At 27.0% G+C, this 72,089-nt stretch overlaps 3 protein-coding genes across 7 annotated transcripts; 2 read left to right on the forward strand and 1 right to left on the reverse strand.

Annotated features, from left to right (window-relative positions):
* The first annotated feature begins 5,332 nt into the window (after positions 1-5,332).
* Positions 5,333-35,826, forward strand: LOC132931600 (BTB/POZ domain-containing protein 6-B-like). The gene is made up of 5 exons (XM_060997476.1): positions 5,333-6,051; positions 32,427-32,693; positions 32,772-32,919; positions 32,979-33,195; positions 33,265-35,826. Exons 1-5 carry the CDS (start codon positions 5,352-5,354, stop codon positions 34,096-34,098), a joined length of 2,166 nt encoding a protein of 721 aa, XP_060853459.1. The 5' UTR covers positions 5,333-5,351; the 3' UTR covers positions 34,099-35,826.
* A 1,459-nt stretch (positions 35,827-37,285) lies between these two features.
* LOC132917094 (uncharacterized) lies at positions 37,286-55,246 on the forward strand. Of its 4 annotated transcripts, none has more exons than XM_060977648.1 (7): positions 37,286-37,594; positions 45,137-45,391; positions 48,157-48,221; positions 48,285-48,435; positions 50,968-51,175; positions 53,041-53,103; positions 53,904-55,246. In XM_060977648.1, the coding sequence occupies exons 3-7, from the start codon at positions 48,172-48,174 to the stop codon at positions 54,098-54,100; spliced, it is 669 nt and encodes a 222-aa protein (XP_060833631.1). In that variant the 5' UTR covers positions 37,286-37,594; positions 45,137-45,391; positions 48,157-48,171; the 3' UTR covers positions 54,101-55,246. The 4 variants fall into 4 exon arrangements, with proteins under 4 accessions (XP_060833631.1, XP_060833632.1, XP_060833633.1 ...); XM_060977647.1 differs by lacking the exon at positions 37,286-37,594 and adding an exon at positions 42,557-42,853; XM_060977649.1 differs by lacking the exon at positions 45,137-45,391.
* Positions 55,247-55,352: 106 nt separating this feature from the next.
* On the reverse strand, positions 55,353-57,930 carry LOC132917096 (V-type proton ATPase subunit e 2-like). Of its 2 annotated transcripts, none has more exons than XM_060977653.1 (5): positions 57,746-57,930; positions 57,450-57,569; positions 57,337-57,384; positions 55,649-55,736; positions 55,353-55,588 (listed from the first exon to the last, which is right to left on the reverse strand). In XM_060977653.1, exons 2-5 carry the CDS (start codon positions 57,545-57,547, stop codon positions 55,571-55,573), a joined length of 252 nt encoding a protein of 83 aa, XP_060833636.1. In that variant the 5' UTR covers positions 57,548-57,569; positions 57,746-57,930; the 3' UTR covers positions 55,353-55,570. The 2 variants fall into 2 exon arrangements, with proteins under 2 accessions (XP_060833636.1, XP_060833634.1); XM_060977651.1 differs by having other exon boundaries at positions 57,751-57,928.
* Positions 57,931-72,089: the final 14,159 nt, after the last annotated feature.

Genomic DNA, 72,089 nt, shown 5'->3' on the forward strand with positions numbered 1-72,089 from the left:
ACTATCCAGGAAATATTAAGCCACTCAACATATTTATTCAAACTATAAATAAATTATTTATTTTTTTATAATTATACAATTCCCGTACGATCGTGTAATCAAATTTTATTCTTGTGTTGTGTTACCTATACTGTGATTATTTGTTATTATTTTTAAATTTATTATACTATTAATTAAATCATAAAATAAAACGATACATTTTTACAGATATAATAGTATTTTAGACTGAGATAGAATTTATACAATTTTTAAAATCAAAAACTAAAATTTCACTTTCATAATTGTATAAGGAATGTAATAAATATAGGGGTACTTTGAAAAAATGTGGTAAAGAATTAAAATATAAAATGCTAATAAAATACAGTGAAGTTAAAATAAAATGTAGCTGTAAATAAAATCACAGGGATTTTAAAATATGTTGACATATTATTTTAGTAGATATTTTATGTATAAATAATAGAAATGGTCTAATTGTATAATGGTCTTTTTATAATTTTATTATCATAAATTTTTTTAAAACTCGGTTCACTCCGTGATTTTTTTTTCTTCCGATTTAGGTATGAATAAAACTATTGAAACTGTATCGAAGAAATACAAAACTAGTTTGGTTCAATATTGTAAATAAATTAATATATTATAGAGTATAGATTATCGATAATACATTGCAGCTTAATTAGGTAAAGTTACATATTTTATATTATAAACATTTAATAAAATCACAATAATATGTCTTAGTAGATATTACCTTATTTTTCACATTAATATGTTACTTGTATTAGCATTTTTACGTGTGTGATTTAAACACCATTATTTATTAGTGGACTTATACATACAAAACCAAATTTCGTTCAACTAAAAATTATGCTATTTTAAAATTCGTCAATTGCCAATGATATCTCAATATTCTTTATATTGTGATAAAATATTATTTTATATCGTTTTATCTGAAAATAATAATAATCAATCTACCAGTTGACTAAAATCAAAATCAAATAACACATTTAATACAATTTTAGATGCTCAACGTAGTCACATTTAAACTTTTGAAAGTATATTTTATTAAAATTATTGATTTAATATATATATATATAATATATAACATACAATATGTAATTCTTACATTGTAGGCCATGAAAAGTGCTGGTTCTAAAAAAAAATACTAATAAAAATTATATGGTTCCAGTATTCGTTGAGGTTAATGTCCATTTTGGATTTAAAAAAACCAAAATAGTTATATTAAATTCTAAAAAAATACAAAGCAAATTTTGCAGCGCATTTTTATTTGGTGTTAAAAAATGTGTATAATTTTTATAATAAAAATAAAAATGTGTAGTGTAGACTGTTTATATTATACAATGTAGGACACTATAGTCATGGTTTTCATTAAAGGTGTTGGCGGCGACAAGGTTCACAGTCGAATAACGATAAGACGATGTGGCAACTAACGTTGGCGGTCCAAATGTATAGGTACAATAATGAAACATAAATTTAGCGTGACAGAAATAAATATCACTCATATTATTATTATTTTTTCGAATAATTAAAAAACTAAACCATTCATACAATAAGAGATACACATTAAACACATTTAACATAAAACATCACACTATTTAACCACAAAATAAAAAAATTATTTTATTTTATTCATGATTTTAAGTTCATAAAATATAGTATACAAAATGTTATTTAAATTGATCACAATAGGTTTTATTTTACCTATCTGAAACTATTGAGCAACATCGCTTTCACTTAACTTCTATTAATTTCTGCGTCTGAATCACAAAAAGGAAATAATTTATATTTCTTTTGTTAATCGATACATTTTTTTCAAGCTACTTTTAATAATCGAGAATATTAGTGAATCGGACAAAATAAACAACGTTTTCAATATAAATATTTATTTTGGTTCAATCTGTTCTCGTATGAAGAATAACTCTGGCTGTATAACTTTGTTACAACTATCTTGAACAAATTCTTAAAGTAAATCGTATCTGATAAATTAAAACAATAACAATATTTTTGTACATATTTTATTACTAAAGTAAATATATAATATTTCAATATTGACATATTGGTTGAAGCACTAAAAGCCTTTTATCGAATGACATCATCTTTATGTGTCAATATTTTCTGCAAACTTAAGGGCTAACCAGTGTATAAAAATATTATTAAGTTTTACTGTTTTAATTTCTTACTTTTGAAACGCAGCCGTGTTTATTTTATGACTAAACTTTAGATATTATCTGCCTCAATTTCTATAACAATACAAATATACGGCTGAAACGAATCTATTTAATCTAAGTTAACAGGTATAGCTTTAATCAAACATTTATTCAAATATTATTATGATTATGTTTTTCCCTGTTAATTAAGTTCTTGATTAACCTCCGTGTTCGTTATTGCTTCAACAATCAACAGAAATAATAATTTGTCTGACAAATTTTGTCACCTATAATTTTCCTTAAAATATGAGTTAGTACTTGATTGGGATAAAATACGTTGATAAGTCTCTATAATAATAAATAGTTTTTAAATAAATACAATTATTAATAAAACCATTATCGATTTAACTAAAGTGAGAAATCAAATGTAAATTTGATTTAATTAACATTTTAATAAAATATAGTATATGTGTATCGTATGATATTTTAATGTTTAGATAAACAGCGTGATGAACCACAAATTTCTGAGTGGTACATTTCACCAATCTTATCTTAACATACTTATTAGCTCTATTGATAAAAAATGATTCGTTTAATATTCGATATTAATTACTCATTAATATTATTTATTTTGTACAAAAGCATTTTTCTCAGACTATAAAATTCAAATTATAAAATAAAATTTAATGTCTATAAATATCGAAAAACTTTATTACTTTTCTAAGTAAAATACAAAAATATACACACTAATAAAAGAATCACCAGATTTACAATACTCGCAAACACTATATTTTGTTATTATACATCATCATAAACATTTTAGAATCGCAATCACAAAATTAAAATGTTTTTTTAAAACAAACTTCTATACTCACTGGACAACCTATATTCAAAACATATGGTTGGATTAAAACATTTGGAACACTTATTCAACGCTAACGCTTTTTTTTTCAAAGCAACCACATGGTCATATCACTTAGTCAAGTCATACTTCTTATTTATAATAATCTATTGATATCTTTGTGATTGTCATTCAATATAATATGCTATTTACCGCTAATTTATTGATGTAGTAGGTATGCTTCCTGTCATAAACCAACTGGCAACCACTAATTACCATTATATATTTAAAATGGTAAAAGTGTTTAAAAGTATTAATTGTTGTAATTGTTATTATTGAACCATCCCTCTATTCTTCATAACACTACACATATTACCATGTACATTTTCTTATTTGTATTTACTAATATTTCATAGCTATAACCATTGATTAAATATTTAATCAATGCTATAACCATTGGGCTATCAGCCCGTACTTTAATAAATATTATACATATTTATTGTAATGTTTTTTTTTATAAAAAATCAGATTCCTTTAAAAGTGTATGCATGTTATTAGGTACGGTCTTACGGAATGACAAAATATTATAAACTTACATAGTTTTGTGAGTCATAACCCATTTATCTAAGACATTGGGAACCCATTAATTTATTCATTCCGTTAGATGCTGTTTTATCACGTTTATGTACAATATAAAGTTATCTTTCTAAAATTCCGTCAATATAATATTACATAGTTCAAAAACCTATGGCCCTGAATTCATTCTCCATAATTTCCTACAATTTCTGTCATCTGCTTTGGAACTAGAATTTGAAATGTGTGACCCATCATCTTCACGACGACAAGGTTTTTGTGATGTTTTCTATTTCCTTGAAATAAGGATTCGTTAATTAAAATTACCTTCCCTCCCATCTCCTATAATTTTTAACCATTTTTCGAATTCTACTATTCTTATAATTCGCATTAATGAACACCTTTTCAATCATTTGAAGACATTGTTCAGTAAATAACATAGTTTGCGTTACTGATAAAATATTAATCCAAAAATATCTGCTCAAGTTTATTTTTTTACTCGTTTAATGATATGTTGGGCCTTTTTTTTTACTTTTAAGATATATAGGTATGATTTCTTTGAATTTACCATTATAGTCACGTTTCATAGATTCTTTTTTTAGCATATTCTCCGAGTTCACCGTTACATATTACTTCTTCGTATCCTATTTTCATACGTCTCATTTGAACCGGAAAAATATCACAGTATTTTAAGAATTCCGCACAAGTATGTTCGTTTAAATAATATTACAATATAATGTACTATAGTTTACTCATTCTATCAAAATTAATTTTCAAAGCAATAAATTAATTTAAAAAATATATTTAATTCACAAAATTGTGTGCATATTACATACTTACAGTAATTACGACGGTATTATTCACAGACTAAAACAAAAATATTTTGTAGGTATGTGAGACATAATGTTAAAATAGGACTAATAAACGTATAGGGCTCATTTTTAAACTGATAATATAAAGAGTAGATAAGATACGCCATACTAAACCAGGATACATTTCCAAATGATTTACCTAGAATATTTAGGGTCATCTGATTTCGTTTTTCAAAAACTGGGTCAACAAAAAAAATGAATGGTATCTAGTATAATGTCTAGACTGTATTAAATGTCAGAACTCGAAAAAAATGTAGGTACGAAAGTGCCTTGAATTATATGATTGCATAAGACGATCTCAATTTTGTTGAGAGGCGAGTTATTTTAAACATTAGTCATATACATAAAAGTTCTAATAAAATACCCATACGAGCTAACAGCGCATTACAGCCTGTTTTTACTATTTACACATAATAAAGCTAAAGGTAGGTAGCAATAACGATGATATTATAATATCAAGACGTATATTATTATCTCAAAACAAAAAACTGGATTTTTTTTTTTCGAAAAACAGCAGGACATATTTTTCTCGGTGCGACCCGAAGAGAGTTCATCTCGGGACATACTCGCAAAATACGGGACGTCCCGAGCCATAAGTACACTGCTATTATTATTATTATTATTATTGGTCGATTGACAGCTCATATACGTACGGGCAAATCGGCAGATGTATTGCTCAAGCGCGCGCTCATAATTATAGCCGCAGCGTTATTGTTACATATTTACATAATATAATGTTCGCCGAAATAGGCGGCGCGGGCGGACCGCCGAGCGGGCGGCGGAGGGGATATCGCAACGACGCCGCCGCCGCCGCCGAGGCGGTCTACCTTGAGAAATCGGTCGGGCCCGGTGAGACGTGGCCGCCGGTGCGATCGTCAGCACCGGTGCCGTTCAATCGCGTCGATGTGGTGCGCGCGGCCGGATGACATGCAGCCGGCTAGGCAACGTTCATCGGGCGTGTTGAAACTGGGCCGGTACATTGTCCGGTGTCTGACGGCCCAGCCGGACATCTGGCTGCTGTTCTTGTACAAGTGCGGTCAGCTGGTGGCGGTCAACCTGCACGAACCGGTTGCGCGGAGCGTGGGCATCCTGGACGAACTGTTCCAGGCGCAACAGGGACTGCCGCCGTCGCCGGAACCGGAACAGCAGCGGGAACGGCGCGACCGAGAACGTTCCGCGCGACCGGTCCCCATAGGGTCTCTGCCGTCGTCACCGCGGTCGACGCACCGGGCGCCGTGCGTCGCGTCGACGTCGTCTGCGTCGCCGTCCGGGTCGGTGTCGCCCGTGTCCGTGTCGTCCGCCGCGTCCGTGGCCTCCGTGACGCCGGACAACGACCAGTACCGCGGCATGGACGAGGACGACACGGACGACGGGTACACCGACTCGGAAGACGAACCGTTCGCCTACATAACCGGCCGCCGGTTCTCCAGCACCCCGTCCACCGGCGGTTCGCGGACCCGTCGCAGCAGTTCCGGCTGCGGTAGCAGTTACAACAGCAGTACCAACAGCCGGCGGAGCAGCGTGGCCGCCGGCCGCCGGCGCAACAGCTGCACCGACATCGCCGAAGTGGTCGACGACACCGAAGTCGGCGGCAGTTGCAGAGGTACGTTCCGGATTGAAATAACGTTAAGCTCACTCGGGGGGGCGGGGGGTGGTCGTTTGCCGGATGCAAGCTGCAGTACGCGCCCTTTTTTCCGTCGGTGCTCTTTGCATTTCGTAGGTTTGTGCTTGGTAAACACGCTCTACTGACGTACTGTAATGTCAAAAATATTTTGTCTTTCTAAATAAAATCCATATAGATATTATAATATAATATTTGTTTCACATTAATATACGAATAGGTACTTAAGTATTAATTCTTCTGAATTATCTGATGAATTTCCAACTGCTAAATCGTTTTTAATTGAAATACATGTTAATAATCGTTTTGCATTAGCTATGTACTTACTTATTTTCATTTTTATCGAAGAAAAAACGATTAAATTCATCATTGAAATAATATAATATTGTTTAAATAATAATCGAGCAACATTCATTAATGCGTTAGCTGATGGTAAATAATTTTGCATAAAAATGATAATACCGAAACGATTATGTTAGTGTTCTCGATTCGGTGGCCGGGTAAATGTAGATTTTGCGAAACGTTTTGGAGCTATCCAGAAGATCCAAAAATTGTAAAATGATCTTAATAAGTATATTACTGTACTGCAGAAATTTCATCATTACTAGAACTGGGAATGTAATGTACTATAATGTCCTATAAAAAAAACTAAAAATTAAAAAAAATGCAACCATATAAAAATAGTGCTCTTTACTTTTTTTTATCTTAAACCATTTTTGAACCTAAAATTACTGTTATTAAATTTAAAAAAAAAACGTTTTGCAAAATTACACAATTTCAAATATTTTACGTAGAATTTTAATAAGAAAAAAATGCATTCTTATTTAATTTTCCGTCGCCACACATGATCTTGATTTTTATGTTGCATGTTTTTTTAGTAAAAATCCGAATATTAAAATAATTAGATACCCTAAAAAATGAATAAAAACAAACTTAAAAACGAATATTGTCAAAAAATCAAACTAAAAACTGCAGATTCTGCTTCAAAAATATATGAAACATCATATATTATAAAACGGGCTTAAAAAAAAAATGCAAAGTGCATCGAAATCTACTTACTAATATTTTATAAAACTTAAGTTGAGAGTCAGATGTCGTTGCTATTCTTCCTATCGAAAACTATACTAAACTATATAGTTTGACGCTTCGCTGCGTTGGCAATATATTATATACGTTTGCACATGGCATTTATTCCTCTCGTCATGTATTATATTATTATATAGTATAATATTATATTATAGCAGTAGTTGTTGTCGATAGAACATCACTGTATAGAAACGAAAAAATGCCACCATATCGTCGACCCTATTATTATATAGTTGGTCCGTTAGTAGTATTATTGTTATGTTATTATTCTCGACGCACACAATATTCGCATAATATAACGCGTGTGTGTGACTATCGATAAACAATAATCGATGGACGAACATTTTCAAAGACGCGAAAACAGACTAGTAGGTCACACGCGATACATTATATTGTATAAAACGCGACAGTTTTATCTGCACATCTATTGTCGTATACTCGTATATAATATTATATGACGAATTTTAAATTAATGTCTGAGTGGTCTGCGCCGTTTAATTGTTTTTGACGCGTAATATAACTGTGCAAGTGTGCAGCTGTAGCGGTAGCGGTAAACGTATTCATATTATATACACGGTCATCGAGTATGATTATTTAATAACAAATTTATTCAAATTTTGAATTTTGAAACTACATTTAAATATACTTAATTGAATGCCATATTTTAAAATTCTTGAGATTTTTTTGTATTACTTATAAGGAGTGTCATGTAGTGATACTAACTCCTATTCTTTAAATGAAAATCCCCCTTTTTACTAAAAATTAATAATTGAATAATTTTTTATCTCTAAAATGTCCCCAATTCAAAATCGAACTAGTAGTTTTTAGTTATTAAAATATCTATACTAAGGATAATAGTCCTTATAAATATGGTTTTACAATAATATAAAATAAATGTAATATTGGACTTAGAATTTATTATATTTGTGCCATTTTTAAAAATTATAAATATTGATAGATTAATATTAATTACTAAAATCGATAGTTCACCTCTGTCGATAGCTCATTCAAATTTTCCAGCACTGTGCCTCACGTACACCTCATTAATACCTAACGTGGGCGCGCAACCTTGTATAATTTTGTTTTAAAAGTATTTTTACGCAATACAAAACTTTATATTATATTAAAATGTATATTATCTCAGAAAATCTATAAACACCCATTAATTTATTCAAAAATTTAAGTATTTTGTTTAATAATAAATAATAACCTATAAAGTATATTATGGTTACGTCATAATAGAAACCGTTTTTGGTGATAATCTAACAAATATTTACATTATAATATTTTGTTAAAGGAATAAAGGATATATATTATATATATTCATTGACAATCATTTTAATGTTAATAAAGCTTATTATTTAGTTTATACTAAGCTCTTGACAAATCTTGATCAAGGAGTACAATAGTATAAAAATAATAATCTTCAAGTGATATTTTGATTAGTGAAAAAAACGATACTTGAATATTGTGTACTAACATATTATTAAAAACATTTTATCAATACAAAAATAATAAAAATAAGCATAACGTTTAAATTGAAACAAACAATAGTATATAACTTGATCTATAAAAAATAAAGATTAAATAAATTTATAAATTAAAATTATTTAAAAGAAAATTATAATTTATAAGTAACTATAAACAATAAATGAAAATTTTACAAAGTACAGCTTTGTAGGTTTTTATTAATATGATATTATTATCACAAAAAGTAGTTGGGAAATAATCGCTGTAATTTTAAGTCATACTACAGTATAATAAATAATAGTATAAGCTTATAATATTAAACAAAGGTTATTAAAATAAATATTTTAATATTGCATACGAAGAAATACCTATATATTCGCAATTTTTATACGAGAAATTATAAAATAAAATGTTTTGTGTGATGTAAAAAAAGAACGCAAGACAGCAGAATTACGTATTTATATAGCTACTACAAAACCCAATTTTGGTGATGTATGATATATTATTATAAATTTGAATGTATAAACCACTATAAACCATTGAATTCGAAAAATGATTCTGATTTGAGCTTAATTTAAAATTTAAAACCACACTTCCTTCAACATTTATCGCAGTTTTCACCTTTTTATGATTTTTCTCATGGTTAAGGAAACTATCGAAAACGTTAAAAATAAGTTATTCAAACGTACCATCTAAATAAATTATTTATTTATAATAAAAGTGCTATATGAAACTTTTTGGAGCTTTAAACAGACCAAAAAGTGTCAATAAATTTTTTTTTAAACTTCCATGTAAAGCATTGCGATTTGGAAAATTTAAAAAAAAAACAATAACTGAATAAATAAATATACCTTATATTTTATACTATATAATATATAATAAGTATAAAATATTTAGCTTTGATAACAATTATTACACATACCATTTATAATCAAATTTAAATCTATAAAATATTTACTACTAAAAATTATATTCATTACCATAGTCAATAAAATAAATTATAAACATATTACGAAATGTAATTTTATTTTAATAGAAATAATTATTATATAAGTGGATACCAAGAATAAATTAGTAATTAGAGTTGTCTAACGGTTGTACTAAATTTTAGACAGGTTAAACGTACATTTTTAACTAAATTCAATAATAAATCATTATAAACGAAAAAATATTTTATGCCAAAACGGGTGAATCAGTATTTATTTCTAAATATAAATTATGCTATATTTATATTATTACGATTATTTTCTTAATTTGATAAGTCGAATAAATTTTTGCAATCATCATCTATAATTTGTAAAGTAAGTCAATACCGTTGGTATCATAAAATAGTTTGAATAAGGAATTATTATACCTATAGGTATTAGGTATTTTATATACTAATTATTACATAATGAATAAAAAATGATAATATACGCATTGGTGAAAAGATGCATATTTTTATAAATTTTATCCTTTTCGAATTACAATAAAATAATTAAATTTTATTCAGTAAAAATCGTTATTTATCGTTTAAATTCTAACTTAATGCTAAAAAATGTTTGCATAGGTATTACCTATGTAATTTTCATATATTTAAATTTCGATAAGAATAACTCGCTAGAACTTTCATTGTATTTTTAAAATGTTAGACTAACAAATATTATTGATATTTATTAGATATTTCAAATGTCTCTAAATAGCGCACAAAATATGTCTAAATAATTTGATAATGTCATTGTGAATAGAAAATTATAATATTCAGAGTTGTACTAATTTGTATAAACTTTCTACATTTAATATTTTTAAATTTATTGAATTTCAATTAATTTGTTTAAAATTTTCGCGTAAATATTTTCGTTTTTCTGCGGTTTTTTTTTATTTATTTTTCACAATTATTTAGAAAATTAGTTAGAATTTCCTAATTTTGGACACCCCAAGGTAACAATTAGATCAAATTTTCACCAGAAATTATGATCAATTTTGTCAATTAAAGAACAAAAAAAAAATAATACCAATATTATTGTAAAACCAATACCATACTCTTCAATTCTTTTAAATTATATAAGTTACTCAAAAATATTAATATTTTTTTTATTAGCTGAATTGCTTGTAAATGTTTGTAAATAAATGTTTACCATAATTTTAATGATATGAAAAATTACTTATAAATTTTTTTCGAATTCAATTAAAAATATGTATTCTTTACTGCTTAGTATAAATACAACCTGGTTACAATTAACCTTCCTACTTCTACATTATTTTTGATCAGTTAATAGATATGTATAGGGTCGATAATTATTTGCAGTAATAACTTAATAATTTTTCACTCCACGCGATCCCTAAATATGTTCTGAAAAAATTATAAATTATAATATTTTGGAAATTTTTCTCATAAATCATAATATAAAAACCATTATTTATTTAAAAAAGTATGTTCACTGAGCGCTTTTAACCAAATAATGAAAAGAATAAAATATAAAAAAGTATATCTAAATATATACTTATAGGTTTTCTTAGTTATACAAATACAATTTATTGTATAATTTATATTTTTATATAATACTCTTTATACGTAAACAAATATATTACTTTTTTATGACATTTTCATGCTTACATCTAATGCTTTCATACTAAGGTAATATGAATAATAATATACATCCTTTGTATCCAACATTAACATATGGTATATTGCTATATCAATATCAACTCGGTTATAAATATTGTCTATACAAGTATTCATTATAATTGTGTTCATTATGAGTTATTACTATCTATATTATGTGTTATAAAATTATTTGTAAATATTTATATTTATATATTAGATATTTTTTTAAATTAAAAAGAACGATCGTTTGATATTACGCTGTAGTATGTCATTATTAATTATTACTTACCTGCTACATTTAGATTTTAAAATGCCGTCTCTGGGTGAGATATTTCAATAATAGCAATCAGTAGTTCAATATTTTTTAAAATATACTGTATATCTTAAACACACGGGTAAGTTTATCATATTAAATTAATTACTCAAATTGAATGATTTATTTTTTTAGCCTGTTTAGTGTCTTTTTTTTTTGTTAAATATCAGTTAACATTGCACTATACGTAATGTGATAATTTGATTATCAATTGCACTTACAAAATTATAACTTTTTAATTATCATACTTAATAATACGAATTATAATAAACATGTTGAAATAATGTAATTGCTGTTAGTAGTACCTTTTATTTAGTACCTAATTAATATTAGGTACAAATACCTACTTAAAATTCGAGTAGATATATACCATAAATACATACGAGTAAGTGACCGATCTCAATTTTCAATAATTTTTAAAAAATCTAAGGTTTTTAAATGACACAAATTTAATACATAAATTGATTAAGATGTTTACCTTGTTAAGTACATATAACAAAACTGGATTATCATTTAGAGTTTTAAATGTCCTTACCCAGCAAAATATTACGTAATTAGGTAATACAATTCATATAGATAATTAGTGAAAATTGCTAAATTTAAAAAATAACCAACGACATTATTTTACATAAATTAGTTATTAGTCATAAACCATTATCACCATCGAAAAATATATCATATTATAATAATAGTATTCGAAATGGTCCTTTCTTTTATACATATAGTAATATATAATATTATATATCTCTGTGAGAAATAATCAACTTATTTACAGAAAAGGTAAAATAATTTTTCTAGAATAAAGAATCCTCTAGAATGTACACAGTTGCTTGTAAATACTATATTATTTGTTAAATTTAAATTTAAAAAAAAATTAAACACCATGTTATAATTTTTATAATTATATATATAAATACTTATTTATAAAACTAAAACTCGATTAACTATACCAAGTAACTAGATCGTATAAACTAGGTTTAGTGTATTGCTTTCTGGTTTAATTATTTTTTTATCACGTCAGCATAAATATACAAAAATGTATTTAGGTAATTACCTACTTATTCTATATTCAAATATCTTAACATTGTTGAAATGCTCGATTCGTTTTCGGAAGATATTCTCGAAAATCTCGATTGTCCAAATTCAAATCATACATTTAGATAGGTACATTTTAATAATTCGGGAATCAGTTGTTTGTAAGAAATGAAAAACTCGTTTAATGAATATAGATTATTCTACATTATAGTTTCACGTGGTTGACCCATTCGTAAATATGGATAGAATATTATATTGTATTATCAATCAAGACGCGTATTTACCAAAAGCAAATAATGGATTGACTCGCTAAGTCAAATATTAAACGTCATTCAAATACTAGAGGTAAAATTTTGCTATGCATTAAATTTAAATCCTGTGAATTATTATTGTCATTATTGACGTTGAAATCATTTTATACACCATAAATAACACATAATAATATAGCCAATATAGGTACTCCTTAAAATTTAGTACAATCGGTTGGTGCAATAGAATAGATGACATATAAATTCAATATACGTAATAGAAATTATTATTACTTACACATTGAGTTATTTATTGATGTGATATTGAAATTATTTGGAAATAAGTTTGAAAATAAGATCCAACATTTTTGCATTCGTATATAACAATCATCGGTATATGATCACAGAATTGTCATCAATACGAGTAGTATTACTTTCGTTCAATATAATATCATGAAATAAAGTTATTATTTTTATGCATACTATTATAGTATTTTGTGTAATTATTATTATAAACTCGGTTATTTATGAACTTTATATTTTATGATTTGTTTGAATAAAACCACTGAAAATTATACACAGATCATTATATATTGCTTTAACACTAAGGTGTATTACAGTAAATATACAAACACTGACCCACTTGGACATATTTACAGGTTATTCTCCAATCGCTAAGTATAATAATATTCAGTTCATTGTCACCGGGGACACCACTATCACATATTTTGAGTAAACATCATTAAAGCAACCTTACAGTCAACTAAACATCTCTATCGCCTAAACTACGTAACTATAAACAAAGATAATATTATAATGACAAAAATAAAAACAGGACTTCGACAAATTTAAATACTGACTTTTGAAGAACAATTAATTCAACTTTGAATTTTTCAAACTTATTTAAATAAGTTTGGTTTTTAATAAATAAGTAGCAATTAAAAAAAAATCTCATTATTTATTATCAAATGCTAACTAAAGTATCTTTTATGTAAATCCTAGTGTTGATAAATTTTCTTCTTCGCACAGGGTTCTAATATTATGTATAAAATATACATGTATGTATTTTTATGATATTATGACTATTATTGCAGACTATTTGGACTTGGGCCTTGGTGGCATAGGGTATTCAAATATGATTTCATCAAATATAAATATAAATAGGTTACTTCTTACCAAACTTATACTTGTTGGTCAATTACTCAATTAAGTATTACATTTAAAATTTTAGCTTTAATATTATAGAAGTAAATAATAGTTGAAAGGTAACTTTTAACTTTAAATGAATTTCAATTAGTTAAAATAAATAGTTTCTTTTTTCAGTCTTGAACAACTACAACTTCGCAAATAAAACCACTCACTAGTGATGAATCGTAAAACGTCTAAACACTCTAAACTATTTTACTATAAACATTTAAAAGTATATATAGATATAGAATACACATAAATATTATTATATAAATACACAATATTTGTAACTATCATAATGTAATTTATTTTCTTCTAATATCCTATCCATAATACATATTATTCAGCAAAACACAAATTATAAATAAATATAGAAAACCATTTAATACGTATTATAATTAATTAGCGTAATTTTTAAAAATGTATCTACGTTTAAATATTTTAATTATGTAAAATATAGGCATTTAATGTTTAAACTGTCATTTTTTATTATAGTTCATTCAATAAAGTAGTTATTTCCAAATAAATATGTGATTTATAGTTATAAGAAATTTAACAAAATAAAACTATACAACAAATTATTGTGTTGTAGATGCTGAGATGATGAAAAAGATATGAATTTAAAATTTCATAAAATAAATTACATATTACACAACGAGCGACATGCATATATCTACCTTGAACCATAATAAATAATAACTAAATTTACTAAATTTAGTCTTATAATCTTTTACGAAGGAATTAAAATTGTTTAAGCAGAGTTAAATTATAAAACTGAAACTTAGAAAATTATATATCTATAAAAATATTTATATTATTCATCCAAGTTTTAGATCTGTAAATGAGAGATTTTAATCATTATATAAGTTGAATTGTTTTATCAAATATATTTTGATTTTATTAAATTCATTTTTAGACTTACCTATAATGATATTCTTATTTATTTTTTTAGGGTTTCTTTTTATGGATACTTTTTTGTTATAACAATAGGTTAGTCTAGTGCAACATTGTCTAGGAACCTCTTAAGTTGTACAAAAAATCTAAACATTTTTTTAAAATAAAGTCTTTAAGTATATTTAAAAGTTCTAAAAATTAGATTTTGTATAACAGCATTATTGAAGAAGAAAAGACAGGTTGAACATGCTTAGTGAATTACATTGTAAATTGTTAATGGAGTCTAAGCAATATCTAGGGGAAACCTATACAAACTAACTGAAAATATTAAGCAAGAGCATGTCATGTTAACCTTTAAAATGCAACAGATCAAAATTTTTTCAAAGATTCTTTCGAGTACAGTGATAGTATAGTATAGTATATGTATTATATAAAGTAATAAATACTTAACGCAACTATAATTATATATTTGGCCGAAATGTCAAATGAGAGTTAGTGTTCACTGTTTACTGTTCAGCCATATTCAGCTGGTTGTTTTTTTTTTTTTATTATATAATGATTGTTATTTGAAAATTAAATGTCTATATTATATTATTATATTTCAAGTTGGCTAATTAAAACAAATTCGTGGTTATTATATCTAATTTTTAAAATTTTTAAATATTATAGTTTATAATATGATAATTAATAATTATAGTATTTTAACATACTAGTAAACACACATTGTTTTGAACAATCAAATCCGTTTTTTAGTACAACGTTTTGCCCGTTTTACACTGATCTGAAACCCGAAACCTGAATACACTTTATTAGAATAAAGGTAGCCGGTAAGTGCCTACCTAGTTATTAAATCAATTATTACTGTGACAACTATCGTGAACTCTCAAAATGAGAGCAAAAGTAGGTGTTGCCGCTATTATCATTGGTATACGAAGGCCATACAATGGATTCAACATTTTCATCAATTCATTCGATAAATCTTGTCTGTTCAATTTTATAGCATAAATTTTAATTAGTTAACATATATGCAATACGGTATACGAGTTATACAAATAAATAACATACTTCATTCAACTTATTTATTTCATAATAACTCGTCGTAGTTTGTATACAATATATCATATTCATTCATTGCTATTAGATTATTTTTGTTTGTTATTTGTTTAAATTCGTATTATATTATCATGGATAACTATAGGTAAAAACATTTAAAAAATTAAATCAATAAAAATAATGAACATTTTTCAAAATTAAAGTATAAATATATATTATCTATCGTATACGACTATAATATACATATTATTTAAACATATAGAATCATATATGAATCAATGTATGTATTCAAAAAGCACATTATATTATACAAATCGTATGACAAAATATAAATACGAACATACCTAAGTATCAAACAAATAATGACTATGACTTAAGAAGACACCGTGCATGTGCGATGCAAATATAAGTGCAACATTTGTGTTATACGCTTTAAATTTAAAATAAATTGACTGTAATAACTTTTAAAGGTAAGAATATTATCCAGGAAATCTCATAGACTTTGATATATAATTATATTTTAAAGCGAATTATGATTTACTTTTTAAAAATAAAATATCAATGTTTCTATGAAATCCTATGAGGTGTTCTAGATAATATTCTAAACTTTAAGTCAGATAATAGGTCAATTCACTGAAGCTGAAGTGTATAAAAGCCAATAACTCAATATTGATTCAGGTAAACTTAAATTGTCTAAGCCATACGTGTGTGCAAGACAGAGATACCACATGTGGATTTGGCATCCACCTAAATACTTAATACGAGTATAACATTTCACTAAAAAAATCCACTCGTCGTCATTAGGTTAGGTACCTTGCAAGGACAGACTATAATAAAAATGGACGACAAGTGTGTTGGTCAATAACTGACCGGTGACCGGTGATGAAAACATGAGTTTAATTTATTCACTTAAAAACGTTCAAGAGCCTCATCTGGTATTATACATGCCTCTATGTTGTCCACTGTCTATGAATTCGATGATTTCGATCTTATTTTTTTTCTGTAGCATTTATTTTTGATTAACTTTGCGATACGACGTATAACATATAAGTACAGCAGACAACGATATACTTATTAATTATTATAATATCATAAGCTCATATTTTCACACATTCAGCGCACATCAACGCTTCAATATAGAGTACATCATAATAACTGATATGACTGTGAAACATGAATAAATTCACTAAGAATCGTTAGAAAATTTCGCAATTTCGTCAAACAACAAATGTATATTTATTAACTTCTATACTGAGCTGAAATCGCGGAGACTTCAGCCTCTCGCACTTCTCACAAAATATATTTTCGCGTTCCTGTTGGTTATCATCATATATTATAGTACATTATATTATTGCAATATTAAATATACCCACAGACCGCGTAAAATACGCGTAGACGTGCAGAACTGACAGCGCAGAGTCGCGGTTATCGGAGAAAAACGCTGGCCGATCGCCGTTAACCATACGCTTGTCTAATCGATGCCGTAATTAGGTTATACCGTTTATCCGTACACGATACCTACCATAATATTATATACCAAACCTGTTCCTACGTTTTCGTGGTCGAATCGGCCAACGCGCGCGCGCATTATACCGTTTTGCAGAGGATAACTCCTTTCTTTCGGAACAAATGTCTAAAAAAAAATAAAATAAATAATATATTGTAGCTACATTACAAGTATATATATATATATATACAGAAATAAATGTGAAGCAATCATTTTATAGGTAATATTATACCAACGTATAATGTATTATGTGTACAATACATTACTTATATATAATATATATATACACATATACACACATCGTATACCCAAATCGAATGCTGCAATTGCAAACATTACGCAATTTACATACTCGTACCTAGTACTTACCCACTCATTGTCGATAAGTAGTAGCAATGCGCGTTCACAAACATCAACCTGGGATTTATGTCTCTATCATAATAATATAACTATAAGCAAAAACAAAAAATATTTTTAAAAAATTTAGGTGACGTATAAATAATATAATTTCTGGGATGCTGACACGTCATCTGTTTTAAATGCACAATGATAATTATTATGTTATAATATTATGCCGTGTACAAAGAAAATTACAATGCGTACGCCAATAATACATTTTGTAATATTAATATAGCCCATAGTGTTGTTTTTTTTTCTATCATTGGTTACGCCCCATTTTAGAATTTAGATTTCCCATATAATTTATCACAGTTATCGAAGGTTGTATAATATGTACTATGTAGACAGATGCAGTTCTGATTATGAATTAAACTGTTTATGGTAAATTTTAATAATTCTCTCGGGCGAACAAAATCATCAAATGTATTTAAATTTATATCATTAAACATAATTATATATTTGAATATACCAAACAAATATCTTTAATTCATAATACTATAGGTACCTATATGTGAAAAATAAATTAGATTACTTGATTTTAAAGTTATATTAAAATATAAAAATCATACGTCTAAAATACTTACAATTAGGTATAATGTAAATATATTTTTATTGGTATGATGCCCTATAATAAATTAACTTCAGGCTTTAATTATTTGTAATAAAAACTAATTTTTAATTTGGCATCTCATCAAATTTATTCAATTATAATTCCTTTCTTAATGATAATTTATTTGGAGTTTACAAGAGAGTAGTTTTCGGAGAGAATACGAGTAATGAACATCGAATATTACTTTAAGTTTAAAGCTTATAATATTATTTGGTGTTTCGATACTGAATGATGAAATTATTAATGTAGGTTATTGCTTATATTTACACAATATTACGGACAAATCTATAATATTACAAAGTATCATAACCATAGGTCCATACTGAACATACTATAACCGGTAATGTATGCATTTACAAATAATATAGTAATGTAATAACTTAAATGTTAATAGAAAACAATTATTATTTGCAATCAATTTATGAAAATATAGTCGAAACTCTATACTTATCCTAATTCCAAAATGTTAACATCATTAGTAATTGGTTTACTGTTATTGTTTGCAAATAACAAGTACTAAATTATTCGTTAAAATTAAGTTAGAAATGTAGTCAATAAATTCGTATTATAATTATCTAATTGTACGTGTACCACGATGGCGCGATCCACGACGTTATTAATTTATTATAATTTATATCTCATATGTAATTCATTACCTAAGCAAATGCTTCACATGGTGCATTTATTGTGGTGATTTCTTAATATAAACTCATTGAGGATAAATAAATTATAGTTGAAGCCTTAATATAGTAAATTATATAAATAAAAAATATAACTTTCATTGACTATTTACAATAATATATATATATAATATTATATATTATATTTTATCTGCTATTACTGTTAAGTTATATTGCTATGGCAACATTACAGCATAGTATTAATATACTACACTCCTACTTCAGCCACAGAACACATTATAATATATATATATATATAAATTCTCAACACTCGTGATTTCTTTTCAGCTCGACAGCGGTGATTGAAAGTCGATATAGATATTTGAGTATGGTACATAAAAAAATATGAACAAATATTATTTCCAACAACGCGTATTTCGTATGATATAGTTATACTACGTGAATATATACCAAGGTGTGTGAAATTCTCGGATAAATAAACACAATATGAAAGCTGTAGGTCGATGTTTATTTACGCGCTGGCAGATAGGACATTTTCGTGGGGCTCAATGTATAAGAGGAGGTGAGTATACCCGCCGTTGACAGTAAGGGAAAATAAAAATATTATGACGTATTAAATATTTGGAAGAAAATGAAACGGGTCCAAATTTTCGATTAATAAAAATGATTTATACAAAATGTATTATGTCAATGTGCTATGTACTGTATATGGCCCATATCAAAACGATTCATATTGAAATTTTACTATAAATATATGATATATGGTACCTATAATATGCTTGTGTGCGTGAAAGTCGGGGTATGCTATTTAATCTTGGACAGCGCTTGTGGATTGGTAAATCAAGACCTGACGCATCACGATGTGATTATTTCAATAAATCGCAACCCTGTCGTTTATCAGTCGGTCAAAAATATAAATCGTCGTGATTGGCACCTATCGCTGTTGTGCGATTTATTGAATCGGAACGGAACACATTCCGCAATCACCATACGGCTATAGTTTGATATGCGTCATAATCGACTAAAAATTGTCTTCCGCTCATTGTGTTCCGATCCGATACGCTTCCTCCAAAATGCTCGACGCAAACTATATCCTCATAATTGTATAATAACAATACGCTATAATCGACTTATTTCGCAAACAATCGATTTAACTCGAAATATCGGCGCTTTGTCGAGAAAATACGGCGTGATAAAATAATTGTCTCACAAACCAAGAAACTGATAAAAAATAATAATACCTAATAACAATAATAGTACTATTGCATTGAAGTATGTTACATAATACGAACCGCTTAGGTAAGTTGTTCAAATTAAATAATTGTATAATATGATAAAACGTTTGGAAAAATGAATAAAATTGTCCAACTGTATACTCACTCAATGATTATAGTTATACTATAAATTATAATATTACCTGCTTACTATAAAATAAACGCAACACTGTATAATAAGTAATAATAAATCGAAGAAAAATTACATTCTGACCATTTATAAATATTTAATAAACATAATACTAGACTAATAAATCGCAGTAATTAGGTCACAGTAAAATAAAAATATATAATATTATATACGTTTATTATTAGTAGTTGTACTTGTACTCGTATGACGTTAACCAACATTTTCTGCAAGTATGTACAAATACGATCTAGTACGAAATTAGTAATTACGAATTACGGTGTACTCGGTTTGTTTCCTATGGTTAAAGCAGTAAACCAAAATTTCTGAATTTAAAGATCAAATTGAATAAATTTAAATCGAATAAAATGAACTAAAAATTACGCTTGGAAAAAATATTGGTTTTAGAGAAAAAAAATGCCTTTAAAAAATGTTCACGTAAAATCATTTCCAGAATCCCGAAAAATGTGTACATTGTCAAGTCAACCCATGAGCGATATACCCGATGTATAATTTATTACAACATTGTATCATCTATAGCTGTTGACGTGCGTGTTTGTCTTCGATGACTGTTTATATACGAATATACGTGACGTGAAATTATATACTATTAGGTATATAAGATAAACATTGTGAAGATCGAATTCTTTATCTGTGGTACCTTATGATAATATATATTATATTGTATTATTATTATTATTATTACAATTGCATGGTTTCATTGTTAAATCGTGGTAAAACGAACGTACCAGCAAATAATTATATTGACTAGTACCTACGCAATAAATCATAGCACATTCGTTTGTCCATAGGCCTTTTGATAATATTAAAATTAATTTTTCTTTTCAATTATGATCCGTGGTCCTAATGGTCCGAACGTACACATTTTATGTGCATAAATTTCATACTCTATTCGGATAAATAATTAAATAAAATTAGGTACCTACCTACGCATTGCTTAATTTTCTTTATTTTAATGCAAATTTCAAGAGAAGTGGTTTATATTCAGAACATTTAAATAACTGACATAAACCATAGTCGTTTAACCAAAGATAAGTATAATACAACTATGATAAAAAAAAATTATGAAGTATAATAAAATCAATCATAATATAATACGTATATAGGTATAATATTATATGTGTATAAATTTTATTTTATAATTTTTGACTTTCTAATAAAAAGTTTATACGACTTCTATATCAATAGTCAATAATAATAGTCAATAGTGATTGACTAAACCACTGCATTATATTTTCATCTCCTTTATCGTTTGTATTGAACTTCACCCTCAAAATTCGACCAAAGATTTAAATAAATAAAAAAATGCATTCAAAATAAATTTAATTTAAAAATTTTAATATTTAAACTTAGCAGGCTAGAAAATTGATATAGATATACGAGTAGTAATTGTATTGAAAATGACTCATCTTCTACGTATATTAGTACTTAATGTGCTATATTATAATTTATAGTTTATAATTTATATTTTATAGTTGAAATATTGCTATAAATAATGTTTAATGGTATATAATTACCAAAGGTAAGTGGTAACACTTACTCATAAATTACTATAAAAATTATAATTATAAATAAGTAGTACTGGTAATAGGTATATATATATATAATAAATTAATTGACCTTCTGTGAATCAATTGCGAATAAACGTTGAGCCTATAAAAAGAAATGGTAAAAATACTAATTATAAATACTTATAATACATAATACAGAAAACTTCATATTATTAATAAATTTTAGCATTTTTAAAAGTAAACACGACATATGTAAGTAGTGGTGAAAATACTTTTCTCTCTGTCTTTCTGTTTAGTTCTGTAGTTGTAACTTATATAAAATGTGTTTAAGTATGAAAGGTGTCAAATTTAATTATTTTACATAATATATACATAATACATAGAATAATATTCATATTGTATCTAATATTTATAAATTATTACTTCTAACTCCTCATAATTTAAAAATGTCTAACATATAATAATTTACTTGATTATCACCCACCAAGAAAAAATATAATATATAGTGCCCACCTACGTGTTATTTCGCATAATCACAGCATCAAATTAACAATATAATAATGTAATTTTTGACCTACAAGGACCTTAATGACATTTCATAGTTCCCGTCCAGCACCTAAATGTCAAAACCAACCACCTTCGCACTTAACGTAACAATAGTTTTATTATATTATATTTTACTTAAGTTTAGAAAATACTTGCATTGTCACATTACCATTTGTTTTTTTCAATATACATATTTTTAACTTTTCTTTAAGTTCAAATATATCAATAAAAAAAAAAATGATGTTTTGATTTTTGAGCTACAGTAAGAAATGCTTATGAAAAACCTTGTATTCAATTTTCAAGATATAAATAATAGTAAATATTACCAAAAATGTACAACATTTAAAAACATTCACAACAATTTTATAGTGCCCATTTGTATGTACATTTGAGTAAAAAATCTAGCGCTGTATTGAAGAGTGCCATCTATGTATTAAGTTTGGACATCACATAACAGTTTAAATTTTTTTCACATGAAAAAATTAAAACATTTTTGGATCATCGTTGAATGATAAAAACGATTCACCTTGCATTGTCAAAATGTTCATTTCTCGTAATGAATCGTGTACAGATTGTATAGAAGTTGGATTAGCCAGAAGAATTTTTCGTCAGCTTTATTTTTTTTACACGGTACACGATCTACGTATTTAACGGAAATTGTAGTACATAAGCTTTGTCCAATTTCCCGTAAAATAATTTTTTTGAGCCTCATATTTACATCTTCTACCACATTACGCTAACAGGATGAATTGATAATCTTTTTGTCAATTAGGCGTCTATCGATAGCATTATTGTCTGCTGTAAGATTCCCTTCAAGTTTAACTAGTGCGTCATAATTATTTTTTGTAAACATTTTAGTAGCGCATTTTTTATTGTAACACCTCCATCGAGTAAAGCCATTTTTTAGATGTATTTCATATACGCATATATAATTTTAAAAGTTTTGTATATTATTATTAGCATAATATGTCCACAATTAATTGTTATCACTTCAATATTCCCCGACATTTTCGTGTACGTTGTCGCAGATCGCGGCTTCGACTGACAGGTTCAGACTGACAGCTAACAATAACCTATCAATTATCTACGGATAACGCCGCGATAAAATAATAATAATAATAACTTATTAATAATCATAACTCCCTAAGTTAAGTTGCATAAGCTTATAAGGTTGAACAAACCTGTATAATTACTAATTATAATATCTTATGTAATTTATGTTTGATTTTTCGATAAAAAAAATAATAATAACGCAGGATATAACTGATATAAGGGGTTCTCCTAAAACCAATTTTAAATAGTAAGTTTCATCGTGCAAAAAACAATAACTATTATACTCTGCCGTCGTAAGCAAAAACGCCGTAAGTCCCCAGAGAAATAAAAATGAGGTAAAAACAAATAAATAATTGTAAAGTTAGGTTTGTGTAGATGAATATGCCGTATGCCCGTATGTCTGAAATATTACTCCAAAAGTATAATATAAGCAATAATCAAGTAACTAAAACGCCGTAAATCGTAGAAAAAATCGTGAGTACTAGGTAATAACGCCGCAAATACATAATACTAAGCACTAATGTCGTAAGTATTGTTGAAGATACGGCATTTTATCTTAGTACATAGTACAAATTATAATTGACGGCATTTGGCTTGCAAATAACAGTTTTGTTTTGTGAATTCTTTAAAAATAATTATGTACCAATAAATATAAAAATCAAAATGTATAATTAATCATAATTATAATTATAATTTTTAATTATTAATACCTACAATAATTGAGAAATTATTAATTACTGCATTTTTGCTTAGGAAGAAAGTATCAACATTTTTCTACCAATACTAAGGTGCAACGTGAAAAGTAAAATATCTTATTGAAAATTAATTTAATCATATTTATTTCAATTACACAGAAAAACATATATCATATTTATATAATTATAATGTACAAAATATTATGAATTAAAAAAATGCAAAATACAAAAACACGTTTTACTCAAACCCGTTCTACGGTGACTTATGGCGTTTTTGCTTACGACCTTACCTAAATATAAGTATACTCAAATACTCAATTATATTTTGTACAGTTGTTTATATGATGGACAATGGACATCACTATAGTCTACATAAATATTATTCACCTCAATTAAACATTATTATATAATATTATATGTCATCAGTTTTATAAAAATTTGACATATAATAATCTAAAGAGAAACATTTTTGTAACTTTTCAAACATTTAAACATATTTATAGTCATTAAACATTTACAAAATTAATTAACTTTATAAGTTTCAGTTTATAATTTCAACTGTAAGTGATTTAATTTGCCAAAGACAATTACCCAAATTTCCTAACAGTGTACGGTGTACCTATTATATCATTATTTTATTTATTTTTAAAGCAGATATATTATTATTATTAATATTTTTTTTTTTTTTTTAATGAATCCTTTTAAATGTAAATACCTAATAATTTTATATATTATATTATATACCATAACATTCTACATTCTCTGTCGTTATGAATATTTTAATTCAGAAATCAATCATAAAAACAAATAAATTAATATATGAATACCTATACATAATATTACAATTAATATTTGTATTTCTTTGCGTTTGTTTAATTTTTATATCACAATAAATTATGAAATATATGTAAAAGATTATATCACAACTTATACGATTAAAAAAGTACATATACTCTATCGAAAATGTATCACCAAACTGAAGTCTATCGTTTTTATTCTAAAAATCAATTTGTTACATTACACTGTAACATAATACCTACCATAATATACCAGTATAGTATATGTAGAATTGTAGACACGTGACAAGTGATGATGTGGTGCCCTCTCAGTGATAAAATATGAGGGTCATATATTCCATCGATTTATTGTATTATAAGTCATAACAACTTAACATATTTGAACCTAATACTTACATAAAATGAAAAATGTTTGATTTTTACATTTATTAAATAAACAATATGGATTAAATTCAAGACTTAAAATTAATATAGTTTTATTTAACCATAATTCAAAGTTCAAACATATTACAGGTATTCAATTTTCTTTTCTTCTAATTCTACTTATATACCTAAATAATATTCTGCATTTTAATAGCTTTAAGTGACAATTTTTAACTAATAATTCATAATATTATAGATAAATATAAAACTATATTGTAATAAATATATAAATCCTCGTATCTTGTTGCATCAACTTAAAACAAAATACCTATAAATATTACTTAATTTATAAAATTTAAAAAACAATTCTATAATAATTTGTATTTATTGAAAGTTATATGATTAGAAATCATTACCTAAAACCAATAGCCAATAGTTTCTTTCAAATAAATTTCACCTACCTATTTAAAATTTTGACAACGTTACATTTTTAGCTATTTATAATACAAAATAATGTTTGAAATTAATTTCTTATAAGGAAATGAAACGTTTTACATTAACCTACAAACATAAATATTTATAAAAAAAAATATTAAGATTGGTTAAACCGCTTTAAATAAAATAAAATAAATAAATTAAATATGTTTTTAATGAAATACACACCAAGCCGTTACTAGATATCAATAATATACATAACTATACGAATTACGAACAGCATATCAACTAAGACAATTACTATCTGTAAGATATTTATTTAAATTAATTAATCATGGAATATATAATTATGCATTCAAATGGCGTAGTTGTTTGCCACAAGCATAACACTATACAATAAACATTTGCTTTCTTATTTACTTTTTTTGAAAAGTGATACATTGTTCTTTTTCCGCCTCCCTAAATTAATCGAGTTATTTAATCATATTAACACTTAAAAGTATAACATTTTCCTATTCAATATAGGTACCCATATAGGTACTAAAATATCTTCATCACCGTTCATAAAACTATTCATAACTATCATTTAAATAAACGAATACATAATGTATATATATGTAGTTTAAATTCATAATGACGAATTCTGAAACATTGACAGGCAGTAAATCATACGACTATAAAACACGTTTAAATACTCGATACATTGGACGTGTTAAATATCAAAGAGTTATGACTGAAAGCTAAAAACAAATAACTAATAAAGCGCATTAGAACTATACCTATATAATATACCATGCAATATACTATACTACAATAATATTCGCTATTGAACGTGAATTTTATCTTCATGTTTTTTTTAGAAAAATCACGTGGCACTAAATTGTATGTTTTGAAAAGATTATTATAGTTCCAAAATAAAATTTTTCTTTAAAAAATACATATCAGGCATATTACGAAATTATTGAATAACTACCCTATACAAATATGGTATATACTTGGATGTAATCGGGTTCAATGTATTTCAAATGTACTATATTAGATTAAAATCAGCTGAGATTATTAAAACTAAATGTATCTATTAATATATTTATTATAGATTTTTGTCTACATCATGCTTGCTTATACTATATTATTATTTATTTATATAATGGTGCTATATCTACTTACTAACATATACACCAGCGGTGCTCACTTGGATTTTAGAAAGGGCCAAATATAATTTTTGAAAATTACTTGTGGGCCGCATACATGTTTAATGATTATAATTAAAAATATAAAAATTTACAACTGTTTACTAAATATAGTAGAGGATAAAATGAGACAGAATATTTTTTAATTCAATACAAGTTGAAAATAGAAAGATAAAATAAATAAAAAAAATAAGATAAGATAAAAAACGACGTTCATATAATTCACTGTTTATAGAACTTTAGATTTTAGAATATACAATTTAATTTTAGTGCGGGCCGCACTAAATTTGTTAAAAGGCCGCTGCTATAAACCATAGTTATAAGAATATTACAAAAGTATCCTTATGCTAAAATGACTTATAGTCAAAACTACAAATTTTATTAAATGAAAACTGACATTGTTGTATGAATGAAACATTTTAAATCTAATCAAATTTTAAACATTAATAAATAAACATTTTTATTTATTATTTATTTATTAGTTAACATTTTTTGTTTATTGTTTATTGTGTATTTTGAACACATCACTAATACGCCATACTAAAGTTGAATACACCCGTATTTATAAAAAACATATGCTTATTAATTATTATATATTATTCCATAATTTATCTAGTTATGTTCATTTATACAAAATACCTAACCTAACGTACCTAATATAAGATAAATTATGTTTGAATTACAAAAAATATTGGGAAAAAAATCAAATAAAACTGTCTTGAATCTTGATTCAGCGTCGTTTTCTTTAATAGACATTGGGACGTTAATATAGTTTATTATATCACGTGTATATACAAAATAAAAATAATCAACCGGTAAACCATAATATTATAATGTCTAGGGCGTCTAGGCAGGAGGCACATTATTAATCGTCACTTTGTAAAATAACAATGAATCATCATTAAGATTCGATATCGTATTTTTTTTTTTACTGACAACTTTTATTTTCACAAGTACAAATTTATATATGTACTGACTCTGAGTGATTTTTTTATTGAACAACACTTATTATTTCAAAATCTACCAAGGTTTTTGAAATTTTTTAATTTTAATTTTTTTGAATGTCAACATAACACATACTACCTATTTTTAATTTAATATTAAACAAAAATGATTTTTGGAGTACTTCGATACATACAAATCAAAATTCAGACGGATAATTAATAAATTATAATTTATAAGTATTTAAAATATAAGGTGAACAAAGTAGTAGACCAACCACCAACTCCCCTTACCTAAACGTTAATTATACTTATAACTAGTTATAACTTATATATAATATAGATATACGTATAATTAATAATTATACAGATATAGGTGGATAACTTTGTTTTTCCTTTCTTATTTAATTTATTCAGTTAATATATTTACTTAAATACTATATACATTCAGTTATATACAAACTGCTACTTACTTAAATGTATGGTTTAACATAGTATTTTTTGTTTTTAATTCAGAAAAAAAATCACAGTGATAAAAGTAAAAAAAAACTTTTTAACTGCTTAAAAAATAGTTTTACATGTACCTAAGATGAAAATTCAATTATATATAGAACGCAAAATAAACTTTTAAATTATTTTAGTCTTTGTATGGTTACATAACCTTTAAATAATAAAAAAAATAATTCTTGTAACGTGCTCATAGTAATTAAGTGCATAAGAAAATTTTAATCGTTTTTCTTTTACGGTAAACACTTAGAAGCAGTCACGTAGCTGTCATTGTTTAGTCATTACTACAAATGGTAAATACTTTTGAACTAAATATTTTTTCAAAACAAAGTCAAAAGAAAAATTTTATATTCTAAAATCTTTCGCTTGATTTACCTAGTTATAACGTGTATACCAATTTTAAAAAATACTGAATCGATGTACAAATTGTATATTATTATATTATGGAAATTTGGAATTCTGTGTATAAGATAAATTAAAATTATAATAAAATATGGAAATTATCATCAATTTTTTCATTACCTATATATATTATTTATATTGAAAGTATTTTGAATAATTTCATAAAAAAAAAATACAAATTAGATCATAATGTCATAATCAGTGTCATAATTTTATTCATTATGCAAAATAAAGTAAATAATTTTTAAATTAAATATATTTTAATATATTATGTAGAAAAATAGACATAATTCTAACAAAAAAAATGATGTGTTGGAAAAATGGAAATTCATTCCTTTTTTTTATGGAGAAAATTATCAGGCCGTATCATATTTTGATCACGCGTGTAGAACAGAAATTCTCGTTTATTAAAAGCCACCGTTCATATATAGCGTCCATCAAAGATAAACTTTTACCTAAATGATGATTGATAGCAAAACGCAGTAATTTTTAGATTTTTCAATTTCAGTATGAACTATTAATTACTTATAGAGATAACTTTATACTGAATTTTTAAGTCTTAGTTATAGAAATCGAATACAAATGTTTGTGATTTTATAAAATTTTAACTTTAATGTACCTATATAAAAACATGTACGTATCTTTAATATTTTTAAATAGCTATAATAATAACTTCGAAAAGCCGGTAAAAGTACGTTCACGCGGGCCACGTTTAATATAATAATACCACTATCGTATTAAATAATTCGCAGTTTTTTTCGAAACTAGAAAAAATAATAAAAATCAAGAGATTAATGAAATTAAAATGTTGAAACGTCAATATTTTCAGAAAGATAATCTCTACAAAATGGTTAGGTATTTTCAATTTTTGTTTTGAAAATAATTAAATAAAAAAATATATATTTTAACTTTTTTCCCAAAAAATTAAAATAAATTAAAACATGAAATTCTTGTAATTTTTTCCCACCTGTGAAACTTATTAAAAACTAGAATTATGAATTTATGATATCTCCATTGTTTCAGAAGGTATACAATAGATAAATCCTCACGAGACACATTGTATAGGTATAGATCAAACAGCCGACAGAATATGTTTTAAACTATACCGTGTAAATAATATGTTAACATAAACATGTTCGATAAAATCAAATATCAACGGTTAATCGTTTTTGAGTTGCAACAATAAAAATAACAAAAATAATTTTGACTAAATCTAGTTTTACGTAAAAATTCTGGTTTTTTTGGAAATTTGTTTATTTTTAACCCCTTAAACTTCAAAATATCTACTAGATTCCTTATTAATAAGAAATTGAAGTTAAAGATGGAGCATTTTTTCTATTAGAAAAAATGTCTTCAAGGTTCAGACACAAAAAAACACATTTCATTGTAAAATCAATATATTCATCACTCTGCTCAGAATCTAAAATTAAAATAGGCATAAAATATTTTACATAATATCAGATTTCACACGGTTCAGGTATAGAATAAATTTATTCTGTGGTTCGGGTTTCTTGTCGAAACGAGGACACTGCGTATCGACTGTTTTTTTACACGCACGGCCGCACGTTATATGCGTATACGATATACCAGATGATCCATTTAACGTTAAAACATTCATTATTTCACATTTTTGAAAATATAGTACCCCACGAAATGTTAGTCCACACTGTTTGTCTACTTCACTCATTTAAACTTTAAACAGGTACTTTTAGCTAGGGCCAGTGTTAGATGGTGGCAAAACGGGGAATTTGTCCAGTGCCTTGCGCCTTTAATTAAACACCTATATGTCTTGTAGGTTATAGGTGACTATGGTTATTGGTTAAATAAGTTTTGCCCAGGGCCTCGCAAAAGGTAGCGCCGGCCCTGCTGCTTATAACAGTTATAATCAATGGCATATCCAGGGGAGGGGCCACAGGGGATACGCCACTGGTTATAAGTTATAAACGTATAACCACAGGTAATTACTAACTACTGTAGTTAACTATTCATACGAAATTTGATTTTTAAGCATCGAAATACTCTGAAAAACATTTTGATTTGCAAAAAAAAAATAAAAATGTATGCTGTCATTAAACTTGGAGAATAATATTATAAAAAACATAATTTGAGTTTTGGAAATAACGAGTGTTCTTCGGTAATCCTATTCGAATCGTAATAATACTAACAATAATGTGATTATACAATAAAAATACAAAATTGAGCGCAACAAAGATGTAGCAATAATAACATAATTAATATAATGCACTCGGCGGACGACGACGACGGGTTTTGAATGGACTGGCGGCAGCGACGGTGGGATTGGGAAACGCTCGGGCGGCGGCGATCAGACCAGACCAAAAGCGAAAAAACTTATTTCAAAACTGGGCTACGAGGATAACGACATTTCGGTGGAAGTGCAACGGGCGAGCGCGCGACCTGCACGGCCGGCCGCGACGACGTCATCGCGCGTCCCGCTCACCCGCTACGTCGGCGGGCAGACGATCTGTCGTGACGTCACGTGACCCGCACCGTCGTCCGCGCTCGTTCGACGGCGTTACCTACTGCACACCGACCGCCGCCGCCGCCGCCGCCGCTCCCCCGTGGCCTCGTCGGCCGCGGACCGCCGCCCGCCACCCGACGACCAGTGTTGTTGTTGTATTCGACGGCGTCGTATGTCTGTTGTGGCCCGTGCGGTCCGTATCTATTGACTGTCGTAACGATTGACGGGCCGACGGCCGTTGTCGGTAACAGTATCTTTGTCACCGGACCCAGAGAAATACGATTAATTATGTAGAACGCACGAATACGAATCGCGTTTCTCCCCGTTCGAATCGAGCCCACCCGCCCGCCCTCGTCGTAATAATATTATCATTCGTGCCTTGTAGGGGTTGTACGATGTCGAATTTCTACAATAAAGTGAGCTTAGCTTACACTAAACCCATGAACAAGCGCATTGCCCTGCAAGAGATATCCCAAGCCAACCAGTGGATTAACGGTGAGAATGGTAATAATCGAAATCTACGTTTATGCGTACCTATCATATTTGCCTGCGGCCGATTTTCGTTCTCCCGACTATAACTGCTAATATAATATTACATACCTATTATAATATAATAATATATACCTACCTAATAAGTAATAACGTGCATATACTGACACACTGTATTAAATGAACGCTATGCTAATCCGTGCAGTGCTTTCTGCACGACCGACTCGAACCGTTTATGCATAGGTGGATAATGGGGGGGAGGACTTAGGGCCTTAGGGGGGCTTAGTCCCCCGAGTATTTCTATAGACCCCCAAAAATCGAATGTATTATGTTATACTTGTGTATAGAAAGGGGGTGCGGGGTCACTTTACATTGGATAATTATAGCCCCCCTAAAGGTTCAACTAAAAGTCTAAATGTCCTCCTATGCGTTTATGGCCGTTCAAAAAGATCCCTATCTGTACTGCAAGTTGTACATTATGTATTTTGTGTTACAGATACGCTGAGCGTCAACTCGTATGGAATGCCTCAGTCTGGTTCCACCGTGTCCCAGAGAGAGAGTTCCAGCTTCTTGCCTGTCACTCAGCCGGCCAGTGCGCCCGCATCGCCAGTCGGTTCTCCAGTGTCGCAGCTGTTATCAGATCTCTCAAACATCACTTTAGATCCCAACTGGCAGGCCATCAAGTCTACTGTACGCGAACGTAATGCTGCCATGTTCAATAACGACCTCATGGCTGATATATACTTTGTCGTCGGAAATCCAGGTTAGTGTCTTGTCGACAAATGACAATATACGGCCACATAACACTTTTATAATATGTCTGTTGTTGTTATTGTTCCAGGACACACCCAACGTATACCATCACATAAATATATTTTAGCCACTGGAAGTTCTGTTTTCTATGCTATGTTCTATGGTGGCCTAGCAGACACTAAAGAAGAAATCGAGGTGCCTGATGTTGAGCCAACAGCTTTTCTCACTTTACTAAGGTTTGTTCTACCATTCTTGCTTATTTTTTCATATTATTATTCTAAAACTGTTTATCTAGATATTTATATTGTGATGAAATCCAACTGGAGCCTGACACAGTGTTAGCTACATTGTATGTGGCTAAAAAATATATTGTACCACATTTAGCCAGAGCTTGTGTTAATTACTTGGAGACAAGTTTAACTGCAAAAAACGCATGTCTGCTCCTCAGCCAATCCCGACTATTCGAGGAGCCAGAATTGATGCAGAGATGTTGGGAAGTGATTGATGCACAAGTAACAAAACAACTGACTAACCAACTTTTTGTTATTATATTAAATTATTTTTTTATTTTTGTAATATAGGCAGAGATTGCATTACATTCAGATGGATTTGTTGATATAGATGCTGACACGTTGCAGAGTGTATTAGGACGTGAAACCATTAATTGCAAAGAAACCATACTATGGGAAGCAGCCATGAATTGGGCCTCAGCTGAATGTAGCAGACGTGAAATAGAACCAACCCCATCTAATAAACGACAAGTATTAGATTCTGCTCTGTATTTACTCAGGTTGCCAGCAATGTCTCTAGAAGAATTTGCCAACGGACCAGCTCAAATGGGCATGCTAACATTAGAAGAAACGGTTGATTTGTTTCTCCACTATACTGCATCCAACAAACCTCGCTTGACTTATCCAACTAAACCGCGGATAGGACTAAAACCTCAGACGTGCCATCGATTTCAGTCCTGTGCTTATCGTAGCAATCAATGGCGGTATCGAGGTCGTTGTGATAGTATTCAGTTTAGTGTTGATCGCCGTGTGTTCATCGTTGGTTTCGGTTTATATGGTTCATCAACTGGAGCATCTGATTACACTGTTAAAATCGAACTCAAACGTCTAGGACACATTTTAGCTGAAAACAACACAAAATTTTTTTCAGATGGTTCTAGTAATACTTTTCATGTTTATTTTGCACATCCTGTACAAGTAGACCCCGAATTGTTTTATACTGCTTCAGCTATATTAGATGGTGCAGAATTAAGTTATTTTGGCCAAGAAGGACTTAGTGAAATAAATGCTGGTTGTGTGACATTTCAATTCCAATGTTCTTCTGAAAGTACTAATGGTACTGGAGTTCAAGGGGGACAGATTCCAGAACTCATATTTTATGGTCCAGTTAGTGAGAACCACTAATAAATATTTAAATCATTTTCAATCCGAATTAAATACCTAAGTATATAAAACTACTAAACACAAGATTTTGTGAAAAAAATGTTGCTCCTATATGATACTTTGGATATATATTATATCCATCACTAAACCACATCTCATATTATAATTCAACTAAATCTTTAGTGAATGATTACACATTCTCGCCAAGTAAATTATGTATATTTTTAGATGTATTGTATAATATGTCTGTTATATTTTTTTTTTCTTTGTTGGTAATTATGAACAGTATTCTGTCAAAATATTCAAACTAAAATATATTTATTTCAATATTTTCTACTAAGTTAATTATAATTATATAACTATGCTATGTGTGTGCAATAATAACTAGTCCAGTGTTTCGAAACATTATTCGATTCATATTTATAAAATATTAGTATATTTAAAATCTAGTTCTGTACAAATTTCAATTTTTTTAGACAACATTGCTATTACAATTATTTATTTGAATTTTTGTTTTTATATAATTTAAATTAAAAATATTAATGATTCTTTTAAATGTTTTAATTCAGTTATTTTGGTTTGGATATTTTGACCTAGAATCATTATGAACTGATATTATATGTTAAATAATAAATATACATTTTTATGACAGAAGAGACAGACATGCTTGACTTATTAGACATTATTATTTTAATTTTATAACATTGTTAAGACTATTAATTAAAATAGGCATATCTTCTAAATTGTTAACCAACTGTATTAATTTACAAGTTTTAAATTTCTTGCTATAGTGCTTTATTTTTGTTTTTTAATTTGTATTATATTAAGTGTCGAAAATGTTATGTTAAACATATTATGAATTAAGATCAAACCATTTACTATTTGATCAAATTTTACTTACATAATTTTGTCGCCTTATCTTGTATTATTTTAATACATCCTTTATACGCTCAATATGCTTGTGCATATAATTATTGTTTGATAATAAATAATAAATATATTATATAATTTACATTGATTAAATATATTATTATGTATATTAAATCAATGGTACTTATGGATTGTTTTTATATTTTTTTGTTAATGCATTACTGATAGTTTGTTCATTCAATTAATTACACAAAATAACAATTATTCTTTTCTTTATACAAAATTTTTTGGTCGTAGACTACTTAATAATTTATAAATTTATTTTATTTACTTAAAAGTTGATACTAGGTTACCATTAATTGACTGTATTTTGAGCTTTAGCAATGATATTAAAATAGTATTATGATTGTTTAAGTTATTATGGCATTATGTAACTTTTTCATATAAATTAAATGGTTGTTATTCTTGTATTATAATTATTTTTTTTGTGCAACATATTTTGGAACAAAATTTGTATTTTCTCAACTTATTCTAGCGTTTTTCACCAAAACCAAATTTTTTTAAGAATCATCTAAAAAATCATTAAATATTTAACTTTAATTTATAAGTCAAAAATTATAAATGTACTTATATATTTTTCTTAAACACCAATCAATCATTTTGACTAGTGTTTTATTTCCACAGCTAATTAGTTTTTTATGATAACATGTCTACTGTTTAGGCCACAGACATTATACTTAGAGTACTTAGAATATAACGTCTATGGTCTAGACATTTCTTGTATCTTTTTGACAAATATTTATTTAGTAGGCTGTGATAGGGGTTTATTTTTATTTTATGTATTTCATATTTTTAAATAAAAGACATTTTATAAACATATTTTTAGTTGTGTATTTATTCATATTATAATCATGTATATTGTTTAATATATTTAGCTGTTTGGTAAACTTAACTTAACTTAAGTCACTGTAGTGCTGTACTATTTATTTTTATGTCAATTATAATTAGCACAAACCCTCTTTCCCATCAAAAAAATACTCCTGTATACACCACTACTATGACAAGTGTGTTAAATTGTAATTTAATGATAAATAATATCAATAATCATAATAAACGTAGATAAGTAATGATAAAAAAATGTATGCTATAATTAATTTTTTATAAATTACAACAAAAAACAGGATCATAGACGCACATAGGAAGGGAGAAATGTATACTATCCACCACTAAATACTTATATAGCATTATGCTCATTTGATGTTTTTTTTTAAAAATTTAAATACAACTTATATTCAATTTGGTATAAGCATTCAGAAATAAATTGTCCTGCTTAAATATTTAATAATAATTTTTCATTATTAAAAATGTTACTTGTTATTTGATATTTCAAACTCATACTCATAGTAATCATACTATAAACATTAAACTGTACTGATAAAATGCACAATACTGTGGTGTATACCTAGTATCTATATAATAATATAAATATATCTATATATCATAGATATGAATTTATTATGATCTATTTTTATAATTTAAGAGTAGGTAGGTATCAAAAACCTTAAACGCCAGATCGATGTACCACTAACAATGTTCATTGATGACCTAGTAAAATGATATACCTAGGCTATGCTATAATATCTATTTTATCTAATATTGGATAGGTAAAAGTTTAAAATTACTATGAAATTCATTATCTGAGTATGTATAATTTGAAACATTTTATATTACCTTTTATCCCTTTATAATTGAACTCTATAGTGATAGTCTATAATATGTGCAATGTGCCTATGGACACTGGACAGGATGCCAGGATCTAGTACCTGGCCTTCGCATTTTTACCCGGTTTAGTTCTTCTCGTTCAACTATCGATTTACTATCAGACAACTTTTTTCAGCTATAAATCGTGTACAAATGCACAAAAAAAACACACGTCATTACGTCTTTGCAAACTCAATATATTAAACGCTTTGCTCAGAATCTAAAATTAGATACCTACCTACATAATATGAAGCGTTGACTCCTAAAACGGGGGATCTACTTTTCCGCCAAAATCGATCTTTCCGTTTACCGCCAGTACGATAATATATATTTCCTTTTTCCGCCACCACAAATTTCAGTTTCTATGTTTTGGTAACCCCTGATTGAAAGAATTAAAATATTATATAGGTAATACGTAAAGTTTATCACAGATAATATGTTCACAATCGTGTGTTTTTCTCCATTAATAGAAAGAGAAGAAAGATTACGTTCGAAACTCATGCGACAATTGGCAATAAAGATAGAGCGTTTCTGGTTTGATCTTTTATACTTGTATAGATTTTACGATACTTACTACATTTTAGTTTGTGTTGAAGTTCGTGATAAAAAGAGTACGCTCCGCACAATTGAAAATATAATTGAGAGTAATCGTGGTAAAAAGCAGTTGATTTTAGATAATTTTAAATTTCGAATTAGTTCATCTAATAAAGGACTTATTCGTTAGCGGTGTACAACTAAAAACTGTACAGCAAAAGTTTATACAGATGAAAATTATACAATTATTAACAATACAAATACACCACATCACAACCATGATGAATATTCCCGCCAAGCATTGAAAAAGCAGGTTCTAAATACAGCATGTAAAAGAAAAGCTATTGAAAATGTAAGTACCAGACCTAAAAAAATTATTCTAACTAATCGGAAAAAATTGTAATTCATCAGATATAACCATTAACGATATAAATAGAATTCGAAAAAATATTTATGAAAACCGACGCAAAATTATGCCTCAAAATCCTATTAATAAAGCTGATGCTCACAACGTAGGTACTCAATTCGATTGACGTGAAAACCAAACAAAATGAAAAATTTTTATTGGTCAATGACGAAAAAGAAAATATAATAATATTTTCATGTGAAACAAATCTTAGATTTTTATCAACAGTTGATAATATTTATATGGATGGAACTTTCGATTATAGTACTTGCTCGGTTTTTTTTACAATTTTTTTCGATTCATGGATATTTTAATGGTTACTATTTTCCATTAGTTTTTTGCTTATTACCAAATAAATGTAAACAAACGTATACTTATGTTTTTCGTGCAATAAGCAAAATGTGTAAGGACTTGGGGTTAAATTTTTCTCCCACCAACATAACTGTGGACTTAGAAAGGGCTATAATTAATGCAGTTTCTGAAATGTGGACGCAAACCAATATTTCAGGATGTCGATTTCACTTAACCCAGTCTTGGTATACCGTAAAATACAAGAAATTGGCTTATCAAGTGTGTATAAAGACGAGTCATCTGAAATTGGTAAATAGTTACATAATTTATTTGGCTTATTATTTCTAAATCCGGAAGATGTAAGTGATTGTTTCATCGAGGACTTTATGAGTGAGTGTCCGATTGATGAAAGGCTACAAAAGTTTGCTAACTATTTTGTAGAAACATATATTTCTGAAGATTGTATTTATTCTCCAAAGCTTTGGGTACTTGCATCTTCAGAACTTACACGCATAACAAACGCCTGTGAATCATTTCATGCACATTTTAAAAATATTTTTTATCTACATTCACCGTCTATTTTACAATGGTTAAATGTTTTAATCGAAGAAGACCAAACTGACGTTTATTGCAAATTAAGAAGCGTCGATGAACAAAAAACACCGCGAAATCAAATTTTAAAACGACAAAAAAAAACCAGTATTTAATTGATCAGTATAAAAGGGGAGAAATATGCCGATATACTTTTGTAAAATCAATAACGTATAACTATAAGAAATAAATAAAATAAATAAATGTTTGCCTATGATGTTTTTTGTCGTAATTCGTAAAATAGACTTTTTTGTAATAACATTATACAATATTCTATATAATTTTAATATTAAGTATCACTTGAATGTGTTTTTATAAAATCATATATTTAATTAAATATTGAATACCTAATTATTTTTTTTATTTACAAAATCATTACCAATATTATTAATAACTCCACTTGTTTACATAGTATAGTAAGGGGTTACCAAAATATAGAAACTGAAATTTGTGGTGGCGGAAAAAGGAAATATATATTATTTTACTGGCGGTAAACGGAAAGGTCAATTTTGGCGAAAAACCCTAAAACCGCACACTTTTAATAAAGTACAAAATAAAACCGCACACATTTAATAGGTTAAAATCGCACAGTTTTAAAAATTGTTGTATCCAAAAACCGCACATTTTTTATTTCGACCCAAAAAAGGTTATACATACTTACTTAGATTAGATATACTTAATAATTTATAATTTATTCAAAAAAAAAAAAATGTAGGTATATACAAATATTCAAATGTAAAAAAATGTATTCAAACAAAAATATGCATATACACGAGTATTCTAAAATGTAAAAATTATAAAAATGAAGATACTTATAGGTAATAGAAATGTATGTTATGTTTTTAATTTTTTTTTTGCCCCGAGCCTCATGAATCTTAAGGATGGCCCTGATTGTAAGTTGCAATTTATAATCCATACCAAAAATATTTCCTGATTCATTATTGGATATGGATATCAAGATATAACTATAATTTTATTATAAGACTAGGTAGGTACCTAATACCTATATAGTATATTAGTATATATATATTATAATATTAAAGAAAATTAAATTTCCGTAACAGTGGTCAGTACTCAGTGGTAACGATATATTATTATAATTCATATGATATAGGTACCTATAATGTAAAACATAAATTTTAAATTTAGGTTAAATCTTAAAATATCCAATGGATTAAAAATTTGACGGATAAAATAAACAATCCTATTAAAAAAATAATATAGCTTAAAAAATTAAATTAAACTATTAACGTATTTATAATAAAATATGTTGAATACTTAATCTAGATTCTAGAAAATGTATAAAATAACGAATTATTCCACAATATTTCAGACAGAAGATTTTTGAAAGATAAGTTAAAAACTAAATCAAAAATCTTCATAAGTTGTTCATACAACATACAACATACAATTATTAAATACGTAATATCAAAAATTCATAGGTACCTACTATCTAATACCTAGTCATCACAATTCACAATAACTGTATATAAGTTCAAATGTTGACAAAATTCGTCAAAATATTTTGTAAAAAATAATTATTATTATTATTATTATGTATTATTTAATTTTAAACAGATATATGTTATATATTATAATGTAGAAATAATAGGGCCCATTGAGCTTGGCAGCTTGTTCGTGAAATGCACGTATTTTTAAATGTTAATTTGTAGTATTTGTACTTATAATGCATAACAATTTAATACATGATTCCTCGTAACTCGTAAATTTTTCATTATTTTTTTTTCAATCAAAAAGTTTGAAAAATGAATTCAATTAATACAAGATTTTTTTCATAAGTTGCTGTAAAAAAAATAAAATAATTAGTATATAATTTTTGTAAAATTATTTATAATATATATAATTTTATACCTAAAATAAAATATATAAAATAATTTAAAATTGAAGTATATCTATATATTAACATTATTTGTATGTTAATATGTCACAATATGCGTATCATATTATATAAACAAATAAAATAATAATATAGGTATATATAGTTGCATATGCCGAAATATATTGAAAAAGTTGGGGGGCTACGATTTTTTATCATAAACCAAAGCCGCTAGAAATGTATTAATTGTATGCAATATTTATGTATAATGGATTTTATTTTAATTTACATTTAGTGAGATAGATCTCTAAAACCGGAGAGCGGATTTTGTTGTTTGAGGTCTTGTTAGATCCACATTGGCTAGGAGAAGTGACAGTGAAGATTTTCAGAACTTTATATTTTATAATTAATTCACTACAGAGCTTCAAAAAAAATTAAAACGCATTTTATTGAGAGTTTTTTTTTATGTTTTTCAGCTTTATAGCTTTGTAGTGAGTTAACGATTGAAGATAAAGTTCTGAAAATCTTCACAGCACTTCTCCTAGACTATGTGAATCTAATGAGACCCCAAATAACAAAACCCGTTCTCCAGTTTCGGTAATCTACCAGTCAAAATTAAAATCTAGTAAAAAATAATTATTTTTTTAACTGTGAAAAATTATTACCTTTATATTGTATTTCCAAATTAATATAATTTTATAAATTTTGTTTTATCCAACAGACGATAAAATATTATGTAAAATATTCTACAAACAAATTTATAATATAAAAATTATTATGTGTTATATTTCTTGTTTTTTAAGAATATAATATATGAAAATTAAACTACAACATTTTTATGTTTGCAAGAATGTTTGAGGGGGCTTGGTGGGCTTTTGTGGTGGCTTAGCCCCCTCAAGCCCCCCTCCCCGATTTCCACCAATGTATAATTGTCAGTTTTTGAGTATAATAGTGATATAAAATAGGTAATTTTGAAAATTACACAAAACGTTTTATATATTATATTTTATGTTATACACTTATACATATCAAAAATTATTAAAACCTCGTAATTAATATAATATATATTATTAATTATTTGATCTGTGTTCGTGTTTGATTGTGAATTGTGATGGCAATTGGCAACTATCATAATATATAGGTATATAGTATACTATTCTATTTTTTTTATATAATATTATACACATTACTATTATACTTAATAATTATTGACAAAAATTGTATATTATTCTTTAATTTTTTTTTTTATAATATTGTACATATTGACATATTAACAATTAACATGAAAATATTGTTAATATATAGATATTCTTATATTTAAAAAAATTGTCTATATTTTATTTTACAACATTTTATGCAACTTATAGGTAACAAGTTATATGTATACCTATAATTTTTTTACATATATTATGTACATTTTTGTTTTGGCTGAAAAGGGAATTAGCTTTTTTAAAATTTGGTAGAAAAGTGAATTGGCTGAAAATAAGGGAAGGGTAAGTTTTTGGTCGAAAACGGTCTCGCCCGGTTAACCATGGGCATAACTAGGACTTAATAGTTACAGGGGTTAGAGTCCTAAAAATCCAAAGTTAAAAATAATTTGAAGGCTATAATTGAGGCTATAAAGTAAAATCTTATAGGGGGGCTAAGCCCCCTAGACCCCCCTCCCCTCCCCGTAAAACATGTATAATGATTTCTATTTTATGGAATATTACATTTAGACTAGGATCACGCACTATGCACATACATGGTAACCCTCCCCCCCATAAACGAATTCTGCGTACGCCTATGAGTACCGTATAGTTGTTCTATAATAGTGACATAATATAATTACAATGATAAAGATTTTATATAAAATTTAATGTTGATGTTATTGTGTTATGTTACTGTTGTCTTTTAAATTTAAATGTACAAATGTACTAAAATATAAAAATCATGATGTAATAGTATACTAATACAGTAATACTGTCATATTATTGTATAACTTTATAACAGTTTAAAGATAATAAAATAATATAATGAACACGTTGTCGCACGCAGATAGTGGTTCCTATAAGGTTCCTTTCAATATAAATCGTTCAAAAAAAAACGATTCACATTGTATCCTAATAAAATACGTAGAAACTCACGTAGGTATTTGTAACAATGTAGCGCAGGAAGTATGGTTAAGTATGTGTGCTGCCAGAGACGAGGGATGGCCGAATAAGGGTCTATGTCGCCAAGAAGAAACTAGTTTCTTCGTAACGCAGAGGTCCTTGATAAAACCGCCAGTCACTGTGGGCGGCAATCCGGCATGAACACCTAGCCTTTTTCACCAGTGACCAGTGTCCAGTACAAGCGGTGCAGCCATATCAGCAACATATCAGATCCTGCGAACGACAACTGAGCCTATTTTTAACGAGATATATCAATATCAGTGTTATATTTATTTGGATTCGCGTGTTTAGAGTTTTTTATTTTGTGTTACCTCATAAAACTACAGCGAAAAGGTAAGGTGCATGATTATACTATACATTATATTATTATTATTAAGGAGAGGGGTTGTTAACAGTACATAAAAATAATAATTAGGTATTAACAATAATTAACAGTAGAACTATAATTTAACAATATTAAGTTATTTAATTAATAATTAAAAGAGATATTGAAAATATGTTTAATATTATTAAATATTATGTTATTTATAGTACCGCTCACCGGATACCAGTGGTATGATAGTTATTATATTTATTTTTCAATTCTAGTGATTTGTAAAATTATTAGTTACCTATTATTATTATTTATTGTATCAATATTACAATATTTTAAATAATTCTAATTTCATCTATTATTTACATTCAATTCAGAATATTAGTAAAATTGTTATTATTATTAGCGTAGGTATCAATATTAAAATTTACTATGAATTAACTAAATTATTTATCAAATATCCAGTCATTTTTGAAAAATGGAAAATACGTATTTAGGCGGGTTACCTACCGGCTACCTCTTTGAAATACATATGTAATTTATTTATGATTTGTATTTATTTTGTATGATATAACATAATTATATTTAAGAGGACGTTGCATCCGTATGTGTTGTCTTCAACTCTTCGTCTTACGTAAAAACTCATCGTTTTGCTTTCCAAAATATTATCATTTTTTAGTTTTATAATAGGTACCTACTAATTACTCTATAACCAAAATTCAGCGACTTCTACTTGGACTGCGTAAATGCGTTTTGTCTATGTCGTACGTGTGTAAGACGGAGACAACACAGCGGGTACGACTTCGTCTTAATTTTTAAGGAAAAAAATGACAATATTATACAGAAAAATATGAAATTTGATAAATACATATTTAGTAACATATTTAGTATAATTTAAAAAAATATTGAACTGTATGTAGTATTTGATTTTTTTATTTATCAAAGAAATACTCGGCAATTGTGGTGGTCATTGGTCTGACATAGTAACTTGAATTGTTACAATATTATATTTGATATATATATATATATATATATATTTATAATAGGTACAAGTGCATTACTTGAACTTAAGTGTAGACAGTATAGTTCATATTTTGTTGTACTTATTAGATTTTTTAGATACTTAGTTAAATTATGTATTGCGTTTGAGTTGGCCTAGGTCGCTAGGGTTACCAACTTTTCATTTGCTAAATACCGGCCCAAAAGTACCAAAAAAGAAAAAAAAGACATAATTTACCATGGATTTATGGTAAACATAGGGACCATAGATATATAAATATTTTTATGTCTTTGATAGGGACAAGTAATTATTTTAAAATAAAAAAATATAAGTGTAAAATAATAAAATAAATTATACATTTGTATAAGTATATTTAGAAGTATTTTTTGTAGCGTTTAATATGTTTTTTGCATTTTCAATTTCATCAAATAACTCTAGATATGTATATTTCTTAAAACTAATTCGGTTTTAACCGCATCCACTCCCAAAAAGTTCCAAACAACTACTCTCGTCTGTCTACAAACTATTCATTTGGCTGAAAATTTTACCCATTGTTCCGAACTAGTAAATTCTGTGTTATTTAATATAATATATATCATTCGGTAATAACTTAAAAACGATCAAATATATTTTTATCGATCTCTCGTCGAAACTCGATCGGATTCAAACACTGGTGGTTTTTTTATAGGCCGATGATAGGTTCATATACCGGCAACCGGCTTTTTAAGTCTATCGAAGTGAAATACCGGCAGGTTGGCAACCCTAGTCGGGGCTAAGAATTTTATACAATTGGGTGTGGAACAGAGAGCATTCCCTTGTAATTTTTCTGGTAATGACGCTAATATAATACCTACGGCATTCAACGATAATGTGCTTGACCGTCATTTGAACGCCTTAGATATGTGTTGTATATGGGTGTACCTATGTATTTAATAAGCAATACAAATCACAACGTGTAGTTGTACCTACACGGTTTTCTTTAATCGTATATTGTATTGTATTTTGACGCTTTTTGGATTCCTATCGTTTGGTTAATTGGTCCGTGCTCAATGTGGTCGTGAAAAATGTAAACCGTAGTGCTATTATAAAAAGATTATATAAATATTATAAGATGCACAAAAGAAACTAATTATTGTAAACTGTATTGTGCGGTTTAGAATTTTTGTAGGCCGTAGAAAATGCACGTATATATATATATTTATATAAATAATTTGGTTAGAGGGAATTGAATTGCTTAAATATATTATACTATAGCTGTTAATATTATACTATTAGTTCTATTGATGTCCAACTATTATTACAGCCAGTCTCGATCGTCATTTGTCGTCCAAGGTCGTTGGTCGCCAAACGGTTTTCGAGATTTTACTGCCTATTTGACAGTTTATTTGGTAGCGTCACGTCGTTCAGTCCACTATTTTCCAGCGATTTCGCGATTACTTGAACAGCACTCGCCAGTCAATAATATCAGCGTAGTTGTTGCATGTGCATAGTCACGTCGACCTAATAATACAGAGCGTCAGAAATATACATATATAAACCAGCAACGTCTGATTGTCGGGTAAGTTATCGCACACATTTACATGGTAATATACATATAAGTATTATATTTAAATAATAATAACACTGATAAATATGGGAGTGAGACCCTAGGGATATTCGCCTTTGTGCCTACAATCACCTACATATCTGCATGACGTGTTATTTTTTTTATTGTTAACCCATAAATATCTCAGGAATTATGTGTTACTATAATATACATATAGGTAGGTGCTTGTTTAAAACAAAATTGAAAACACGTAAACGATAGGTTTATTTATTTGTTCCATAAAAAACATTGTTTTGAATACTTGAATTAGTAGAATTTACTATTTAGTACCTAGTACCTACCTAAAGTAATTACTTTTATTACGTTGCATATATTTCTGAGAATCTAGGTAAAAAACGACACGAAAAATAACGACAAGAGTAAAAAGCGTCAAATACATTTTACTTCAAATTTCCAAATATTAGTTAAAGTATAGATATATTATAAGTTAAGTTAAATAATTAAATAATTATAAAAATAAATCATATATATCGAATACCTAGTATATGCTATTGCTATTAAAAAAAATTGGTAAATCCCTTTCCCCGCTTAAATATTCTTCACGTAATGTTTTGAGTTTATTCTGTAGTATTTTTGTTTTATTTTTTTTTTCGTAATATACCCAATGAACGTTACATTTTTAACGATAAAATTTGGTTCATCGCAGTCCACAGGTATCATTGTATTAACAAATACAACTTACATATTATTATATTATTATATATTTAATATAGGTATTATAACATCATTAAATCAAAATCAAAAGTGCAAAAATTAATTCAAATGTAAAGTTTATTTCAACAAGCTTGCTTTCCAATTTCTATGTATATTTAAAAATAATTGTATTTATGACAGCAATTATTTTAATAACTTTTAACCAAAATTAACGTTTTTCACTTTGTCGTTTATTGCCGTGTCGTTTTTTACCTGTAGTTTTTTCTGTGTCATTTTTACCGATTATCAATTCTAATTATAAAACCGCGTTAAATTATAACTTATAACTAGCAATTCATATACGACGTATGTCGTTTAAAGTTATGTGTAGACACACAAGCCATTATATTATATAGCCAACCTAAATTAAATTTCAATTTTTTCACGATCTCGCTATTATTTCAGAGCCTAGCGTAGTTATCCGCCTTATGTGTACATCGGTAATGAGCGTTATTTATTACCATATTATTCAGCATTAATTGATGCATAAAATAATTCCATTTGCGATACGAACACTTTAATTAGCTACTCAACAATAAAAACAACAATTATTGAACAATAGTCCGATCGCCGATCATGATGATTAACGGAGAAATATTATATTATAACGATTTTCGAGTAAATACATACGAATACCTATCTAGTATTCTAGTCCTCTACTATATATATTGATAATAAAATATTTTAATTAATTTATAATGAATATACGCCAGCATTATAACTTGTACCAGTTGTATCTATACCTAGGTACATTAAGCCATAATTATTGGTTAGTTGTAAGTCTTTATAAAATCATTAAATTATAATCAATAATAAAATATATAATATATATTATAATATAGTCTTTAACAGTATTATTAAAAAATTCTTAACATCTAATCAAATTTATAAGTGTATATACTCATCAGTATCTTAGTTTACACCTATTTAATGAGAAATGATTATAATATATTCATGTTTACTTAATTTATCTTCATTATTTCGAATAGGTATTGCTACGTGCTCTGATGTCTTAGATAATAATAGTAATATATAATAATAAAACCCTCTACGCTCTATAGAAATAGCAATAGAAAATAATAATAATACTGTTTACACTTGTGTATATAAGCGACTAGTGGGGCATAAAACACCCGAATTTATCTCGCGACTAGTGCCAAAAAAATACTAAGAAAGCGGAGTTCAAAGACAACATAAAAGAATAGGCTTAAGGAACCCAGCCTACTGAAATACACTAGCTTTTTATTATAAATTAGAATATTAATCGCTCGCTAGAAGAACGAATCAGATTGGTTCATATCAAAACTACGCAGTAATAGTAATATGACAGAAAATACCATATATGGATATATACGAAAAGGGCTACATCCTGCCAGTTGCCACGCATCTATCTAGATTCTAGGTCATTGCACGTTCGCGGAATCCTAAACCACGTAAACAGCTCATGAACAACAAATGAGTCACATCCTTTGACCAGAAAACCCTTTAGAAGAAGAGTAGGAAGGGGGAAACTGACCATGCAAGGAGGCCCTGGAGAGGACTCCGACAGACGTGATCTACCAGAGCCGGCACGAACACCTTCACGTCACTCATCGACATTACGAATCAGTCATTACGACTTAGTCTATTTTACTAAATTAATTACACTTTGAATAATTTACATTCATTTACACTTTGAATATTTTGTCAATAAATCTAAACATTTAGTTTTGATAAAATAATAAATATATATATATTACATACGTACCCTATATTGGCATTACTACAGTTGTTTAACAATATCAGAGATATTATTTCAATTTTCAAATACAAGTTGAACATAGTTAAAATGTTGTCAATACCTACTATACCTAATTCGTTAAGAATCTAGAATAAAGTTGTTCGTAGTCCAGTTCAACTATAGGTGTTTAGATTCTCCATGTCTACACATTATTTTCCATTGAATTGCGCATAATACACTGCCAACTCTTGAGCTGTGATAAGTAAAATTAAATATTTTAATCTTGTGATGTTTATGTTGACAGTTTACATAAAGCAAAATGCAAGCGGTAAAAATCAAGAATTTAAATAAATCTTATATGAAAAAAGCGTAAGTAAAAACTAACTAAAATATGGACATTAAAACTAATAAAGTCATTATTATTTTGATTAGTTTCATTGTAAAAGGAAAAATTAAGTACCTCAAAGTAGAAAATAATAGAAATAAGGATGGAAAGCATCTCAATTCTATACTTTATGATGACAGTTCCGAGATAGAAGTTGTAGCTTTTAATAACTGCGATGAAATATATAAGCAGCTATGTGTAAATATATTTATTATTATTTATTACTTGATTTATGTCGACATTTTAATTGAAAATTAAAAACAGCTAATTTTTAATTTAATCAAAGGCTTAATTTTCTAACAATTAGATACGGAATAAATTGTTATTGAAATGTCGACAAAAATTGAAATTTAGAATTAAATACATATTAATATATTATATTATGGATTATAATAATATTCAATGGGTACTTATAATTTTCATAAGGTCTATTTAAGTATATTTAAGTCAAATTATTTGAAAACGTTTTTAACAATATTTTGGGAATATTTTGATAGGTTTACTTATTTAAATATCAAGCTTTCAACGATTAAATAATTGGTTTGAAATTCATTTAGTTACAGGATGGATTTATGGAGGGTTACATAGTGATTACCCCCCCCCCCCTTGGGATTTTTAATTGAAATTTTATACTAAATTATAGCCATTATATAGGTAATTAAATAATGGTACCTAGTTAATTATAACTTATAAGCGTTGTACTTTTTTTTTTTAGTTTTTTCATAAATTGCTTAAATTACGGCCAAGTCTTCATTGTACTTTATATATCACTAAAAAATATCCCTATTCGCTACTCCTCCCTCCAAGCTTCAAATCCACTCCTGAATAGTTATATATTTATATTTTCTACGAGTAAAGTAATTGACCAAGTACAACAAATTTTACGTGAAACCTATTATAGGTACTCATCTAAGTTTTAATACTTTTCACTAATCAACTACCTACTTATTCAAAATTTGATGTTTATATATTACTAAGCATTACAAAGAAAAATAATTAACATTTAACATACTAGTCTTTTCTGACCCAACCTTTAATAAGTAAGTCTGTACACGGGTAATGCGGAATTGGTTCCCTGGTCAAATAAAGCGTACGAATTGGTTCCCGAAATAATTACTTTCTAGTACATGTACAACATATAAAGTACAAATCAATAATCTTATATTTTATTAGGTTTTAAGATGTCTGGGAAAGTTTATAAATATAATTTTATATCTAGTTTTATCTAGTCAATAATCTAGTAGTTGGTAATTGTTTAGTTTCACTTAATTATTATTATTGATGTAGAGAAAAAAATATTTTTATTGACCAATATGCGTATGTTGCGTATAATATGAATATATTCTATTGAGCAACATTTTTAACAATACCATACCTAAGTATTCGGTATTCTAAATAGTGTTTGAAGTATTTAATATTTTATATATTTATAGGAATTCTATACAATCCTTAGTATGTATAAAATGAGACGGAAATTGTTGCTGATTAAAATAATAAATATATATCATAATAATTTGACAAGTTAATTTAACAAGATTATTGTATTATCATGAAAGTTTGCGGGAACCAATTCGTATATTAACCTGTAGACAAGCCGGAAACGGCGGGAACCAATTCGACAATTGGGTACCAACTCGTAGTCGCCCGTCAACATATTATGTTAGTTTGAGAGAGCCATCTTAAATAAAATTGTTAAAAATGACTGAAATTATAGTCTATACTAACAGGTAATAACGGCTAAAAAATAAAAATAGATTATATACCTATATAAACAACATAATTTTAACAGTCTACTTACCATATTAAATATACGTATACATCAACAGATATAAAAATGAATTAATATGTATATTATATATAATAGGAATAATAAATAATAAAATATTAATTAATACAAATTTTATTACGTACCTACTCTAGAAAATATAATTTTTCAAAAATGTTATTTTGCAATGGAATCAAATTAAATACCTTTGTAAAAATAATATTTTCAAAACAATCAAAACTCTGAAATAATAACTAATGTGTGTGTAGACATTAAATTACCACGGCATAAATATTTTATTCAGTAAATTTTAATATCATATAAAAAATACACATTATTTATACAGCCCTATTGACTTTTATCATTATTCCTTAGTCTTTTTTACATACAAATATGTCAGCATACTATTTATGTTCTCTCTCTCTCTCTCTCTCTCTCTCTCTCACTCACTCTTTCTTTGTTCCACAAACCCACTTTATGGGTTATTTTATAAGTAGGTACCTAATTTTGAAAAAAAATCGTCTATAAACAAAAATTATAGAAAATAATATTTTTGAGTGTAAGACATATCAATTTGTCCATTAAAAATTAAAATGTATATAAAAATGTTCATTTTTAAAGTCAAATAATAAATAAAAACAAAACCGATATGTCATACCACTCAAACCTTTAAAAATAATAATATATAGATACTCTAAATTTTTGGTAATAGATAATTTACTCTTAAATTACATAAATCACGCTAATTATGGGGTTTAAGTCAATATATTTTATATTTGTTAACGCATAGTTGGTTAGAGAAAGGAAACAAAAATTGTACCCTGACATTGTTCAAGAATAAATTCTTTTGAAATTTAAATGATTACAAACATGTACCTACTAACTTACCAAAAATAGGTAATTTTGTATTTATTATTTTATGTTATTGCAACATGATTTTATTTCATAACAATGTGTTACTTTAGACTGGCAATGTTGTACAAATTAAAAATTGTAAGTTAAGAGAAGTTCATAAAGATTATAAAAAAACCAAGCACAAGTATAACATAATATTGGAGTCTAATTCAATAATTACAATCGTAAATAATGATGAGGTAAATAATGATGACTTTCCAGTTCACAAATTCACTACAGGTGAATCACTAAAAACTCTAATATCAGGAATGATAATTGGTAAGTAAATTATTTTATTATTATTAACTATAAATATTAGTGGCTTAGTCTCCCCCTCGAGTATATTTTAAGCTAGGTACCTAATTAGTTTTTCTAAAATTATTAATGTAGGTAGGTACTATTTCAGTTTATAAAAATACATTTTTAGACCATTTAAAATTTAATATAAACAATAATATGTAAAAACTAATATTATTGTGGACCTATATCTAAAAAAAAACCCAAAAAACCTATACACGTTTTTCCAATAAAAAAAAATATTTACATTCTACATATTAATACTAAAAAGTTGTAAAGGTATAATATTGTGTTGTGCTAAGTAAATCAAACACATTAGGTACCTATGACGTACCTACATCAATACTGTAATCATTTAATATCTATTGACATTCTTAAGCTACTAATATTCATATTCCCATATTTTCTATTGACTTGGTCTATCTATGTATATTTAATCAATGCTATTATATATTTATATTATAGTGTATAACTATTTTTACAGTTATTCAAAACAATAAATAATCATTTAAAAACCACTTATTATTTTTGTTATTCTTATTAAAAATGAATCAGTATATTAATTTTTAATCTATACTTGTAAATAAAAACTGAGCATAGGTACTAGATAAATTATTGTTTATTCAATTTCAGAGTCAGCAATTGGATTATCAAACCATAGACTTTTGATTTCAAGTCCATCATCATCTAACAATCAGGCCCGTATTTACAAAAATTGCCGCCAGGGGCAACATACAATTTGTCTCCCCCCCCAAAAAAAAAGGAAATTCTTTTACTTTATTGATATTACACAATTATAGTAGTAAATAGGTACATTAATATAAAATAAAACTCATTAATAACTAATTATCAATATACACACTTAGTATAAATGTATAATATTAGTTAATAGATGAAATAGATTAACAGAGTTAACAAACCACGTCAATACAGCAAGCACTCGTTCACGAATAATTCACTAATGATTGTGTTTTGATTTAATAATAGTAGTGTAAATTGTCAATAATCGGCAGTCGTAGACTCGTAGCTCCTTATATCATGGCAAAACCACAACTGTATATTTTCTATTTTTAGTATGTATTTTTCATAGTCTACGTTTCGTAGAACTAAATACGAATCATGTGTTTACAACATCAATATGCCCATAGCATTTTATTTACATTCGAGTTGATAACGAATTATAACTTTATTAGGTACATTCTACATTCAAAATCTATTTTTTGGTATAAAACGGTACAATTTTTACTCAGCTTATATCACAGATAAACTGTGTGGGCCCCTTTATAATTATTTTTTATTATACTAATTATGTTTTATATTTTCGTATTATACTCATTAGGTAAAATGAGCTACAAATAAATTTTACATTTTTGACCATTTCAATATTTTGCCGCCCCTAAACCTAATTTTAATATTGCCGCCAGGGGCAATTGCCCCTCCGAGCCCTCCCTTAAATACGGGCCTGCTAACAATAGTAAGAGCATAATAATAAAATAAATTAGTTAATTATATTGTGTTTTGTAGGTACATTAGTTATTATGTATATTTAGTTTATTTCAAACTAGTCTGCTAAATAATTCTATTAAATTTCATCTAAACTTTGTTTAAAAATAAATTTTCATATCTACTGATAATTTATAGCAGATTGCAGATACCTAATAAGTTGTCAGGCACTGATAATTTTGATTATTGATAAATTAATATAATCAACCTTGAATATCTACATCATTAGAAAATTCTCTTATTTTTCAAACAGAATTACAATAGACATTAAAAGACTTCAGGATTTTAATTATAATTTTTTATGAAAAATTGACTATATTAAATTTATTATTTTTACATTTCAGGTTTAGTGAATGAATTACCTGACCAAAAACCGTCGACTTCAAGTTTAACCCCTTTTAACAAGAGTAAGGATATAGTAATAGTACTAGTAAACAGTACACTAAAAAAAAAAATAAAAAATATCATTAATTTAATGAACCAATCATGACTCGCGAGTGTATGAACCTAAATCATATCGATAGGACCATTATTTCACGATTAATTCATTGAATATTTAGTTATTCAAGTGTCATTAATTAATTTATTAATAAACACTAAATAACTTAAAAATTATTAAAAATTTTAAAAATATATTTTCAAATAGTTTAGTCATAAAAAATCCAAACTGCTTATGATAACAAACATTTTTATTTTATACTCAGAAGCAGAATATTTTTTTAATAATTTTTCAATTTATTAAGATTGAATTAATTACTAGTACTTGAAAAGGTTAGATAAGTGGAGTGAAGTAACACCAGTAAAATATTGGTCCACTATACAATGGCTTTGTGCATATCATAACTTTTTACTTTTTAAGTTTAATTACTTAAAATTATACTTATCAACTTATTTGAAATTTATGTAATTTAAAAGAATAAAAGTATTCACATCTAATTTTATACTATCTATGCATAATTAGCAAAATGCCACTTATTTCTATTAAACATTATCCATAACCTATATCTGGTACCCATCCAAGAAATTAAAAATGTCCAAAGAATGTTGAACACATTATATATATATATATAATAAACTCATGAAAATTTTACATTTAAATTTTTTCTTATGATTTTTAACAATTTAAAATAATGTAATTTTAATAATTAGGTAAAAGAAAATGTTGTTTTAAATTTTAGTAAAATATTTATTATATCACTGTTAACAGGAAAAACTCAAGATTTTAATGTTGAAGAAGTTACCTCAAAAATTCTAAAAACTGCTGAGCCCGAAGAGTCATATTCTGATGAGAAATTCGTTAAAGTTGTGCTGAAACTCTTGGGAAATGTCAACAATAACAAAAATGTAGTAAAATTGCGCATTATAGAATTTATCTCAGAGATACTTCCAAAAAATAATACATAGTTAGAATTATAAAAATATTATAATATCTAAATTGCTACCTATTTATAACAATTGTATTTTTTTTTTTTATATTTATACACTTTATTATTATTTACTTTAATGAACATTTTTTAACAGTCAATCACTATAATTATTTCATTATTATCTCAAAAAATATAATCATGAATTCATAACCATGAAAATGTATTAAAAATTGTATTAAACTAAAGATTTATCATGTTCCTACTCACAAGAATCTAGAAAAAGTCTAATGTATTTTTACTTGAAAACCACAGGAAGAAAATGAAATAAATAAATTAAGAGGATGTTATAGCAAAAAAAAGTGTCATAAAAACATGGTTGTGTACTTCAAGTAATACGGCATATTGAAAGGGTTTTCAATAAAAATTATAGAGGAGAATTTTATCTAGTCATAAGCAATCCAAATGTTGATATTTTTATTAAATAGTTAAATATTAAACAATAAAAAATAAAATAGACTTGTGGTACCCACTCGGCTACCTTTTTAAAAAAAAATTGTTTAATTAAAGTAAAAATTTTACCTTAAGTAGACTTACAATACCTACATTTTATTCTTTTCAGAATTGAAAATATTGTTTTCAATATCGCTTATTTTAGTGACAATTAGGTAATTGGAAATCTTATGAACTTCGATAAATTCTAAATGATTTAATTATTTAATAAGACATTTTCCCTGCATGTGCTGTCTCCATATTGTACATTTTAGAATATTAGCATTTAGTAGAAAACATTTCATGGTGTTTGCTTTAATATTAAAATCAATTTACCTATTATAATTTATAATTAAAATTGAAATGTCAGAAATGTCATCTATATACCAAATCAGAAAACCAAAAATAGTTTTTATCCTTCACTAAGTGTTAGCATTATAGCATTATAGGTAACCAAACTTAACACGGATGCATTTTGTACAGGCGACGAGCTAGAACTAGTTAAATTAATTTTGTGATTGTCCACTATCTTGTTCTAAGCACCTAAGCAGTCTAATAAAATGTAAACAATTAAAAAATCAAATACAGATTGTAATCAAATAATTTTAAACCTATAAAATAAAAATACAATGTTATTTTTTAAAGATTTATACCTGTGTAAATTTTTTTCAATAAAACTCATAATCATATTAAATAGCTTAGTAAAATAATCTTTTTTAAATAAACTTAGGATAATATATAACTATGTGAATCAGGGTACCAATTAATATAAATTGGTTTTGTGTTGTATTAAAATACACTTTTGATAAGTTTTAAAATTATATTTTATACATACATAAATAACTAAAACAGTTTATAATGATCCTTGTTCTTCAGAATTTTATCGAAATCTAAAAATGTATAACAGATAAATAATGGAAAATTCAAAATTTAAAAAGAACTAAAAAAAAGGAATGATTAAATATTAACAAATAACTTATGATTAATTTTTCTTTTTTTTTTCTTATCAATATTCATATTACTGTATTAAGTTTCCCTGAAAAAGAAAAATATGGATTATAATAATTGTTAATTAAAAATAAACAAGACATCATACCCATTCACGAGCCATTATTAGAATAGTATGTTGATTCAACTTTGGCCCAACAAGTGGATTCATTTGAGCCATATAACAACACAACCAACTAAAATATAATAAATTATTAGTATTTTATAACTGAAACACTTGATACTTTGCACTACTAATTAAATTATTTTTATATTGCCTATACCATAATGTCCATAGGAGATTGTATTTAATGAATGTTTTTTGTTTTTTGTTGCAATATTACGTTTAGTTAAATAAGTATTTTATTTTTTAAGTATCATATAAAATAATGTTTAGTATTATTTACTATAATACTATATTATACGTTTGACATGACAGGCTTCTGTTAAAACTAAAACTCTTTCTACCTTTATAATATTTTTTAACAATCTAGAAAATTGGTCATTTTTAGTTTGTCAAAAAAATTATTATTCAACTATTTAGAATATTAAAGCGGAAGTTCCCAGAGCAGTGATCTCCCACTTATCCTTTATAATAACTTCACTGCTGACATACCAATAATAAACCAAACTCTCATAGGCTCATTTACTGATGACATAGCAATATTTGCTTCAAAAAATAATATTATTAACATGTCTCAAAATTTACAGTTACATCTAATTAGAATAAAATCTTGGCCAAAAACTTAAAAATTGATGAAAAATTTGCTTTGTTGAACATGAACAAAAAAGAATGCCTTCAGAAAAACAAACCAATTCTATTTCACCAGTCAACTCATTACCTTGGAACTGAATGGTCATTTCTTCATGTTTTGTGTTTCTTTTTCGCAGTTATCTATGTTATTTAATATTGTTCAAACAGATTTTAATACATTTTTATTTAATTAAAAAATATATATTATAATCATATTGTTGAAAAATAATATTTTCCTTTTTTTGTACTCAATTTTTATTCACTAATTCTTTAAGAAATTTATCATATTTGCTTATAACATATTAATGGTAGTATTATATTATTGCCATGAATTGTTAATTTAATGATCCAAAATCATTTAAATATCTATAATTATTTCAAAAGCTAATTGATGGTAAACAAAAGTTAATAAATCTAAGTCTGTATAGTATATAAAAAGTTACTTTTTCATTATAAAATTGTGAATACCCTACAGTTTTGTACAACAATCTAGTTCTAATATCAGCCAATGAACTCAAGTATCTCAAGTTAACTTTTTAAAAACAACTCATACAGAGCGCAAAAATAAAACAAAACATAAATTGGGCCTTCTCTTAAATGTTTATTGACCGTAACTAACAAACTTGATATACACAAGTCAATTATCTACCAGACTGGTTACATGGAATCAAGCTTTGGAGCACTGCTAAACTGCCAAATACAAAAATCTTGAGAGCTTTTCAATCTATATGCCTATGTTAAATAACCTCTGCTCCTTGGTATGAGACAAATAAGAAACTTCAGAGACCTAAAACTATCTACAGCACACAAAAACCTGGCCAAATCAATTCTAAATGTACTAAATTTCATAAAAAACTAAACACACAGACCGATCCTTTAATCAAACAATAAATTATCTTACATATATTTTCCTGAAAATATTCTATATTTTAATACATATTAAAATAGATAAAGTATTAAAGCATTAAAGTAAAAAATCTTTCATAAATATATAAGTAGTATATATGTATAATTACTTTAAAACATTAGTTTATCATACTCACAACAAATAACAAGTTGCTGCTGTCATCATCAACACAAGTTGTTGAACGCTAAAAAAATATACAGTATTTTAACATATACTCTTGTTCAAAAAACCTGACCAAAAATAAATTACCCTCGATCTGGTCCTTTGGGAAGGAGGAATGGTAACACAATGCCGACCACACCCCAGAAACCAGTGAAAATTAAAATTGGTAAAGCGGCAGCTCCCATGATTACAGTATTGGATTATATGCTAAAAAATATAAAACGAATGTAAATTATTAATGGAACACACGGATTGTGGGTAATATTCAATAACCCGAAAGCAATGTGTACCCAAAAAAATATTATGATGGATTACACCATTTACAGTATAGAGATAACGATATTTGGAAAAAACACTGAGTCCATTAAGAATGAAATGCATACCTTACCTTTGATGATAATTCGACTGAAAACAAGTGATGTCCAGTGATCGTTAAGCGAAATTATTCGTAAAAAACGCACAAAGTACTTTCAAGTACCGTCCAAGATTCGAGGTCTCGAATTTAGGATTGGAAAATAGACTGTTGTGTACTGCACTTGTACTCATCAAACGCCTTAATATCATATTTTCAATATCAACATTCACAATCCAGCTGCTGATAAAATGTACGTCTATAACGTCCTTGACGCAAGTCCGATTAGTTATGTTATCCTTGAATAAAGAAATGTTATATTTAAATTCACCGCGAGATGTCACTATACATTTATACTAATCATAATTAATATAACTACTAATATAAATACACACTAATAACTAAATATATTGTGTACACAGGACGTAAGACATTGTATTTTTATATTGTATGCAAACACGTCACGTATTTATTAATTTACATTTTAAAATATATTTAATTTTTACATAATAAATCATAATAAAAAATGAACAATAACTATTTGTGATTCACTGAACTTCTGCAATCCATATTCAATTTAGTTGAGAAAAATTAGCTTATTTTTACCAAAAAAAAAATTGATAATTTGATTTTAAATATATCCAGAGTACCAGCCACCAGGCAACAATATATCGGTAAATTTATCTAGATAAAGATGAGAAAAAAACAATTTTATCTAGTTAAATCGTCAGATAATGTTTTTTTATAATTGTTCATGGCACTCATTTTTTATAAAATATAAAACATAATTTCTTTTTAATTTTTTTATTCGCAGAAAAAGAGGAACACATCATGGCTATTGGTTTATAAAACATAATTTTTAATGTATTAATTAATAATCATATTAAATATGTATTTAAAACCGTCCACAGGTGGCCGTGGGCCCTATAAGAAAAAAGTAAAATTTTCAACGTTTTTATAGGTGTCTATAATACATATATTGTTTCGACAACACACCTAATCGTGGATGTGAAGTTTCGAAGTTCAAAACTTACTCCTTCGCCCAGATAATGCACGTAATGTAGTTTTTTCAGAAAAACGGATTTTTAAGGCCTTTAATAAGTAGTACATTTTTTAGATACCTAATCGTAATAATAATGATCGTTTTAAAAGGTAAGGCGACGTTTCGTTCAATATTTTAGCCTATTTGCAACTGTTTTGTGAATTCTCTTCACTCTTAAAGAAACGAAAAATTAGTTTTTTTTTTTAAAAAAAAAAATCGTCCACAAGTGGCCGTGGGCCCTATAAGAAAAATAAAATTGGCTTTTTTTTAAACTTTTTATGTACGTATATTTTTTTGGCAACACACATTACTACCACGGATGTGAAGTTTCGAAGTGCAAAACTAATTCCTTCATCCAGATAATGCATAAAATATAGTTTTTTTAAAACAACGATTTTTTTAAGCTTTTTGTAGTAAATTTATAGATATCAGTTGATTTTTTTTTATGATTTTACATTTGACTTGTGACACCTTAGAATTTTGTTTATTAATAATTAAAATTGTATGTTCTTAATTGTTTATAGTATTTAAATAATTATTGATTACATTTATAGACTACCAATTAGCACTTACCAGTACCCCAATCATTAAATAACGTTGGTATAAGTAGTGAAATAACCATTAAGCTATTCAGTATTCTTTACTGAAATACTTAAAATTTTGCCTACATTGCCCATCAAAATTGGGCAGTATCACAATGTCCATTACTTACATATAGATATAATAATATTAAATATTGATATTTCAATTTGTATACAGTGCATGTTATGTATCTCTTCAGTATTTTATTATCCGTGTACACGACTATTTAAAAAACAAACTAATTTTAATTAATTCTAAGCCCGTATATACATACGTAAATTTATCTATTTTAATTTAAGTACTTAACCACGCCAACACGTGTTTACCTATTATAGTATGTGCATGTATGTGGATTTCTAATCACGAATGTCAATATGTCATTATATTGGACATTTTTAGAACACTACCTACGCTTGCAGCAAAAAACGTATTATTATATCCACAAATTATACCGATGTTATTAATGTAATAATATATTCAGGAACTATAAAGTCTTTGGTATAAGGTTAGTTATAAATGCATTTGTGTTAAAAGACGATACTAGGTTGATTTATGTTTAATAGTTTAAATAATCTACTATGGTTTAAAAATTATAAAAAAAATAAAAAATAAATATTAATGCTACCATCTAGCCATGGCCCATGATACCTGGATATGTAGACAATAACTTCGTTCGCTAATGAATACGGATGAGAAAGACTCCTGTTTTTTGGTGTGTTGGTTAGGTAATAAATTCATTTCACACGTACATGTACATTGTACATGCATGTATATTCTGGCGGAGGTATCAGTGATCACTGCACAAGTCTTTTTTAAGTTGCGTACAGCAACATTATCAGTAAGTAGATCAAGGATCACGTCCTATGTGCTTTCGCCACAGATTTTTGTCTCATTTAGAATTTTTGGAAAATATTACTTAGTATAACATATTGTAGGCGGAAATGGGGAACTTGAGAGGCTAAGCCCTGTATAAGGTTTTAGTAGTTATACTTAGTAGTGTAAATAAATTTATTTAATTTTCCTATGTTTATTACTGAAATAGACATCTGAAACCTACAACCTATCACCTATGTCCTATACTGTAAATTGCAATTTGCAAGACCATCATGGTCATTCACGGGCATTCTAAATTAAAATTCTCTTTATGTGTTATTTAATCGATGTAATTACGGTTTCAAAAATAGTGCTATTCTATATAATATAATATTTAGATAAAGCGTAATATAAATAAAAAACACATTTAAAAAAATACCATTATAATTAATTCTTTTAAACTGAATATTCGACTCGATATAATATAAAAACTGTACGTTATATAAAACCTAACAAGGTTGACATTTACTCAAAACATGTAGGTACTCAATTATAGATACCTACAACTTACATAATGGCAAGACTACACCACTACACCACCTTCGCCATATCAGCTGCTTGTAAGGTTAATAAAATGTATCACATTTGAAAGGGGTTGAAAATATATGTACATAATATAAATACGGCATAGCTGAGGACAATGTGACATACATTATAAATTTATATGTAATATAATATGTATATAAGATATGCGTAAATGACAATATATTTATACAACCTACATAATACATAAATAGGCAATCTTAAAAAAATATTTTCAATCATCGTCGAATAATTTTATGTATATTTTTTTATTAAAATGACATTGGTAACTGTAATATATTATTATGGCAATAGTCATTATATCATCTTGAATTCTTTATGGCCGTTACAGGCAAAGACAGGCTGATGATTGACGAGCGTTTATTACTAGGTATAAAATATATAATTTGTAATATATAATTGTTTTTTTTTTAAATTAACTAAATTGTATTCAACTGTTCAAGTTTCTTTTTATATTAAAAAAAATAAGAATAAATAACAGCATTGCAACAGACATTTCTAAGTAGGTTTTAACTATAATTATTGTCGTAATAATAAATAATAGATTTAATTATTATAAATTAATTTTTGGTAAATATATTTATAAATGTATATGATAAAAATTATACACGGATATGGGAGTCATATTATCAATTATATAGGTTGCATTATGTATTCAAATCACGGATATTTTTATCCGTGATTCAAATATTATAGCAAAAATATTAAATTATTATCGATATAATAATAATAATAATAATAATAATGTGAAGTTTAAAAAAATATTAATGATATATTGATATCAGTATAAGTCAATCAAAAATGTCTGTTTTATATAAATACAATTTTCATTGTGATTTTGCTATTAATAATGCTTATAAACTATAATGAAATACTGCAGTTTTCAAATAAAAATATGAACATTGAACACAATAATTCATTTTTTAAATAGAAAAACAAATCAATAATTATAGCAGAAGGATTTATTGTAGATAAATTAGGTGCTATAACTACTATATTGATATGTCATAGTAACCAGATACTAATTTATAGATAAACATTTAAAAGAAATTATGTTGTATTTTCCTTGATGTATAAAATATTATGTTTATTAAGTAATCGAAATAATGACGCAATCATAAATATTTCTATAATAATTTTAAATTAGTATATTTTACATAATATTTTATAGCTTACCTTTAATAGTTTTATTAAAATTTTGCTAGATTTTTATAACATATTTTAATTATACATATAAGTAGGTACAGGTATGACTTAAGTACATCCAGATGAAAAGTAAAGGGGATGTCACTCTACACACGTATACCGAATAACAAAATAAATTTTTAATTATGTAATAGAATAAAAATAAGATAGGAGGGAGGGGTAACTGGAATATACTATTTACCGATTATCAGTGGTATACTTGCGTACATAATAAAATATGCTTAATATAAATATTTGTATTCATTCAGAGAAGTTACACGTGCTCAAGTCAGTCTTCTCAAAAAATTATTGGCTTTGATTAGGTATACTAATTTTATTAGACACTCTGCAATCCGAATTCCAAAGTATCAGAGTGATAGAGCTGGTTTAAATTATAAATAATTTTAATTCTAAGTTTGCTCTGGAAACATTGTTTGACATTTTTTATTTTTATTATGATTGAAAATGTACGTTATAATGAAGTTAGTAATTACCTGTTATGCATACGGTTCGCGGTTGTAGCAATAATCTCACACCACATGCATGTTACAAAATAATGTGCAATGAATGGCCTTATGTTTTGACGTATTAGAATAGTACCTATACCGGCTACCTAATAGTTTTACGTATACAACTCTGATCCTTTTTATGTAAAAGTAGAAAATATAAATAATAAAAATCTATAATAGTCATTACATTTAATAATACATATAATAAACAAATAAAATTATAATAATAATACATAAATGTATCTATTTTATATTATAATAATTTTATATTGTGCTTTCCAACTAGGCATTCCTCGTAATCATTAAATAATGCATATGTCATATTATGGCATAGCCACATGGGTAATTTTGATGTAATATTTTTTTTATTTAAATTAATATAAAAAATATTACTCATAGGAATATCATGTACAATAATTTATTATAATAAAGATATTGATATACTTTAAAATTGTATAGGTTGTATAATAATAGTACAATATGTTATATGAAAAAATATGGCTAGGCGTGCCAGAATTTGTTTACGGTTGTAAAGATCATGTTTGTACGCGAAGGGGGAAACTACAATAACGTCGTAACGATTATAATAAGGCTTCGAGCGTCGATACTAAATTATATATTTTATAATTCTATAAATAATTATAATATTTGTAATCGAATACGAATCATCATAATAGTATATTATTGTATTATATAATTTATTTTACCTGTTCAAGATAAGATCACTTTTTGTATTTTAATAGTTATGTACGGCTTCTGTATCTGTGCTATTTGGATATCGACATATCGTATAGACACCTATCTATAATATACTAAAGATTAGTATAATTTTAATAACATACTAATTTTTGACGAGTTATTAATAATAACTTATTATACTTATGAATAAACATTTTTCTAACCCAGCAAATTGCAAATAAAATTGCCGAATAATGACGAATGCTATGCATCAAGAAGGACATGATGCTCTTATATTTTTATTTATTGAACAACATTTACTTATACTCATGAATGTGAATTACAATTATGTAATTGAAGAATTTAAAATGATGACACCATCAAATACGAATAACCGCCGTTTAGAAGAATTTTAAGATAAGAAAAATTGTTTACTCGGTATTCTGTATTTATTTTAAAATATAAAGGTATATCTAAATAAAATATATTATTAAAATATTTTATATTTAAGTTATCTACATTACTATGCGATAACTTCTTGTTCTTATTATTTTGTATTATATTATTATTATCTGATAAATATTATGTATGTATTAGTGAATTATTATTATTGATTATTATATTATTATATATATTATTAAGTGTCAAGGGCCTGTCCCGTTTACTATTAATAAATAAATAAATAAATAAGTAAAAGAAAAGGTGCATTATCTATGACGATTGTCTTGGCACGCCTACGGGTACAAGCGAATATGTCGGTTTATTACTATACTCAATTAATCGAGACTTAACACTTTTATAAATAATTAACTAGGTACTCATACCAGATTTGATTTATATTTATTGAAATAATCTCAAAACTATTCCGCATAGATTATATTTTAAGATATTTTTATATTTATATTTCATACCTAGTAATAAATTTTTCAATTTGTTATGCGATAAGTCGAATTCATTTTTTCCGAAAATATTGCGTTTATTTTAATTATTTTTATAGTTAGGCCCGGATTAATACAATCGTAGGCCCTTTTTTTTCGCCAAAAATAAAGAACGGGTGGGAACTGTTTACCACAATATTGCCACTCAGTCCCGTATCGTTTATTCACCGACAATTAAAAAATAGAAATACATACATAGATGGGGGCCTCTAACCACCCTGGAAAGCTGACCTTCGGCCCACAGAATAAACCATAGTTAATCTACCCGTCTTCATCTCGTCTGCCTGACGCGCTCTGCAACCTCCTTCTGCCCGAGTATCGTCTCCACCATCCTGCCAAACACTAGCCTCAATCTTTTCACCGACACCTAGATCCGTTGTCTTCTTATCCGGGAGGAGCTCTTGCTCCGGCCCCAGAATTATATCCGGAACATCTTCAACCCGTAACTGCAATCGTAGGCCCTAGGCAAAGCCGTAACTGGGGGAGGATCCAGGGGTCCGGACCCCCCAATAATTTTTTAAAAATAGAAACATTTTATAGTGGGAATAAAGTTAATTGACTATAAATTTTCAGTATTTATATTTAAAAAAAATGTTGGACCTCCCCTCCGGAATTTTTTTCAATTGCAGCCTTGGCCCTAGGCACAGTGCTTTTAATTTCTATGCGCTTTACGGACCTGTGGTGTCCAGTATTTAAACGGGTATAAAACCTTCTGTTTGTAGGAGCGGAAGTGTTGAATGTCGGTGTTAATAATCCTTTAAAAACAAAAAAATTAAATCTAAACTTTTATATGATAATAATTTTAACAAATCTTAAAAACAATTAATTTTACTCCAAGTCTTCAAATATATAGAAAATTAAATTGTTAAAAACCATAAAAAAAACTTATTTTACACCAATTTGAATATTTCTTTATCCCTCGTAATTAAGTATAAAACAAGATAATTGTAACAAAAAAATAGTAACTACACATTTTATTTTTGTAGTCTCCAAAAATGTTCGTAGGCCCTAGGCACAGTGCCTATGCGCTAATACGGCCCGGAATTTATATCAAATACATTAATTATATTTTAACTTTTGAGTCAATATCGACTTATCGTTAAATGATTTAAATATATGTTCGTGGTTTAAATAGGCAATAGCATAACATTAATCTAAATGTTTATATTTTTCTATATCATAAAGCGCGTACACATATATAAAAAAAACAAAATTAAACAAAAAACATCATTGTAAAATCAATAAATTTATCACTCCGATCAGAATCTAAAACGTGTCGACATTTTAAAAAGTAAACAATTTGACAAAGAGAAAATATTGTAAAAAATAATTTTTGCTTCAAAGATGTTTTGAATTATTATAACATCAAATTATATAAGCATGATATTTTTTAAAAAAATTTAAACTTTTTGAAATAATGAGTGTAAACCCTCATAACAGTACTTATGTAATAATTGAACATATTATAATCACATTCAAAGAAAAAGTGATGACAAAAAGTTAAACAAATCAGCACGACTATAATATATACATCATACTATTTAGTTGGTGGTGTAACTTTCCCCCTAGGTCCCTCACCCACTATAGAAGCGATTGTAACTAAACACTGAATCACTATTTAATAAATTACGTATATTATGTTGTATACTTGAAGTCGAACGTCGTTATTTCGTTTTTGACACAAATATGATTAATACTATTTATATATTATTATTGATGCGCCACTAAATAATTTATACACAGGGTATTTACTTTACTATACATACCCATTACCTTCATGACCATTATAATGGTTCAGGGTTTTTGTTGGTATATCGTGTGTGTGTGTGTGTGTGTGTGTATAGAGAGAGTACATGTTATATGCTTCACACAATATCTATAAGTATGTCCATGTTTTTTTAGTATGTTTTATTTTTTATTTCGATTTTTTTTTCTATTGCGTAGACCGACGGGGTGGCCTGTGGGCTACATCGCCACAGTGTGTTACCTTATGACCACTATTTTTTTAGCGCCGTTATGACTCCATTAGGAAATTTTTATCTATATATAAACATAATATACTATTATTTGTGTGAAGAAATCTCCAGCGTGAAAGTTGAAACGACACAGATAAATAAGTCAATAGTTGATTAGTGCGAAAAATCGTATTGCTATGAAAATAATAAATCGTTTTTGATGCCAGCATGATTTATCGAGACTATAATATTCCATAAAAAATTTAAAATAACATATAATATACCTAGTCATATTAAGCTTGACGAAACTATATTATCACCTATAATAAATAATAATTTTTAATATATTGTACAAATAGGAACTATACAATATTTTGTACGTAGTGTTGTATATCACTATAACATAATATAGGTACTTTATGTTTTTGTACAACAAATAATGTTTCAACCTACAGGATTTAGCACATCATGTCAACAGAATGATTATTTCGACAAAGTGGAATACTCATTGTTAAATTCGACAATTTGTGTGATCTTTTAGATAAATTATCTATTTTTTTTAATGGTAATTTATTCTATATTTTTTATTTCATAATCTGGTGTAACATTTTTTTTTTTTAATGATTCAACGTATGTATACAATTGAAACAAAATCAAGTTTTATTTTAAATTTAAGTAAGAATGCTCAAGAACTTGATTTTTACGAAAAATATCCTACTTTAGAATATTTAATTCAAATTATTTATTATTAATATTTTTTAAGAAGCCTAACAAATTGCATATATACAAATATCCGTATACTACACAGCAATTTTTATGTATATACGTGGACGCGAGTTGTATGTATACTATATAGGTATATAGGAATTAGGTATGTATTTATGCAACAGTATGAATGTCCGATGTGTATAATGTATTATTATTATACAACAGCAGGCAGTAGCAATGATGCGTCCTCGCATTTTTAATTTATCATGAATAAAAAATATGTGACTAAATCGAACATACCATCATATTATTGTTGTTTTGAACAATATACAGGGTCATTCACTAAGTATGATAAACTCAATTTTTTTTTTATATTATAATACATTAATTAAAATTCTCATCATTGGAATTTATAAGTATACTTAAAGAGTAGGTAAGGCCAGTAAGGACTAAGGACCATATTTTCAAATGTATGTAGATTTTTTTTACATAAAAGCAAATTTTTTATTATAATAACTAATAGGTAATATAGTAAACTAACTTGTTTATGCACAGCATTATCTATAACCAATTAAATGCCCGTGGATTTACTCCTTCTTAAACTTCGTTAAGTGTTATAATGAACAAATTTTTATCACAGTTGTTAGGGTTGTTTTGACTAAATAATATAAAATACAGGTGTACAATATTATATCCAATCATAATAATTATTTTATTTACTGGAAAATAAAATACCTGTGAAAACACCGTTAAAATTGGTTCATCTGTTTCGAAGCCTTTCCAAACAGACAACTAAATATATCTGTACGTGTTTTTACAAAATTACATTTAATTTATGCGTTTATAAATTATTGCATTTATAAAATTTGATTATACTTTTCATTAATGTTACGCGAGATAAATAAAAATAAAATAAATAATAAAAAGGTAGGAAATTGGGTACTACTGTACTGTACATTATAGGTAATGAGCGGGTTACTATTATGGGTGTTAAATTTGAATTCAGTGATATACGAAACACTATTCTTAGCGGAAACAGTCTATCGACTATTATAGTCTATGTATCACTAAATATATTTCATGAATCAAGAAATGTTTTTATTTTAGATATTTATTTATTTTAGATACTTTTAGTATTACGTTGGTATTGATATATTTTATCGGAAATTATGATAAAATAATAAACATTATTGTATTTATCTCATACAAATGGATAATTTCGTCGAAAATTTAACTTAAAAATATTTCTATACAAAATAATTGCTTTTATACATTTTTTAGATTTTATGGTTTTAGTATTAACTACTTATTCAATTTTCAAAACTTAGATATAAAAAGAATTTGTTTTATAAATTTCCAACTACAAAATAATATATATTATTCAAGATTTTCACGATTTTGTCAAAATTTTAAATTTAAATGCTTATAAAGAAATATTGTGACTATAAATTTTCAATATTTTTAATTGAAAATGAATCACTTATTAAGAACCTTTCATTAAACTTCCAAATATTATTCATACATTTTTTATTGACATTTATAAAAAAAAGTTAAAAATCTTAACTATAAAAAGTCAAAATATTTTGAAAATTAAATCGTATATAGAAAATAATAATATAAAAACTTGGTGAAAATTTCAAGTTTCTGTAGTTATCCATTTTTGGATTATAACAAAATAAAGAAATTAACTTAGTCAAAATCTAGTTTTGAGTGAAAATTCCCGCTTTTCCTTAATTTTGTGTTTGTTTTTCCCGATTATAGATAAATACAAAAAAAATAATAATAATTGGGAGTGTTTGTGCTTGGCGAATCACTCTGTATAAATGCCATGAATCATTTATATTATAAATTATAATTAATATATGTGATACGTCGACATACGAGGTGGTAATCGAGAAGCTGCAGTAACGTCCCAATTTGTACATAATATATATGTCATACGAGTGGTATAGTTACATACATACTTTAATATTTATTATGTCAAATAATTTAACTTATTATGTTTATATTTGAGTGAATATCAGTTTCGTTTATGAGAAATTGTAGGTACATAGGTTTGGTTCTTCACTGGGTGGGTACATTTGACATACCTCAACAGCCGTAATCATATATAGGTGCGCTGTAAAACGATACTCGACACGTCCGTCGCAAATAATAATAATGCGCGAAACATTAACACTAGCATATGACGACTACCAATCGTCATGTTTATAATATTATAATATAATAGTATATACATTATACACCTATCTACTAATATCTATACCCGTGCGGGCCGTGCGTAAATTAATATATCAATAATGAATTTCCGTTTCAGAAGCACGCGTGCGATTCTTGGAAGTCCACAAATGCACCGATCTCTCGTAGGTCATGTAACGCCAATATATTAATATAGCCTCGCCCTATCATCCCTCCACAAAAAAATAACAAATAACAAATATTTAACTAACAATTTAAAAAAATAACACAATAACTATTTATAAGTTTTGGTTCAATACTACCTCGTATAATATATTATTCAATGGTGATACATTTTAAAGTGAAATATATAGATAATCGTAAGGGTTAAGTATAGAAAATTATTTATTTTTTTTTGAAAGCATACTAAGAAAAATAGGTCTAGATTGATTGTTTTCTTTTTACTACTTTATAATAAATACGTTTAATAGAATTCGTTTTATTCTATTATTATTTATTTTTTTGAAAATATCAGTACATTATTTGTTTTCTCGCTTTGACCAACGCATAACTTAGGAATTTTTCGTTTAGCAGACCCAACCTTGTGTGGTTAGTTTTTTAAGAACATTATCTGTGTTCTTAGTTAGATTTTTAACGATATTTCAATTTTAAAGCGAGATATAAGAATTTTGAAATTGTAACATTTGATATAGTCAAATTTTGCATACAAATTGAAGTATTGTTAAAAAGTCAACAAGATAAGAACGTAAATAATGTTCTAAGCTTAAGTTTGGTAAGAGGTCAATTCATACCATTATAGATAGATATAAAATGTGTTGATCATCGGTTAAAGAGAGAAAACAAATAGTGCACGACATCCTCAAAATTGAACTATTATCAAATTCATACAAATTAAAAATAATTGTATTATTCAATGTCCTACTACATAGGTTTTTTTGATATTTTAATTTTGAAGCTAATAATAATGATCATTTGTATAATAGCACACAAGTATATAACGTCATCTTAACCATTAATTTCATGGACATATATAACTATAAGTTATATAAATTATGATTTATTTAGTCGTGTTCACTAGTAATTTAACGTAGATATTGTATAGGAATAATTCTTTTTACTTTATATGTATAAAATTAATAGTAACATTTTATATAGGTTTTGATGAATGATGTTGACTAAATATAGGTTATTAGTTATTACTTATTATGCTATGTATAGTTATAGCCGGTATATAGAGAGGGTAGGATCCGCACTTTATACATCAATGCACCCTGCTTTAATCCCGTTATTTTCATATTATAATGTATATGTGTGTGTGAAAAGCAATCTATAGGTACACGAAAATTTATATGAAACAATGTTTTTACAGTTATTTTACCAACATAAAATATGTTATTATATAGAAATAATATAAAGAATTATTGAGACACAATTATTGTATAACAAGAGTCGAGTGTTAAACATGAGACACGTCATATTAGCGTATTGCTAAAGTGCAGTATATGAACACCCACAAGTAACAACAGTTAGGCGTATTTTACCTCAAATAACAGGCAAAAATTATGTCCAAAATATCTTTAAAAATATAAAAACCATTACAATATATACTTTTTTTTAGATTTAAACCAAAATCGTTTGAAAAGTTTATATATATATATATATATATATATAAATAATAAATATGTATGGTCTAAAATACTTCAATACTTGTATAATGTATACACTATACACAATATTCAATAAACGGCATGATGACCAAGTGTTAGTACATATTTTGTACCTATAACAACTCGACTTGTTGCGATGCTGCGTTAGCGGCTTAGCGCTGCAGTGATGTACCTATTTAGGATTTTTTCACCGATCATATAAGCTCAGAAATATATTGGTTTATTGAAAATGTATGGTCGAGAATATTATGCTTGACGCAAATAAGGTATACTTATGTATAAAGAAATTATTTAATGATATATACTTCAAAGGCACTGCCGCGGGATCCGATCGCTATATCCGGTATTATATTATAAACTGTAATATGTATTTGTCTCCGTATAAATACGCCGCGGGACAATAGTATATTATGAGGATCGATTCGATATAGACTTAAATAAATAAATAAATATATATACATAGTAATAATACTCGTATAAATATATATAGACACATATAGTATAGACGTCCCTCGGTCCGGACGATGAGTATGTATTGTACGTCGTACGATGTTATTTATATCGCGTGGCAAGTACTGTGTAAACTTGGGGATGAGTAAACATGTATTATACAACACGACTGTATACAAGAGTGTGCTGGTTGCATGTTGCAGGCACTATTGGGAGTAATTGATTTCGTATAACAATATACACATTTAACATGATATAATATAATAATATAGACATATATAGTTTTATCATCATTAACCCGGCCACACTCCAACATGCACTTAACGCAGAAAACACGTAAACAACCAGTTATATTTTCCATTATACAAATTTAAGTAAAACATTGTAAATAATTATTAATAATTTGTTTTATTTTATTTATTTATAACCCGTATTTAATTTAAAAGTAGGCTAATTACCATGTATGTTGAAGTCTTAACAGAATTACAAATAATAATTTTAAATAAAATATTAAGTTATGTGCACCACACTCATTAAATAATATTATACACCTAAAACTTCGATGCGTGGGTGACTTGAGCGTTCACGATACGTAGTAATAATATATAATGTAAGTAAAATTATTTATCATAATGTTCATAAGTAATTAACATTTTTCATTAAAGACTTTTGGCGATAAATGCTAAAATTGTAGTTAACTTAACTCACGAAGATTGTATTTGTATATGTATATTGTGTATTTACATAATAGGGATAAGTATTAAGTAAATCATAAACGCACAGTCCCACATACACATCACGCGTAGGTATTGTATTATTTATATTTAATACCCTAAAGATAATTGATAATATTGAATTATTGACTAAGTTTATACCTGTTGTAGTACCTACGTAGATACTAAAGATACTATAGAAAGTAGAACGACAGACAAAGTTTTATTTTTTTCAAATATGAAAATATATGATAAGCGATATGACTATATCTACAGTCTACAGGGTAACATATTGGTGTCTTAGAGTAACATTTTATCTGTAAATTTAAAAGT

This window comes from Rhopalosiphum padi, chromosome 1, assembly GCF_020882245.1.
Source record: "Rhopalosiphum padi isolate XX-2018 chromosome 1, ASM2088224v1, whole genome shotgun sequence".
NCBI lineage: Eukaryota > Metazoa > Arthropoda > Insecta > Hemiptera > Aphididae > Rhopalosiphum > Rhopalosiphum padi.

Bases quoted from the DNA above. Each gene is read 5' to 3' on its own strand.
- LOC132917096 (XM_060977653.1), bottom strand. From the start codon at position 57,547: ATGGGAGCTGCCGCTTTACCAATTTTAATTTTCACTGGTTTCTGGGGT. The intron at 57,385-57,449 runs GTAATTTATTTT...ATATTTTTTTAG, and splicing joins CCCAAAGGACCAGATCGAGG to CGTTCAACAACTTGTGTTGA. The intron at 55,737-57,336 runs GTGAGTATGATA...ATTATATTTTAG, and splicing joins GCAGCAACTTGTTATTTGTT to TTGGTTGTGTTGTTATATGG.
- LOC132931600 (XM_060997476.1), top strand. From the start codon at position 5,352: ATGTGGTGCGCGCGGCCGGATGACATGCAGCCGGCTAGGCAACGTTCA. The intron at 6,052-32,426 runs GTACGTTCCGGA...TTTGTGTTACAG, and splicing joins AGTCGGCGGCAGTTGCAGAG to ATACGCTGAGCGTCAACTCG. The intron at 33,196-33,264 runs GTAACAAAACAA...TTTGTAATATAG, and splicing joins GGGAAGTGATTGATGCACAA to GCAGAGATTGCATTACATTC.
- LOC132917094 (XM_060977648.1), top strand. From the start codon at position 48,172: ATGCAAGCGGTAAAAATCAAGAATTTAAATAAATCTTATATGAAAAAA. The intron at 48,436-50,967 runs GTAAATATATTT...GTGTTACTTTAG, and splicing joins AAATATATAAGCAGCTATGT to ACTGGCAATGTTGTACAAAT. The intron at 51,176-53,040 runs GTAAGTAAATTA...TTTACATTTCAG, and splicing joins AATATCAGGAATGATAATTG to GTTTAGTGAATGAATTACCT.